This window comes from Rattus rattus, chromosome 3 (assembly GCF_011064425.1).
Source record: "Rattus rattus isolate New Zealand chromosome 3, Rrattus_CSIRO_v1, whole genome shotgun sequence".
NCBI lineage: Eukaryota > Metazoa > Chordata > Mammalia > Rodentia > Muridae > Rattus > Rattus rattus.
The window spans coordinates 71,164,570-71,236,658 of record NC_046156.1 but is presented as its reverse complement, the minus strand read 5'-3'; the positions used below and the strand labels follow the sequence as shown (position 1 = coordinate 71,236,658).

The 72,089-nt window shown below is 41.5% G+C and overlaps 1 protein-coding gene and 1 pseudogene across 1 annotated transcript; both read left to right on the top strand.

Annotated features, from left to right (window-relative positions):
* The first annotated feature begins 1,065 nt into the window (after nucleotides 1-1,065).
* On the top strand, nucleotides 1,066-3,022 carry LOC116895445 (annotated as a pseudogene).
* A 32,341-nt stretch (nucleotides 3,023-35,363) lies between these two features.
* On the top strand, nucleotides 35,364-65,910 carry Map9 (microtubule associated protein 9). Its single transcript, XM_032898192.1, has 14 exons — nucleotides 35,364-35,677; nucleotides 35,943-36,089; nucleotides 36,829-36,913; nucleotides 39,807-40,130; nucleotides 45,862-46,085; nucleotides 48,885-48,978; nucleotides 51,768-52,012; nucleotides 53,633-53,703; nucleotides 55,622-55,790; nucleotides 56,519-56,608; nucleotides 57,819-57,980; nucleotides 58,107-58,252; nucleotides 58,445-58,577; nucleotides 64,929-65,910. The coding sequence occupies exons 2-14, from the start codon at nucleotides 36,015-36,017 to the stop codon at nucleotides 65,049-65,051; spliced, it is 1,941 nt and encodes a 646-aa protein (XP_032754083.1). The 5' UTR covers nucleotides 35,364-35,677; nucleotides 35,943-36,014; the 3' UTR covers nucleotides 65,052-65,910.
* Nucleotides 65,911-72,089: the final 6,179 nt, after the last annotated feature.

Below are 72,089 nucleotides of genomic sequence, written 5' to 3'. Positions count from 1 at the left end.
CAGCACAAAACATCCAGGAAATCTGGGATACCATGAAAAGACCCAACCTAAGAATAACAGGAAAAAATGAAGGTAAAGAATCCCAGCTCCAAGCCCCAGAAAATGATTGTTGTTGTTTTTTTTTAAATCATAGAAGAAAAGCTTTCTGAACCTAAGGAAAGAGAAGCCTATAAACATGCAAGAAGCTGATAGAACAAAAATTAGACTAGACCACAAATATTCAAAACCCAAAACCTACAGAAGAAAGAATATTAAAAGCCACAAGCGGAAAAGGCCAGTTAACATACAAAGGCTGACCTATCAGACTTATGCCCAACTTCTCAAAAGAGACTCTAAGAACTAGAAGAGTCCAGAAAAAGTATCCTGCAACTTCTAAGCCACAGCTGCCAACATAGACTACTATAACGAGCAAAACTCTCAATCACCATAGATGGAGAAAAACAATATTTCAAACAAATCCAAATTTAATCCTTTTTCTACCTACAAATCCAGTCCTACAGAAAATACTAGAAGCTAAACTCCAACCCAAGGAAAACAACTACATCCAAGAAAACACAAGAAAAAAGTAACTCTATATCAGCAAAAATAAGGGAAGCAAATACACACACACACACACACACACACACACACACACACACACACACACACACTCACTCACTCACTCACTCACTCACTAACACCACCAACATAAAAATAACAGGAATTGCTCTTGAGTCGCCCCTGCACAGCCTAGGCTTGCCATGTGAGTCAGATGTGGTCTGGGACCACCCTGCTCTGTACTACCACTTGGCTTTCTGGTCAAGACACCTGAGGAAGTGCACCATGGAGAGGAAGAAGTGGAGACCTTTGCCTTTTAGGCAGAAATTGCCTAGCTGACATCCCTCATCATCAACCCTTTCTATTCAAACAAGGAGATTTTCCTCTTGGGAATTGATCTCTAATGCTTCTGATGCCCTGGACAAAATTCAGTATGAGAGCCTGACGGACCCTTCCAAGTTGGAAAGTCAGAAAGAGCTAAAGATTGACATCATCCCCAACCCTCAGGAGCACATGCTGACTTTGGTAGACACAGGCATTGGCATGGCCAAGGCTGATCTCAGAAATAACTTGGGAACCATTGCTATGTCTGGTACAAAGGCATTCATGGAGGTTCTCCAGGCTGGTGCAGACATCTCCATGATTGGGCAGTTTGGTGTCAACTTCTACTCTGCCTACCTGGTGGCAGAGAAAGTGGTTGTGATCACAAAGCACAACGATGACAAGCAGTATGCCTGGGAGTCTTCTGCTGGTGGATCCTTCACCGTTCGTGCAGACCATGGTGAGCTCATTGGCTGGGGTACCAAAGTGATCCTTCATCTCAAAGAAGACCAGACAAAGTACTTAGAGGAGAGGAGGGTCAAGGAAGTGATGAAGAAACACTTGCAGTTCATAGTCTACCTCATCACCTTCTACCTGGAGAAGGAATGAGAGAAGGAGAACAGTGATGATGAGGCAAAGGAAGAGAAAGGGGAGAAAGGGGAGGAAGATAAGGAGGATGAGAAGCCTAAGATTGAGAATGTGGGGTCTGACGAGGAGGATGAGAGTGTCAAAGATAAGAAAAAGAAAACAAAGATCAAGGAGAATTGCATTGACCAGGAAGAGGTGAATAAGATGAATCTTATCTGGATCAGAAATCCGGATGACATCATTCAAGAGGAATATGGTGAATTCTATAAGAGCCTCACCAATGACTGGGAAGACCATTTGACAGTCAAGCACTTCTCTGTAGAAGGGCAGTTGGAATTCAGGACATTGCTCTTCATTCCCCAGCGAGCTCCCTTTGACCTCATTGAGAACAAGAAGAAGAACAACAACATCAAATTGTATGTCCGTCGTGTGTTCATCATGGACAGCTGTGATGAGCTGATACCTGAGTACCTCAACTGCATCCGTGGTGTGGCTGATTCTGAGGACCTGCCTCTGAACATCTCCTGAGAAATGGTCCAGCAGAGGAAGATCCTGAAAGTCATCCACAAGAACATTGTGAAGAAGTGCCTTGAGTCTTCTCTGAGTTGGCTGAAGACAAAGAGAACTACAAGAAATTTTATGAGGCATTCTCCAAGAATTTAAGGCTTGGAATCCATGAGGATTCCACTAACCATCGCCGCCTCTCTGAGCTCCTTCACTACCATACCTCTCAGCCTGGAGATGAGATGACTCCCTGTCAGAGTATGTGTCTCACATGAAGGAGACACAGAAGTCCATCTACCACATCACTGGTGAGAGGAAAGAGGAAGTGGCCAACTCTGCCTTTGTGGAGTGTGTGCGGAAACGATGCTTTGAGGTGGTGAATATGACTGAGCCCATTGATGAGCACTGCGTGCAGCAGCTCAAGGAATTTGATGGGAAGAGCCTGGTCTCAGTGACGAAGGAGGGTCTGGAGCTACCAGACGATGAGGAAGAAAAGAAGAAAATGGAGGAGAGCAAGGCAAAGTTTGAGAATCTCTGTAAGCTTGTGAAGGAGATCTTGGACCAAAAGGTTGAAAAAGTGACTATCTCCAATAGGTTTGTGTCTTTACCCTGATGCATTGTGACAAGCACCTATGGCTGGAACGGCCAACATGGAACGGATCATGAAGGCTCAGGCACTGCGAGACAAGTCTATAATGGACTACATGATGGCCAAGAAACACTTAGAGATCAACCCTGACCACCCCATGGTGGAGACTCTGCTGCAGAAGGCCGAGGCAGACAGAAACGACTGTTTGAAACTGCTCTGCTCTCCTCTGGCTTCTCACTTGAGGACCCCTAAACCCACTCCAACTGCATCTACTGCATGATTAAACTAGGCCTGGGAATTGATGAAGATGAGGTTCCTGCAGAAGAGCCCAGTGCTGCTGTTCCTGAGGAGATCCCCCCACTGGAGGGTGATGAGGATGCCTCTTGAATGGAAGAAGTGGATTAAAGGCTCCTGGGAAGCCCCTGTCCTCTGTATAGTATCCCTGTGGCTCCCCCAACAGCCTTGACTGGCCCTGACCCACCTGGCTCATGTCTACAAGAATCTCTTCTATCCTGTCCTTGTACCTTAAGGCAGGAAGATTCCCTTTCACAGAATAGCAGGGTTGAGTGTTGTGTATTGTGGGGTTTTGTTTGTTTTATTTTGTTCTGAAATCAAAAGTATGCAAAATAAAGAAGATGCAGTTTTATTAAAAAAAACAGGAATTAACAATCACTACTCATTAATATCTCTCAACATCAATGGACTCAATTCCTTAATAAAAAAAAGGGGTAGCAGATTGTATGTGAAAACTGGATCCATTATTCTGCTGCATACAAGAATCCCACCTCAGCAATAAAGATAGATATTACCTAAGAGTAAAGGGATAGAAAAACGTTTTCCAAACAAATATACTCAAGAAGAAAGCTGGAGTAGCCATCCTAATATCTAAGAAAATAGACAAAATTAAACTAAGGAAACAGGAAAGGACACTTCATACTCATCAAAAGAAAAATTTACAAAGATGATATATCAATTCTGAACATCTATGGTGCAAACACAAGGGCACCTATATTTGTAAAAGAAACACTGCTAAAGATTAAATTGCACATCAAAGCCCACACATTAATATTGGGAGACTTCAACTCCTAACTCTTACCAATTGGCAGGTCATCCAGACCAAAACAAAGCAGAGGAATAATGAAACTAACAAATATTATGAATCAAAGGGACCTAACATAAAGAATATACCTTCTTCTTAGCACCTCATGGAACCTTCTTCACAAGTCAACCACAAAGCAAGCCTCAAAACATACAAGAAAATTGAAACAATGCCTTGTACCTTATTAGACTACCATGAATTAAATCTGGACTTCAACAACAACAGAAACATCAGAAAGCCTAAATATTCATGGTAGCTGAACAACTTTCTCCCCAATGATCTCTGGGTCATGGATGAAATAAAGAGTGAAATTAAAGGCTTTCTAGAACTCAACAAAAATGAAGGTACAACACACCCAAATATATGAGATGTAATGAACGCAGTGCTAAGAGAAAAGTTCATATCACTAAGTGCCTCCATAGAGAAATTAAAAAGTTCTCATATAAGCAATTTAATAGTACACTTGAAAGCTCTAGAAAAAAGAGAAGCAAACACATAGAAATAGAAGGCAGGAAATAATCAAAATCAAGGCTGAAATCAATGTATTACAAAAAATAAAACAACATAAAGAATCAATGAAACCAAGAGCTGGTTCTTTAAGAAAATCAATAAAATACACAAATCCTTAGCCAGAGTAACCAAAAGACAGAACAAGAGTATCCAAATTAACAAAATCAGAAATGAAAAGCGAGGCATAAAAACAGACATTGAAGAAATTAAAAGAATAATTAGGTCTTATTTCAAAAACATGTACTCCAGAAATTTGGAAAATCTCTACAAAATTAACAATTTTCTATAGAAATATAACATAGCAAAGACAAATCAAGGTCAGGTAAATGATTTTAAAAGCCCTATGACTCCCAAGGAAATAGAAGCAGTCATCAAAAGTCTCCAAACCTACCCTTCCCCCAAATCCCAGGGCCAAATGGCTTTAGTGCAGAATTCTACCAGACTTTCAAAGAAGAACTGATACCAATACCCCTCAAACTATTCCACAAATAGAAATAGGAGAAGCACTGTCAAACTCATGATATGAAGCCAAAGCCCTGATACCTAAAACACACAAAGACTCAACAAAAATAAAAGAGAATCTCAAAACAATTTCTCTTATGAACATTGATGCAAAAATACTCAATAAAATACTCTCAAACTGAATCTAGGAACACATCAAAAACAACATCCACCATGATCAAGTAGGTTTCATCCCAGAGATGCAGGTATGGTTTAATATATGAGAATCTATCAATGTAATTCTCCACCTAAACAAACTGAAAGAAAAATTCACATGATCATCTCATTTGACTGCTTAAAAAAAGCGTTTGACAAAACTCCAAAACCCCTTTATGTTAAAAGTATTAGAGAGATCCAAGATACAAGGCACATACTTAAATACAATCAGAGCAATAAATAGCCAGCCACTAGCCAACATCAAACTAAGCGGAAACTTAAAGAAATTCCATTAAAATCAGGGACAAGACAAGGCTGCCCACTCTTTCCCTATATATTCAATATAGTACTTGAAGTTTTACCCAGAGCAATAAGACAGCTAAAGGAAATCAGGGGAATACAAGGTAGAAAGGAAAAAGTCACAGTATCCCTATTTGCAGAAGATATGATACCATATACAAGCAACCACAAAAATTCTACCAGAGAATGAACACTGATAAATACTTTCAGTATCAGTGGCTGGATACAAAATTATCTCAAAAAAATCAGTAGACTTCCTCTGCACAAGTGATAAATGGGCTGAGAAAGAAGTTAGGGAGACAGTACCCTTCATAATAGCCACAAGCAATATAAAATACCTTACTGTAACTATAACCAAGCAAGCGAAATACCATGACAAGAACTTTAAATCTCTTAAGAAAGAAATTGAGAAAGATATCAGAGGACGGAAAGATCTACTATGTTCATGGATAGGTAGCATTAGCATAGTGAAAATGGCCATCTTACCAAAAGCAATTTACAGATTCAATACAATTCCCATCAAAATTCCAGCATAATTCTTTACAGACCTTGACAGAGCAATTCTCAACTTAATATAAAAACAAAACAAAAAGAACCCAGGACAGCCAAAGCAATCCTGAACTTCCAGAGGTATCGCCATCCCTGATTTCGAGCTGTACTACAGAGCAATAGTAATAAAAAGTGCATCGTATCGATATAGGAATAGGCAGGTTAATCAATGAAGTTGGATCAAAGGCTCTGAATACTCCCACATACTTATGGACACCTGATTTTAAACAAAGAAGGCAAAATCATACAATGGAAAAGGAATGCATCTTTAACAAGTGATGCTGGTCTAATTGGATGTCTGCATGTAGCAAAATGCAAATATACCTATATCTATCACTCTGCCCAAAACTCAAGTCCAAGTAGATCAAAGACTTCAACATAAAACCAGGTACATGAAATCTAACAGAACAGAAAGTAGAAAATAGCCTTGAACTCCTTAGTACAGGAGACGACTTCCTGAATAGACCACCAATGCCTCAGTCTCTAAGATCAACAATTGATAAATGAGACTTCATAAAACTCCAAAGTTATGTAAGGCAAAGAACACTGTCAATAGGACAAAATGGCCGCCAAACACTGGGACTGGGAAAGGATATACACCAACCCCACTGAGAGAGGGTTAATAGTCAAAATTTTAAAAGAACCTAAGAAGTTTGACACCAACAACCCAAATAACCCAATTTAAAAATGGGGTATGGGGCTAACAGAGAATTCTCAACAGGTAATCTATAACGCCCCCCCAAAATACTTAAAGCCCTTATTCATCAGGAAAATGTGGATCAAAACAACTCTGAGAGTCTTACACTTGTCAGAATGGCTAAGATCAAAAACTCAAGTGATAGCTCATGCTGGAAAGGATGTGGAGCAAGAGGAACACTACTCCATTGCTGTTGGGAATGTAAAATTGTACAAACACTTTGGAAATCAATTTGGGAGTTTCTTAGAAAACTGGGAATGGTGCTACCTCAAGTCCCACTCCTGGGCATATACCCAAAAGATGCTCCACCATCCCACAAAGACACTTACTCAACTATGTTCATAGCAGCTTTATTTGTAATAGCCCCAAACTAGAAACAACCCAGATGTCCCTCAACTGAAGAATGGAAAAGGAAAATGTGATACATATACACAATGGAATATTACTCAGTCTTGAAAAACAAAGTCATTATGAATTTTACAGACAAATGGATAGAACTTGAGATTATCATCCCAAGTGAGGTAACCCAGTTACAAAAAGATAAGCATGGTATGTACTCAGTTATAAGTGGATATTGTCCATATAATATAGGAGACCCTTGTTATATACCAAAGAAACTAAACAAGAAGGAAGGCCCAAATGAGAATGCTTGAATCCCACTCAGAAGGGGGAATAAAATAGTCCTTAGGAGACATATCGAGGGAGGTTTCTGTGTGGGAGAGGGGATGAAGAGAAAGATGGAGGAGAAATGGGGAAGTTCAGGATCAAGTATAGGGGACAGAAGAGATGTCCAAATGGCAGGGGTGGGGAGGTAGAGGGCATCTAGAGGCTGTGATAGAGACCTGGAATATGGGAGGCACCCAAGAATCAATGGGGGGTGTCCTTAGCTGAGACTCCTAGCAGTGGGGATATGAAATTTGAAGAGACCACCCACCTGTACCCAGGCGGGAACCTCAGTTGAATGATAGAGACACCGTCCCACCAACAAAAGTTTCAACCCAAATTTTATCCAGTCTACAAGAAATGCAGGAATGCGAGAATGGCTAACTGATAAATGGCCCAACTTGAGACCTATCCCATGGGTAAACATCAATCACAGACACTATAAATGATAATCTGTTATGCTTGCAGACAGGAATCTAGCATGCCTTCCCATGAGAGACTGAACTAAGTATCTGACTCAGATGGGTGCAGAGACCCACAGCCAAACAGTGATGGAGCTTGGGGATTCTTATGGAAGAGATGGGAGAAGGATTGTGGAGCCCAAAGGAGACAGGAACTCCACAAGAAGACCCACAGGGTCATCTAACCTGGAACTGGGGCTCTCAGAGATGGGTTGGACCTACCCAACTCCCCCCTAACACACACACAGATTAGCAGATTGGCAGTTTAGTCTTCATATGGGTCCTGAACAACTAGAGCAGGGGCTATCACAAAAGCTGTTGCCTATCTATGGGATATGTTCTTGTAGTGGGCTACCTTGTGTGGCCTCAGTGGAAGAGGTTACACCTAGACGTGATGTGCCAGAAAGGGAACATACCCAGGAGGGATGGGGAAATGATTGTTGGAGGGGGTGACTAGAAGGAGGGACAGTGGTGGGTTATAGAGTAAATAAATAAAAATATTTAAAAATCAAATAGTTATAGATGCCTTAGAAAGGAAACCCCCCCTTTCCTGAGAACTCCTAAGGTGGTTAGCAAGACTCTTTACCTGAGAAGCACTAGCTGGTTATAACTTGCCTCCTCAGAGACCTTAACCCCCCCCCAAGAAGTCACAAAGCCTAGAAAGGGGATAGGCCCTGGGGCCTAAGCTTCATTAGCTTAGTGATAAATTTGTGTTGGATTTGCATAAATTAGTTTATGCTAATATGAATAGCCGAGTATTTCTTGGGTCTTATATTCAGTGCAAAGGACATGCACAGTAGCTGGGAAACTGAAAGCTTAGGGAGACAGCAGCTTGGTCAAGATTGCTTTGTACATGTTATACAGAGGTTGGTTTTCAAACCTTTCTCACAATGTAGCAACTGAGGCTTACCTTAGAGGGCACTACTTCTCCTGTCACCTCACTTCCACTAACCTCGAAGTCTGTCATACTTCAAACCTTTCCTTTCAAATATACAAAAATTAACTTTGTCTGTACCAGAAAATATCATAGAAAGTATCTTTAATAAACACTTGTGCACATATGTCTCTCTGCAAACTCATTTACATTTAATATTCTTGTGACCTTAGAAATATTCAAGAACTGTCAGTAATTAATAATAATAGTAATGATAATAATAATAATAATAATAATAATAAGAAGAAGAAGAAGAAGAAGAAGAAGAAGAAGAAGAAGAAGAAGTAGAAGAAGAAGTAGAAGAAGAAGTTAGGAGGGAAGTTGTTTCATCTGGTAAGAGTTGGAGGGAGGTAGTGGGTAATAAGAGTAAAAGATATTGTGTAAATGTATGAAATTTTCTAAAACCTCTTTTAAAATAAGTTTCAAACAAAATTATGTTATCACAATGTCTATATAATGGCAGCCCAGCAATGCCTCATGGGTTTGTATGTCTGGAGTGTAGTGAAGGTATCAGAGTTCTCCAGGTCATCTGCTGTTAGCATAGCACAGGCTCTGCTCTAGACCCAGGATCCTCAGTGGGCTCATGATGTCCTCACAGCAAATAATCCTACATTTAATGACTTTTCTGGGTCATGCAAACCTCTAAACTAGTATTTCAGAGGACAAAGTCTACCATCCTCTGAGAAAATGTCAAGATTCCATGCCTCTTCCTGCCTCTCCAGAGCTCTGGCAAAAAAAAAAAGTCTAAGCTGGCAATTCTGTTGAATCAGGAATCTTACGTTCTCAATCCTAAATGTGATCTCCCAAACCTAAGAGTATGTGCTCTTTCTATTCATACATGGCAGGGAAAAACAGAAGACAAAAACGATGTTCAAAGGGCAAGCTCTGTTTTTCTTTAGAGACCTTTCCCCTAGAAATGGTTCATTAGACAAAGAGAAGAAAAAAAAAAAAAAAACCTAGGCACTAAAACGACTGACTGTTCCTCGCGCTCGCGCGCGGCAGCGTTGCGTTATACTGCCCCCTTGAGGTTATCTGCTGTTATTGCACAAGTTCGCGCTTGAAATAAAAACGTTCTGTGTGCTCAAAATCACCACTTGACCAAGGAAACTTGTTTTCTCGAGTATTACTGTTGTTGTCGTTGTCGTCATCGTTGTTGTTGTTGCTTTGTTTTGTTTTGTTTTGTTTTGTTTTTGTTTTGGAGTGGTAGGATAACTTACGGGAATTCCTGAAGCTTGTTGAGACATTGAGAGACCTCTTTCTGTTAAAATTCAGACTGCATTTAAATTTTGAATGACAGAATATGCACACAGTAAGTATTGCTTAAACTTGAGTACATAGGTTTCTGGCGTACCCTGTCTCCATATTAATGTTGGAGATATACTGGAAGAAGTGAAAAAAGAAGGGAGATGGAGCATGGAGAGGAAAACAAAGGCAGAGATGGTAAAAGAGAGAGAACTTCTAGTATACACATCCAGTCTGAAATGTAAGGCCCTATCATGAGTTTATTTATACCAGGCACATACTAGACCACAGCCGTCCAGTCCCACAGCAAGCTACCCAGCCTACTCGCCCAGCATCTCTGTCCCAGTTCAGCACCTCCTTGCTGCTCTGCTCTTGAGGGGCACGTGATCCAGGAAAGAGTACTGTGAGACCTCATTGTGGGAAAGGTGAGATTGGGCCTGCAGGGTTGAGCCAAGAGAAGATTCCAGAACGAAAATGACTAAACCTGAATATAATTATTAACACCGTGTAAACTATAAACACTATGTTCACACTTTCTTCATATGGGCTTCAGGTCTAATACATTTCTTTGCATGAAGGTATTTAACATACATGTATACATACATACATGCATACATACATACATACATACATACATACATACATACATACAAACAGGAAAAGAAATTCTAGATATTTGTGGAGTCCCTAGGGCGTTTCCACACATCTCTACATTTTTCATGTCTAACTGCAATGAAACTTTTATTGGATCTTTATATTAAGACATTCAAAATCCTTTCTTCTATATTTTTGAAGTTATTATTGTCACCTGCTCTGGAGGAACAGACTAGAAATGCTTGATACTGTTTATCTATCACATCTCTTCCCGTCCCTGTCCTGTTCTGAAGGCTTCACTATCTGATTTATTTACTAAATACTTTAGTCCAATCAGAAAACAGTTAAACCTTAAACTGGAGGCATTTGCTTGTAACAATGTTCAATCTACACATACCTGTAGATAGATCCTGTTTCTACCACCAATCTTCTTACTCAGCTACATTCTCATAGGCAAATTGCAGAGAGCGGGAAGGGAGGGGGAGAGAATGCTATCTAGAATATATTCATATATTTACCAGCAAGCTGAGGCAGATCTTACTTTAGACTTTTCTAAGGTGATTTTATGAAATTTATGAAAACTTTCATAAATTTTATGAAATCTCTTAGAATTTTTCTCTACGCAAAGGAAGCAAATACCTCTTCTTAAAAATAATGATGCTTTATGAGCCCATCAGTGCCTTATTCATAACATCTAGAAAACACATTGATTCTTCACTCCAAACGTAGCCCAGTATTTAGCTCATCTGAGTTGGAGAAGTTTAACACCAAGATTTGTGAAAACAGAGTCCTGCCTAAACCATAAATGGTGAACTAAGCATATTCCCTCCATCTGCATCCTCCTTCCCACTAAGGACAAGAGGAGGAGATGAACACCGGGGCAGCCTGCACTTCCTGTTCTCAGTCAAGCCTTCAACGAGATGCCTGAGACAAAAGTGAGAAGATCAACAGCCCAGAGTGTTTGCATTGTCCACTAACTTCTCCTTATATGCTGAGGAGTATTTCTCCCCACAGTTGATTTTTTGTTGTCATTTTTATTATCATTTTTTCTTGGCTTTTAAGTTGTTTTGAGACAGGGTTTCTCTATGTAGTCCTGACTGTCCTGGAGCTCACTAAGCAAACCTTGAACTCAGAGAGGTCCCTGAGTGTTGTCGTAAATAAATAAAATAAAGTAAAAGTAAAAATGTATAAACGAAAACCGGGGGTGGAATGTTTTCCCTCAGGGTGTTTTTCCCTGCTAGGGTTCCACACCTCGCTTCCCCAGATATCTTCTGGATATCTTGGCAGAAACACAACCCAGCCACACACTTTCTTATACTGAGACTCTTACACAAAAGAGCATACAACTGGTGGTTTTACCCTGCTAGGGTTCCACACCTCAGTGCCCCAGATATCTGCTGGATATCTTGGCATAAACTCAGCCCAGCCACACTTACTTAAATTGAGACTCTTTCTTAAAAAAAAACACACTCATTTAGCATTAAAGCAATCCAGCGTCTAGATTTGGCAGATCCACATTACACTGTCCTAATCCCAGTTCCCAAATTACTCATCCCTGCACCTTTTATTTACCAAGTCTCCAGCTTCTTCTCCCCTGGTACCTCTAACTCCTCTCAGTTCCCCATCCAATTTAAGTAAGTGTGGCTGGGCTGAGTTTATGCCAAGATATCCAGCAGATATCTGGGGCACTGAGGTGTGGAACCCTAGCAGGGTAAAAACACCAGTTGTATGCTCTTTTGTGTAAGAGTCTCAGTATAAGAAAGTGTGTGGCTGGGTTGTGTTTCTGCCAAGATATCCAGAAGATATCTGGGGAAGCGAGGTGTGGAACCCTAGCAGGGAAAAACACCCTGAGGGAAAACATTCCACCCCCGGTTTTCGTTTATACATTTTTACTTTTACTTTATTTTTATTTATTTACGACAACTTATGGCGCCCAACTAAACCATTAGAACTTAACTAACCTGAGATAAAAGTTTACTTCCCTCTCAACCCCAGAATAGGCAGGAGTACTAGTGGATTGGGAATTGACTGGGTCTGGAGGGTCTCTAAAGAATCGAGAGGACTGCAACGTATTCTGAAGCAGAGGAGAAAAAAGGTACAAGGGCTTCAGATCAGATACTACTTTGATGTAAGAGAGATATATAACTTTATGATACTTAAAGATGAGAAACATAATGAATATCTTTTGGGCCTTATGGAATGATATTTTGAATGGTCTGACAGTTGAGAATTTTGAGGAAAAAGACACTTTATCATTTACCAGTATTGCAATATTCATTCTTCTGATTTACTATATCTTCTCAAAAGACAGGGCCCTAAATAACAAATTTCTAGCTTTAGAACAGAAGATACAGGTAATTATGGAACAACATGAACAACAGAAAGAGAAAATTAAATCTTGGCAATATAGCCTAGAAGGAACACTAGAATTGAAGACACAGAAAATTATAGATCAGAATAAGAGACAGAAAGATGAAAATGAAAGTGATAGACAGGAACTAGAAAGGATGTTAGAACAGAACATACAACAGCACACAGCCCTAAATAGCAAATTTCTAGCCTTAGAACAGAAGATACAGGTAATTATGGAACAACATGAACAACAGAAAGAGAAAATTAAATCTTGGCAATGTAGCCTAGAAGGAACACTAGAATTGAAGACACAGAAAATTATAGATCAGAATAAGAGACAGAAAGATGAAAATGAGTGTGTTTTTTTTTTAAGAAAGAGTCTCAATTTAAGTAAGTGTGGCTGGGCTGAGTTTATGCCAAGATATCCAGCAGATATCTGGGGCACTGAGGTGTGGAACCCTAGCAGGGTAAAAACACCAGTTGTATGCTCTTTTGTGTAAGAGTCTCAGTATAAGAAAGTGTGTGGCTGGGTTGTGTTTCTGCCAAGATATCCAGAAGATATCTGGGGAAGCGAGGTGTGGAACCCTAGCAGGGAAAAACACCCTGAGGGAAAACATTCCACCCCCGGTTTTCGTTTATACATTTTTACTTTTACTTTATTTTTATTTATTTACGACAACACCTGAGTTCTACTCCCCAAAGTCTAGGATCAAAGGAATGCATCACAACACCTGAATGACTTTAAAATTTTTAATTGAAACTCTTTTTTATTCTGTATTCTGATCAAGATTTACCTCCCCCTCATCACTCCTGCCAGATCCTCGCTCCTCCCCAACCACACAACTCTGTAAGTGAAAAAAAATCAGCAACAACAAAATACAAGACACAACCAACCCACACACATACACCACACACACACACACACACACACACACACACACAAGCAAAATACCAATAAAATAAAACAAAACAAAAAACACAAAAAAGTCCAAACAAAGCAAAATGAAGCAAAAAGTCTACAAAGATATCATTGAGTTTGCTATTTGTTGGCCAACTGCTCCTGGGTTTAGGGCCTACCCAGAGGTGTAGCTTTTACGCCCAAGAAGGTTCTGTTGGAGGAAATAAACGTTTCCTTTGGCAGTAATATCAACTGCAAATGCTTTCTTTGTTAAGGGTGAGGCCTGTGTCTACTTTCCCTCCAAGCATCAGAACCCCATCTGGCTTAAAGTTTGCACTGATAATATTTTAACTTCAGGACTCCTGATTTTATGTTTCAGGCTACCCAAACTTATATGAACTACACAAGTAAGCTTGAGTGGGGAAGGTGACTTTACAACTTGTTTCAAATTGCAATATTACTAAGATGTGAAGTTAGGGCTTGACTTGCTCAGCAATACTGACGTAAGCCAAACCAGTTGGGTTGAATGGCATCCTTCATGACAGATGATGTTTTCCTTCTGAAGGATTACCTCCCACTTCCCTTGCAGATGCAGAGGTCATCATACTCCTACAAGGCACAATCCATCTTCTTCTGCAGCTATCAGCTTCACCTGGAGGGACTCGGCCATCTGTACAGATGAGTGACAAAGATGGCCATAGTTAGCCTAAGGTCAAACCGAGTGCTCTCTCTCTCTCTCTCTCTCTCTCTCTCTCTCTCTCTCTCTCTCTCTCTCTCTCTCTCTCTCTCTCATATTCTCTTGCTCTTGTTCTCTCTCTCATTCTCTCGCTCTTGTTCTCTTGTTCTCATTCTCTCTCTATCTCTCTTTTCTCTCTCTCATTCTCTCTTTTCTCTCTATCTCTTTTCTCTCTCTCTCTCTCTCTCTCTCTCTCTCTCTCTCTCTCTCCTCTCCCCAGCTGGTCTCTGTTCTTTTTTGTTTTATATTATAACAATAAAACTTGGCCGTCACACTGGGACAGACAGACAGACAGACAGACAGACACACACACACACACACACACACACACACACATATATATATATATATATATATATATATATATATAATCAAAAAAACAAGAAAGGGGTGTGACATGACAATCTTGATAGCATTGTGTTTATTTAAAATCATCCCTTAATACCAGAGGACTTCTTGTTTACTCATTCCTTCCAAAATTATCTGCTGTGTGTCCACAGAGCAGAAAATCTGGTAAAACATAGAAGAAAGAAATAACTCTGTTGTTACAGATTTTTGTGAAGACAGACAAAAACAAACAAAAGAGCCTCAATTATAAACTACAATGGCTAATGTAATGGGTAATTTAAATACTGCGGAGTACAGAAATAGACACGTTGACGGAGAGTCGGAGCAGAAGGGCAGCATGGGAGCATCTCAGAGCCGATCTCTTCCGCTTCTCAGGAAAGTGTGAAGCAGCCGGGTCTCTTTGCTTGTGCAATCAGGTAGGTAGTACAGCCTTTGTAACCCAGATAAATCCCTAGACATTGTCTTACAAACACCATGGCAGAAGCTCATAGCAGAGCGCATGGCCAGGAGGGGAAAATCAGGAAAAAAAAAAGGGGTCCGGGAGTCCAGTTTCCTTCGAGAACATGTTCTCAGTGACCCAAGCACTCTTGACTAGCCCCATGTTTCCTGATAGTACCAGGATGGTGACCAAGTCACTAAAATATGCATCCTTGTGGGACATTTAAGATCCGAAGTATAGCATATACCCAGTGAAACTGTTAGAGAAAACATCTTCCCCTTTTGCCAGGAGTATAATTGGAGATAGCTTCTTGATTAAGGACAGGAGCCTGTGCACTGCCCCGGCTCAGCACAGGAATTGATTGGACCTACTACACATAGCCATTTCAAGGTAATGCATTGAGACAGGGAGTACGGGGAGAAGCAGTACTCTCATCATGTCTGAGACATGAAGAAGGGAAGAAGAGGTTGGACACACCACCTAGTGCAGCATCTAATGACCTGACCTCCAGCACCCCCCTGTCTTAAAGGCTTCACCACCTCCCTAGGGACAAGTTGGGGACAAAGTCCTTAACTCACTGGCCTTTGGAGGTCATTTATCCAAACCACAGCAGACATAGGCTTATAAAATTTTAACATGAAATGTGATGTTTTAAAAAACATTTGCTTCCTCTATAGTTACCTATACACAGAATACAAATAAAGTCTCATGTCATGTTTACTGGGAGATAATGATACAGACATTAAACATAATAGATAGATAGATAGATAGATAGATAGATAGATAGATAGATAGATAGTGACTGGGAGTTCCTAAAAGTATATTGTGTGCATGAGTGTGTGTGAAGTATATTGTGTGCATGAGTGTGTGTGTATGTGTGTGTGTGTGTGTGTGTGAGAGAGAGAGAGAGACAGAGACAGAGAGAGAGAGAGAGAGAGAGAGAGAGAGAGAGAGAGAGAGAGGTTTTGAATGGCCTTATGAGTCTAAACATAAAACTTATTCCTCATTCTAAAACCTTGTTATGAAACAGATTATTTTTTGATATAGTCTCATTATCCAAGTGCTCATGTAATCAAGGAGCTATTACAAATATTATCTAACACAATAAGATGCTCTTCATAAGACCCTGATTACTTAATCTCTTCAAGAATATCAAGTAAATATTCAGAATTTGAGAAATAAAGATAAGTAGAAATGCAATTCTTTTGAAAAACGTGTCTCAAATTTAAGGAGATTCTCACAAACTAATGATTTCTTACACTTATTCCTTGGCTTTTCTGTGAATTTTTCTTAAACCTGGGAAACTTCTGAGTAGAGGAACTGTTGTCACTAAAATAGGTAGACAAAAATTGTTTTCTATGACCTTTGTGTGATGAAGTCTGGGAATGTTTCTCCATAGAGCGAGATAGAAACCTGACTCCTTTATCTTCCTATAGTAATCTAGATAGGGTGACATCAAACTATAACTTATTTTTCTTCAAATATTTAATGATCTTATATTTATAATTAATGCATAATTATTGTGTGTTTTTCTGGAAAAAAATAAAACAAAAGCGCTGGGACCATTTCAAGCTTCTCCTTTTGAGTCCTATGAACAGATGCATTTTATCAATGGAACATGAACTCCGATTGTTGCATAACACAACTAAGACACAGTAGAAGTTTGCCAAGCACATCTCTCCTGGATGGACAAAAGGTTGTCACTTGGCAATCTCTGAAAGATGTTGGACTACAAGGTAGATATATTTCCGCTTACTGGATCACAGAGTCAATTCTCTCCCAAGCTCAGCCACACAGACACCATTACCATTGCACAATTTCTACCAAATGGTTTCTCTCAGACTTAGGCTTATTCGGAAATTTTTTCTCCTATTCAATCTTTCCATAAAGAAGATTTCTATTATCTAAAAATGTTCTCATATAAAGCCAAGAAATATGAGATATAGTAGAATTTGATTTGCATAAAATAAAATATTTGTAATGAAGAAAAACTACAATTTTCCCTGGAAGCCAAATAGACTAGATTACTAATCAGAACTACATTCTCTTATTTTGCCTTTCCGCTATATCTTTGCACTTACAAAGATAAATTGCCAACTTCATCAGATCTTCTCACTGAGTTTCTGAATGAGATAAGTAGGTTTGATCTCCATCCCTGCATAGAATCAGCCTAGACCGGAGAGGAGAGTGTGCTTAAGGAAGGATGCCAAAGTCGATAGAGGTGTTACAAATCTGAGTACAACCACCACATTCTAGCTCATACTTCAGCTCTAGGAGAAAATTAAACAAAGTGACAAATCCATTTGCATATGTTAAAATCCCTTTCGCATATCTTCTGCGGTATAGAGGATGCCCATCTGTCTTCTCTTCCGTCTTCCCTGACTCAGAGCTGATTAGGGTGCAGACCGTATTCTAGGCACTGTGGTCAATTAGAAGCACAGAGGACCTCTATATTTGAGTGGGAAAAGAGGGGTGACTAATAAAACTCTATCAAATAAACAAGGCAATGTGTAAGACATGGAAATTTAGTGGGGAAATGCACGACACCGTAAGAAAAAGAGTCATACGTGTCCCCTAGGGATCTGAAATTGGCAAACAGAGTGGAATCTGCTGGGACAGAAATGGTGACCAAAGACACGGAAGAAGTGAGGAATAAGCCAAGTGCAAAGAGCTGACGGGACTGAGGTGATTGGTCTCCATCGGTATCCACTAGGCCAGCATGGTGATTGATTGGTCTCCATCGGGATCCACTAAGCCAGCATGGTGAGAGCTAGGGCTTCTACAAGGATCTAGTGATGGGATAATGACATAGACCACATGGAGGAAGTGAAAAGCATGGGACTCAACAGCCACCATCAATCAGTCACCATTAAGACCGGAAAATGAAAGTCAGGTTCCGGCTTCCATTTAATGAATGGAAGGAGGCCAGGAGCAGTGCTGAGCTCCGTTCTGGGTAACATAACAGCCAGCCCACAGGACACGGACAGCAGCTCACAGGCCCGCAGTAATGAGTTATCCAGTCTCCTCTCCAGTACTCTGCTAGCGGATGGAATGAGTGAACAGGAAAGAAACAGAAGTGTAATGTAGCCAGATTTCTCAGTTGCATTCTACGAGTTCTCAGCCAATCCTAAAGTGAGTTATTAAAAATCTATACACTAAGGAGAGTTTGTGGGAAAACATGTGGCTCAAAGACACAAAATGGACTGGAGCCCACCCCGACCCCTGGGGAAGTGAACTTCAAAATAGAAAATTCCTCGGAAAAACAAAGCTGCCAAGGAAAATTCTTATTTGTAACATTGGAGAAGGGGCCATGTTTAGGGTTTGTAATGGGCCATCAGCATTGTTGAAAGAATGCACCGGTCCACAGCGACATGAAAGCCTGTTCTCATGACACACTGCGATTTGTTCACAGTGGAGAAAGCAGGCCCAGGGTCCTCAGGTCACAAACCACCTGAATGCATCATTATAACAGGAGGTAAATAGCCAGAGTTACTATTAAGCAAAAATGAATAATTTTCTTGAAAAAAGAAAGAGGACTGCCTACAAAACATTATGAAGGGCTTCTCAAGAACCTTACTACTGTTCAAATAAACTGCCAAATACTAACAGACCTTTTAAATTAACAGGCGCTTAGTACCTATGCTGAATATAAGGAAAGAATCCATATTAAGGAAACAGGTATTTCTACAGTTACTCTTCAAGCAAGAAGCTTTGGAATAGATGAAAAGTCCTTAGGATGCTAAATCCTTAGACACTCTACTGGGCCTATATGTGCTTTTATTTATTTTTTTAAGATGAAATCTTCCAAGTTAGGCAAGTTTTCTGGGTAGCATAGCTAGGACGCATCTAAAAATATACATGCCATTTTTCATTCTTTAAAGGAAGCCAGAAAGATCAATGAAAGAAAACTTAAGTTGAATGTGTGATTTGTCAAATGTGAGAATGCAAATTGGACATATTGAAATGACTTTCAGTATAATAAGCTAATTTATGTGTCTCTTAGGAAGAGATTCAGACAGATTGGAGATGGTGGAGAAAGAAGCAAGTTAAAAAGCTGTGAAGTCAAAACTAGTGTTTTAAAAGAAATTGTTCTTTCTCCCAAATATTTTTAGAAGAATATTATCAATAGATTTTAAAAGCCTTTAGTGAACAATATTAATAATCCGTGCATCACAATGAAGGGCTTGACTATGCAATGTACAGAATAAATGCAGTAATTAATGAGGTACTATTTTTCAAGAATTTTGCACTCTCTGAATTCTTGGCATTTTTTTTCTATTGGCACAAAATAAATAATGTTTTTTTCTTTCAATATTTACAATGGGGATAGTTTGCTCAAGGGATTTGTTACCTTGCACAAATTTTAACTTTACATAAAAACTTTCAGCTATGAAAGAATATGAGCACAAAAATATTTATATCTGTAAGCTGTTAAAATTCTGATATTACAAGTCGTAGTAGAAATATCCTAAATGTGATTGGAGTCTTCACTGGTTGGTTAGGCCATTTTTATATCTACTATATTGACTTAAACTAAGTTTCAATATTATGTTGAAAATTCTACTACAAACCCCATATTCTCAATCTCCTTGGTCACAAGGAAGTCTTAAGACCTCACTTAAGAGTAAGCAATCTGAACACTGATGAGGCAATCTTTAAATTCAATGTCTAAATTTTCTCAAAAGTAACATGCAACCGATTAGACCAGTCTGACCATCAGTATCTTTATAAAAGTAAGAAGGCAAGCCTTGGGGATTCTGGTAATTAATAGCAAGGGTGGGAGCTCAACTGTCATTGTACCTGAATCTTAGTAGGTAATAGCTTATGAAGGTAAATAAGCAACCTCAGGTTAAATGAGTGACCTCTGGTTCATTACTTCCAAAGCAGATTCTGAGATAGCTTCGTGAGTAAGACGTTTATTAAAGAATTACTCTAGGATATGGCTCAGTGGAGAACGTTCTTGGTCCATAAGCATGAGAACCTGAGTTCAAATCCCCAGAAATAAGGTAAAACAACCAATATATAATGCCAAATGAGCTGATATCCTTGTAGTTAAAACAAATCAAGTGGCCGAACCCAGGATCAAGAAACAAGGGAATGGAGCCTGTCTTTTAACAAAGAAGAATAGGCTGACGCAAAGGCATAGACACAGAAAGACATTTAAATTAGGGCTATCACATAACTGAATGGATAATCCGACAGAATTGGACATTCTGCCTCCCATTTTTTAATGTTCTACATTGTATCTATCCTGTGGGTTAGAAAACACAAGAGCAACACCTAGACATTCTGATCAAAGCTAAGAGAAGACGATTTTTGAAAAGCAACAGGGCAAGACTCTGTAGCAGTTCCTCAACCTCAGGTTCTTGCTGAGGCCATTTTATCTTTAACTAGAATTTAATCTCCTTGATGGGAAGCCCCATAACAAAAATCCTTACTTTGCTATGAACAGGGTTCTGAGTTTGAAAAGAGCAGTTTCTAAAGTGAAGAAGAAGACTGGAGCTTCCAGGTTCCAGATTCATCTACCAGTCAAATTATTCTCAGCACTACAAAGAGTCATTTGTTTATTTGTCTCTATTCTGTCACATTCCCTTCATTATAAGAGTTTAACCAGGATGAGGATAAGAGAGGAAAGAGAACGACATGGAAGGGAAAGGTAGAGAGAAGAAATTCTTGCAAAGAAAGAAGAAAGGGCATAGACATTCTTCTCCCTGTACTCATAATTTCAGATTCTAGGAGAACATTCTTGCTACCTACATATGAAATAGGTAGACAACAGGGCCAAAGCCATCTATGAGGAGCAAGAACAGGCTTGCTAATTCACATTCCACTGGAGAGCCTATTTTAACCACTACTCTGTGCATAGGTATTTCCTATCTGAAATCTACTCTAGGCCACTTGCATTGTACAATCCTATTCAGGAAATGGGCTGAGAGCTGGTGTTTGTGTTAACTGCTCAGATTCTACCTCACACCTACCGCATCAGTATATGCCTTTAACCTGCAACACCGCCCCCCCCCCCCGCCACGTATCATTTACAAATGCACAGACAGTTGAGATTCCTTGGCCTCCACTGCAAGGATTTGCATTTGAATATCTGTTTCCAGATAACGAATACCTTTAGAGAGATTACTATCTTCTTAAAATTTAATCTCTGTTTCAACTTCCTGCCTATTATATCTCAGTAAGTCCATGCCCCTTTGCATAAAGCCTGTGGTCTATAAAGAGGCCACACAGTGCCCTTAAGATCCTCAACAATGAACTCCAGCAAACATGTCTGGCTTCCCTGTAAAAAAAAAAAAAAATAGCTAATCCTTTTTAAGAAAGCATCCCTGGTATGCTACTGGCTAAGTCTGGAAGAAGCCAAGTGGTTAAATTTTGTGGACAAAACAGTATTCTAGTATTAGCAAATAAAATAATGTATGCAATGCTAGGGTCAAGTAAATCCTGAAACCAATTCAGAGGTACACAGGTAAATGCTTCAGATTTCCATGGCACCCACTCCAATGGCTGTTCATGCCATCAACCTCAGCAATGACTTCATTGGAAATTTCTTATAAACTGACTATTAAGGAAAATAAGAAAAGGGAGAGAGAAACAGGGCAACATGGAACCACCAGGTAGTTCATCTACTTTTTCACTGCTGGCTGATAACAGAGGGATATGGCTCTGCCTACCCTGACTCAACAGCTATTGTTTTGTCCAATGGTCCATAAAAAGAAAATGATGTAATAATTGGTGATGAGGAGAAATTTGAATGGATAATTTGGAATAGACATAAACGTTGGACATAGGAGCTATAAATGAATGAATGCTTCATTTAAGTTCTAGAAGAATTGAGAATGATCTGGTGGGTAAGATCTCCTGGTGGTTTGCGAAGGGTAGAAAGTTTTTCTTCAGATACCTCTTTGCTTTCTCAAGGGGCTCCTACCTAATTGGTCATGGCATTTTCTAGAATATCATATGAAAAGAGGAACAACCAGTCACCTTTATACTGTGTCTGATATTTGATGTTGGCCACCTTTGACAATGTTGACTTTTATGATCCTACTGTGTGCATACTTTTTATGTATGCAAGTTTCTGTTTCTGGTCAATATCACTACATAATAAGTTTGCTGAACACCATTTTCACCAACATAGTATTTCTCACACTACTGTATTTAATTGAACAATTACTTTCATAAATCACTAGGTTGACAACATGAGATCCACTGATCACATCTGTGCTCCCTTGCCCAGAAGCAACTACCTGAGTATTCTGGTTGAATGACTAAAGTCTCTTCCTGTGCTCATGAAGGATGATGAGCAGCTCCCTCCCGAGATGCAGAGCACACACTCAACAGTACCAATAGTGTGCTTGGTTTTCCAGAAGGATGTCAGTGCCACAAAGAATCAAAAGAGAGACGACTTCTTTTGCTGTTATTCTTAATGAATTACTTAATATGTGTGTTTCTTGGCCCTGAAATGTTAGATTCCCCTTCTGTGAAGGTCCTGTTTGTTGAGGGTTAATACTTTTACATGCAGACAGAATAAGGCTTGCATTAAGGTAGAAGTTGAGACACCTCTTCTTGTCACTGGGCAAGCACTGAAGCAATTGATTACAATTTCACGACAATAGTGAGTTAGTTGTATCCACTGACTCTTGTGCAGTATTCACCAGAGAAGATGAGTGAATCTAAGACGGCTTAGAGATGGGTTTAAGCCAACAGAAAGTCTTTATTAGCTGGTTTGGAACTACAGTGGACAGCGCTGAGCCTTTCTCAGGGTGAGCATGTAAGCACAAAAATCATGTCTTGGGTTAACATCCTTCAGTTAGCAAGAACAGTTAGCCAGAAGTAGAACTTCATAAGTTAAAAAGAAGGGTTAGTACATTTTTGAGACTTTCTCAGAACTCTATGGATTTTGATATATTAAGCCTTTGGTTTGGGTTTAAGCAGGTGGTGTTGTCTGTGTGCTAAGTGTTACAACCTCAATGCTACTTCATTCATGGAGGAAATTGTGTTAGGAACCTACTAAGTCTGGGACCTGTTACACATGGAGAGTCAGGGAGTTTCTATCTGGAACATGGGGCATGTGTAAAGTTGATTCAGGGGAAATGTAGTATCCCCTTTGGGTATTTAGTCTTATTAATAAGAGAACTTAAGAATGAAGTCAAACAGAAACTCAAGGACAATTTTATTCAAATTTCAAAGAAAACCATCCCCGGGGCAGGCAGGCTGAAACGTCAGCAACTGCCCAGAGACAGACAATGCAGAAAAGAAGGGGAAAAGCCATGCCATTTAAGTAGACATGGAGGTCAGACACATGGTAGGCAAGCAGCTATGTGACAGTGTAGGAAGCTTTAGAGGAAGAGGAAGGATATCCAAGATGTTGGGGAAACCCAATATGTTAAGATGAAGCTACTTTTCGGCATAACTCAAAAACGGACAAACTGATATAATTGCATTGCTCTGGGATATAAGTTGTTGCACTGGGAACAGGGATTCCGGAAAGGAAGCTACAGTATCTCATTGAAAGAAAAATTATTCCACCTAACTCTTTAGTATGGCCTAAGGTAAACCTGCCTTCCTAAGGGTGCTCTCTTGGCCAGTTGATTGAACCAGCCCATCTTTAGATGACCACTTCTCAAAAAGCATCTCAATGAGATCTTAAATGTAATAAAATAGTGCTTTAGAAAGGAACTTCAGGAAGGGTAGAATACTTAATTGCTAATTAGAGTTGTGTTGATTTCTATTTAGGCTTCTGGAAATGTGCATGTCTTGTGCATTTATTGTTCTCTATACACTGCCGTACACTTCTATTACAATAAAAGATTATTGACTCTGTGTTTTAAACAAACCAACCAACCTAGGGCTGAAGAGATGTCTTAGTGGTTAGAGCTCGTACTACTCTTGCCTAGCCCGCAAGTTATGCTCCCAGCACCCATAATCAGTGACTCCCAACTACCTTTAACTTCAGTTCTGAAAGACTCACCACCTTCTGACCTCTGCAAACATTTGCAGCATAAAGTTATTGTGCACTACAAGAAGATTATCCTTGTAGTATTCAAATGCTGATTTCTCTACCCCAAACCTGGCTGCGATTCTTATTTTGAGACTCTGTTTCAATGTTGTGTAAACACTGCTTCTCAATTATTCCTTGATTGGTCAATAAAGAGGCCGATCAGCCAATGACTGAGCAGAGGAGAGAATTGGGCTGACTTCCTCCTACCCTCAGGGAGGGCAGACTTCCTCCTACCCTCAGGGAGGGCAGGGAGGAAGTGGGGATTAGCCTTGGGGAGAGAGTCTAGGAGATACCATGAGAAAACACCTAGAGCAGAGAGAGCCAGACAGTACTAAGTAAGAGTATCACCAGGATGTTGACTAGGAGGAAGTCAGATTAGCTTAGAGAATTCAAATAAAGTAATACTGCTCAGTTGTTGTGCTCTTAAAGCTTTTTAAATAAATATTATACTCCAATCTCAATTATTTGGGATATAGCTGGGTTAAGAAAAAACTCTGCAACTCATTTATAGAAATGACACTAACAATGCACACACGTGTGCCCCACCCCATACATTCACACACAGATACATAAACAAATCTTTAAGGAATAAACACCTCATCTCATAAGTAATGTAATTGTGTTTGATTATAACTGAAGCTGAAAGGCAGGAGAATCAAATCTAAATGCGCCCCTGCTGCTGCTGCCTCCTTGAAAAGCAAGAAGATAGAAGTCTAGAAGTAGGTTCTGTTTTTTAAAGTTAACACGCTACATCAGAAGAACTGTTAAGATTGCCTGGTAATAGCATTGCCCAAAGAAAAGACATGACTGGCAGTAAATTAAAATATATTAATTTGTTTTGAGTAATGACTTTACAACAATACTTAACATAATGTGTTAAATTGGAAGATGATAGCAAAAAAAAATTAGTATATTTATAGATCCTAAGAAATTGTCTGTACATGGAAAGATTTGAAGTAGATGTCCCAAATCAAATTAAAACACAAGCCCTTACACTTAATCCAAAGAATCTGTTGAGTCATATGATCATTCAACAATCTATAAATTCACAACTCAAATAGGAGCAATACCTATCAGACAGAAAAAGCAATGTTAGTTTGAGCTCAGCTGTGTTGAGGCAGAGTCTAGAATTCACAGAGGCTATTCTGTGTACAGGTTAGACTGTCTCTGCTATACTGACCACCTTTAGAAACCACTCTGGGGAGACAAAAGCAACTTAATTTTCCACAAAAAGCATAACCACAATGCTATCATATTTTAAGATCACATGAAATAGCAGTAAGGAAACATAATAAACTGGGGTGAGTGTGCTATGTCCTTTCTAAATGGGTTTTGCTAAGCAAGAGGAGGCTTAGGCTTATTTCCCGGGAGTGTAGAAGAGAGGTAGGATCTGTATACAGAAGATGGAGAAATATTTTAGGTAAGTGTGGAGAATAAAATTGTGTTGTGCTGCCCAGCAGTAAGGGTCTTGCCCTGTGTGGTGGGAGCATGTCATGTTGTCCAATGTACTCAATCATGCAGGTTCTGAGAGAATTCCTGTATCAAATCACGTTACAGCCATGGTATGTTAATCTCACTTCACAGTGAAAGTGTATTAAGTGTAGTTCTTTCAGCTTGCTAATATAGCTGTACAATGGTTTGGATGCTCTCGATTTTGCCCACATATAGTTTAAAACACACCAACCATAAACCTCCAGACTGATGCTGGAAATTGGTTATATACGATCATTAACTTCTTACTTAGCTGCAGGTAAAATAGTGACATTTCACTTTTTAAAACTGAGCCCCAACTCCCCACAGACTTAGATGTTGAAATCAGGCCCTGTAAAATTGGTTTGAATTATATACGCGATTTCAAACATGGACATTTTAGGTTCAACTCTCAGAAATCCAAGATGCATTATTTCAAGATACAAAACAAAACAAAAATTCACAATAGTCATAAGATATAAAAAAATTTTCTTTAGTTTGTGAAGGGTGACTGTAAAACCTAAAGAAAATTACAAAGCAGCCTGTAAGATACCCGCCCCCTAACGAAATTCCCCTGCCGTCGAATTCCATCAGTTAAGCCTCAGCCATCCCCATTGTGGTTTTATGACTTAGTTACACCCTGTTCTTAGAACCCCAGGACTAACAGGAGGTAGACTCATGGCGGACCGGACCCCCAGAGGCTTTCCACTGCCCAGAGAGGTCACCAGAAAATGAAGTCAAGGGGCGGAAGAGCCCAACCAATCCTCATATGCCTCCATGTCACCCTCGCTATTCCTGTGACTCTTGCGTTTTTTGTGCTTAAAAGTAGCGTGAATCTATAGGGCGGGGTTCTTCTCCTTCAGTTCCCATCTGAAGGCTGAGGAAACCCGGCATGCTGGAAATCGAAATTAATAAACCTCTTGCTGATTGCATCGGATCTGGTTTCGGTGGTCTTTGGGGACGAGCGGATCTTTGGTGGTGGTCCTTCGGGTCTAACATGACTGAAAATTAACATTTGGAAACTGTTCTTGACCAATAGAATATGCTGACATTTAAAGAAAAAATTCGTGATAGAGGAAGGCAGGCACTACATGATACAGCGGAGTGGAAAGTCTGCGCACAGTTTTACAGAAACATTCTTTTCATTCTGTCTTCAACAGAAAACCTTAGCTGGCTATGAATTGCTTACATGCCACACAATGAAAAGTGTGGCTGAAATCTGGAAGAAATCCAAAGATTAAAAGCATCACCTTAAAATATTTACTGAAGGGCCAGAAGAGTTCATTCTGGGGCTAAGTAGCTCACATCATAGAAAACTTTTATCAAAGTTTACTCTGGGCTGGCTATGCAGTTCATGTGTATAAAATATCTAAAACTGAATGCGTGATTAGGCAGCTAATGTCTTTGAAGTTGAGTAAACTGTTTTGTGGCTCCTTAGCATTCATCATGGCTTGTTCTAAACATGAAGTACTTTGTGTTATTTTTAGTTCCCATGACCTAGTACATTTCTTCAGCAGAAGGATATTAAATGATTCCTGTGAGTAATATTACAGCAAAAAGTAAGATCAAAATACTTTTCTTTTACTTACAGACAGGACTTTTCCAGTCACATTTGAACGGTTTTTCTTCCCTTCATCTTTTAATGTTTAATGTCAGAAACTGAAGGAAACAGTATTGCATATAAGTTTTTATTTGACATCTAGCTTTGTAATTTGTGGATATCTGTGAGATTATTTCTGGAGGAGAAAATAAGCTGAGTTGCATAAAAGTAAAAAGAAATGTTAGGAAAGAAATTGTATCTTCTAGGAAACAATAAGGGTGCCTAACTGATAAATTTAGGTAAACACTGTTCTCACGTTATTCACAAACAGTGTATGAGATTACAAATACTTGGAAAGCATTTGTGGCAGTAAGTCTAATGACAGCTGATGGTATATATATTTTGACCCACTGATTCTGTGTATAGGATTTTATTCTAAATTCATAACTAAGCACTTTATGTTTATTTAGGAATTCTCTGGAAAGCTCAAGAGTATCCAAAGGACAGTCAATAATGGACTAGAGATGCATGTAATTGTATATCAACTGAAAGAGGCACAAGTCAATGCTTAATTAGCATGTGTGGTGGTTTGAATGTACATGGCCCAGGGAGTGGCACTATTAGAAGGTGTGGCCTTGTTGGAGTGAGTGTGCCCTTGTCAGAGGAAGTGTGTCACTGTGGGCATGAGCTTCAAGACCGTTATCCTAGCTGCCTGGAAGTCAATCTTCTCCTGTTTGGCTTCCAAACAAGATGTTGAACTCTGAGTTCTTCCTGTGCCATGCCTGCCTGGATGATGACATGTTCCTACCTATTAAAGAATAATGGACTGAATCCCTGAACCTGTAAGCCAGCCCCAATTAAATGTTGTCATTTATAAGAGTTGCCTTGGTCATGGTGTCTTTTCACAGCAGTAAAACCCTAACTAAGACAACATGCAAGGATATTTGAATGACCTGACCAGGCTGTCTTAGGTAAATATTTTATGTCTTGAAATCTTGTGGAAAATAATTATAACTATTGTCTTAGTTAAGGTTTCATTGCTGTGAAGATATACTATGACCAAGGCAACTCATATAAAAGGAAATATAGAACTGGGACTGGCTTACAGTTCCAGGGGTTTAGTCTATTACTGGCAGGGTAAAAGTCATAGTGGCTTGCTGGCAGACATGGCAATGTCCCAGAAGACATGGTGCTAGAGAAGAAACCAAGAGATCTACATATTGATCCACAGGCATCAGAAAAAAAATTGTGTGCCACACTGGGCATAAATTGAGGCTAGGGAACCTCAAAGTTTGCCCCTGCAGTGTCATGCTTCCTCCAACAAGGCCACGCCTACTCCCAACTAGGCTATCACTGCTAATAGTGCTGTAACTTCCTATGGCCAAGCATTCATACACACGAGTCTATGGGAGCTGTACCTATTCAAATCACCACAACTATCAATAATGATTATAGTTTTGTTTGGGGTAGTAGAGAGTTGACTTGGATCAGTTGTTGATGTAAGACCTTTAAAAAGAGTTTTGCATTTTTTCTTGTAACATGAAGTAATATTCATTTAACTTTATGATATAAAGACAAATCTGACCATGTAACAAGCATCATGAAATTATATCAAATATATAGAGTTTTAGTATTTGCATTTTTAAATGTTTAAATCATTTTAAGACCCAGTACTCATAATTAGTTCTATCTGCATAGATGCAAATCCTTTGCTGCCATCTTCTGGAACTTAGTAACTTGAACATGTCAACAAGTTTCCTTCCCCTTCTAGAGAAAGCTTCCCAGAGGAGACAAGGAAGAGATGATTGCATTCTCAAATTACAGCAAAGCTAAATGGAAAGTGGCTTCTGTGAATTTACTAATTGAGAGTTACTTTGTTCCAAGAGCCTACCTTTGGCCTATGGACACTCCTTGAACATCCTGGAAATACTGAGTGCCGTTTTGCTATTTTCTTGGGCTTTCTTTAAAACTGAGTTTTATCTATTTCCATAAAACTTATACACACTTTAAAATGTAGAACATTTTTTAAAAAAAGAATAAATAGATCCAAATTTGTAGTCATGGCTTTCTGTCTTACAACCAAATCTGACTTAAAGAGAAAGTGGACAGAGCAAAAGGGCACTAAGCAATTGGAGAGAGGTGCGCGCGCACACACACACACACACACACACACACACACACACACATACATATGCTCTGTGTGCTAGGAGATCAGCACAAAGGAAAAACCACTGGGTCAGCATCTTACCCAACAATAGTCCAGGTTTGCAAAAATGAGAATTTATTAAAAGTGAAGATTCTATAAAATGTTGCCTGGAGGATTCCAGGGACAAAGTGTTTCCTTGAACCTACCTGTGCCACTAGGTTCTGTACTACTTCCTTTTTCCCCTTCATCCTTAACTTCAGGAACAAATTCAGACATCTCTGTCCCTCCCTCCTCCCCCTCCCACACTTGCCTACAGTAAGCTTCACTTTCTTCCTTATCAAGTTAAGTGCTGGTGAATATCTGATTCTTGAGTGGAAGTGTGTAGGGAATGTATTGATTTGTAGCATCATGGTACTTGCCACCTTAAAATCCTTCCACCATAGCTGATTTAAAGCTGTCACCTTGATGTCATTGAGAGCCAAGTTAGAACTAGATGTGTATAATAGACTCCCTTGGGCAGGCACAACTCCACCACACCTCCCTCTGAAGTGAGCATTGACCACCTTGACATGATGCAGCCCTGTGACCTCCCAATATATTTACTTTCTCTTCAGCTGGCCAATGGACAGTATTGGCCACTCACTCATGGGAAACCCACTGTCCTCTTCCAGTTCTTTCTCTTCCTGTAGCAGATACTTGTCATGCTGTGCCACATGCCACCTGCCTTCTTGTTTCCCAGAGGGGTTCCATTTCTTGCCCTATCCTATGTTCCCTGCCCTTATTAACTTGGGCTCACACCCCTCCTCACATAGGCTGTAGTCATCTGGCTCAGCCAGGCTGGACACAACAAACTGCTGCTCCTCTTTGGCCTAGCACACATACCTTTAGCTGAATTTCAGTGAAACCACTTAGACTCTTTAACCCTTTCTCATTCCAGTCCCACCATCCGATACATTCACATCACATTTGCCCTGAGCTGAAGCCGTAGCTTCCTGGGTGATATTACTCTTCTGACTCCTTTCCTGGCTCCTTTCCTGTACTCCAGCTAGTCTCTTCTCTGATTGTTAAAATTAACTTTATTTAGTATGACACAGCCATAACTGCTTCCATTCATAGAGACTAAAATTCTGAGTGCATGGTTCATAACTACTCTTGCTTTCCCACTTTGTGTAACACACTCCAACAGAAACTAGACCTATTAATATAACGATAACTTATCTTCTATTTAGTTTTTCATTACAAACACAGACTCTTGATTTAAAAATTATGTATATAAAAGCAACTTTAGCATGAGTGGCATAATTTTTTTCCAGTAGCTTTTTTTTTAATTCACTTTATATCCTAGTCACAGCCCTTACAAATACTCTCCCCCATTATCCCTTCACTATCTCCTTAGACAACGGGAAGCGCCCCTTGTATACCACTTCACCCTGAGACATCTAGTCCCAGCAGGACTAGGCACATCCTCTCCCACTGAGGCTCAACCAGACAATCCAGGTAGAGAAAGGAGAATTCAATGGCATTTAACAGGGTCAGATACAGCCCCTGCTTGAAGTGTTAGGAAACCCACACGAAGACCAAGCTACTCATTTGCTACAAGTTTTTAAGGGTCCTAGGTCAAGCCTCTGCATGCTCTTTGGTTGGTGGTTCAGTCTTTGTGATGCCCCATGAGCCCAGGGTAGTTGACTCCGTAGTTCTTCTTGTGGTGCCCTTGTCCCCTACAGTTCACTCAATCCTATCCTCACTCTTCCACATGACTCCCTGATGTTTGGCTGTGGGTCTCTGCATCTGTTTCCATCCAATGCTGGAGGAAGCCTCTCAGGAGACAGCTATGCTAGGCTTCTGCCTGCAGGTGCATCAAAGTATCATTAATAGAGTCAGGGGCTGGCTCTCTCACATGCGATGGGTCTCAAGTTGGGGAAGTCATTGGTTGGCTGTTCCCTTAGTCTCTGCTCCAACTTTATCCCTGTGTATCTTGTAGGCAGGACAAATTTTAGGTCAAAGGTTTTGTGGGTGGGTTGATGTTTCCCTCTCTCCACTCCAAGTGCTGCCTGGCTACAGGAGGTGGCCATTTCAGTCTCTTTGTCCCCTGCTGGTAGGAATCTCAGCTTGGGTCAAACCCATAGACTTCTTGTGCTCCCATAGCATGTTAAAATAGTTATTCACAAACAATGCATATTTACCCCCTCAGTTCAGAAAATGAGAAGCAATGTAACTTCACTCTAGATTGATACATTGCCTCATAGATGATGGGGAAAGGCTACAGACTTATGAGAAAATTACAACTCATGAGACTCCCCCGCCCCAATATTATACAAGTAGCAAACAATTGCTGGGAGAGAAGAAACCATTTGATGTAGCTATTTCCAAGTTCTGTAGGGAACTGTAGGGATGCAGCTTTGGTATGCCACTGGTCATGCCAGAGTGGACTTGTTAGTGGTGGATTTGCTGATGTCATACATGCTTCTGTAAATAATTTTAATAAACTCTCATCGGTTCAACAAGCTAGATATGGCATGAGTAATGTCACTGGTCTGTTACTGGTTTCATCTGAAATGGGTAGATGGGGCTGCAAGTCTGGAGCATATCAAGAAGAATCCATAAAAGTTGATTGAATCACCTAGCTATGGTCCTGCATCTCTCCAACCTCTGTTTTCACTGTGACCATTTGGTACCTTGCACTTCTCCTGGGAAGAGTCCTGTGGTTATGACGGTTCCTCCAAAATCATAGAGTTATTCCCTTCATTCTGTAATGATCAATCTAATTAAAAACAAATAAGGCAATATATTTCATAGGTGCCAGGGATTAGGCTATGGACCTTCCCTGGTGGCAGGGCTATCCACTTACTGTTAGTTAAGAGCATCAGTTCTACATTAGCCTAACTGTATCCAATTTTTTTCTAGTCATTAATCATTGAAATAAATATAATAGGAAAACTAAGTTTTCTAGACCTTTATTTTCTCACCTATAAAATGTGACTGTACAAAAGTAGATATTTCTCAAGGCTAGATAATAATTAAAATAAATAAATTACTAAAGCAGAATTAATTATACTGGGCCCCGTACAATTAGCAAGTGTTCTGGTATCCAATCAGATCACATTTCTAACTAGAACAGCATCTGTAGTGACAGCTGACTTAGGACATTAACCTAATGACAAAGACAGTTTACTCACAATGATGAGTTCTGTTTAAAAATAAAGAATCATGTTTCTTTATATATCTTGCTGTATGATAATTCTGTTATCTCTATGTAACATGCAAACGTACATAGTTATATTTATCAACTTGCTTTTCTTAAAGCACAGGGATTCTCTATAATAAAAAAAGGGACTAGTTTGGTAACAGCAGAACATTGCGATCAGAACAAACATTATACTAAATTATGGACATATGAAAGGACATTGAGAAAAAAAAGACCAAAATGGGGTATTATGAAACAGGAATCTTCTATCTCTGATTAATAAAAAGTGTGATGTCATTTCCAGTCTGAATAGATAGGTGCTGGCCAGATGTCCTGCAGAAGTACTTCTTGTATGAGGTGGCATCTGAAGCAGAGGGTTATGGCAGTCTTTAGTGGTACCAGTCAACCATGCAGAAGCCTTCTTTTGCAATATCAAAGCATTATTTGCTTTTAAGTTTAAGGTTGACCAAAGTGACTCCATTTTGATTCTGTTAATGTTGACATTTCTTTCAAAAGAGTGGTGCTAAGTTTCTCCCACAAACATGAAAAAGTACACTTAAATCACCACAGATCATTACAGCAGGGCAGCTTTCCTCAAGACTCTGATGTCCCTTTGTGAGTTCCTCCCTGGTCACAGTGCATTCACCCAACAACTCTGCAACTGTCATTGTACTGTTATCTGAACTCAGCCTTCATCCCTCAAGAGCTATGGGACTCATATCTTACAGCACACCATCCAGTGCCCATAGAGAGCATTTTAGTTTTCATCCCATGATAATTGTGAGCACAGACCCTTGTTCCTTTTAGATTTTTATCTGATCTCTAACCTGTACCACAAGCCACAGAACTACAAATAGCTTCCTGCTATGTGAGGATAAAAAAGGTCACATCTCAGTTTCTTTGTGAAATGAAAATGGGTCTTCTTTTACCTTACATCCTGCCCAAACACATGCGTGCATGCACATGTGTGCTTGCACACACACACACACACACACACACACACACACACACACACACACACACACACACACACACATGCCCAAGAGGCAATAAAAGCTGAGTAAACGCCCACAGTGGATTATCTTGAGCACTAGCTAAAGGCAGCTACTGTGCTTAGCCACTCAAAACCATGGTTAGGGGTCCATCTACTAGACTTCTGGTCCACCCTTCTCTCCTATACTTCTTACTCAGACACGCATCTGTAACAACTGAAATGCTGCCAGGAAGAACTTTCTTTAGAGCCTCTCAGTTTGTGCTTGTGGAGAATAATCATCCGAACTCATTCCCATGGTGTGCAGCCATGCCCTATTGGAAGCTGGGAACTCAGTGTTCTCCATCATTGATGTTGTTGTAAGTTTATTTCCATAAGTCATGCCTAAATTAAACTTATATCAGTCAAGTGGATAACAAATGAATACAGCCCTTACACATTATCCAAAAATTGGTTCTTCCCATTTGGGTACCTGCTGTTGGTACAGGGGCTTTAACAGAATTGTGAATGTTAATAAAATGTAGGACAGAAAATTTAACAGTAACTGGTAAAAATGGGAAGTCTTTTCCTTATGCATATATTCACTTAGAGATAGTTAAAACAATATAGTTAAGCAAAACAAATTTACCACACAAGAACAAGTTGAAAAGCGTAAACTGAGCTTTTAAAAGGAGTTACTGCAGATATTACTTAGAAACCCTTTTCTCACTAAACTTCATATTTATTTTTCTGTATTTAAAATTTCTACGTGTTTATTTATTAGATCAAGTTGTCAGGGTTTTTTTTTTAAAAAAAGAAATATTGTGGAGGTATGGAAACGAACAGGTTTAGTTATAGTGAATGAATTGATTTTGACATACTTTTTTCAAGTTAAAAATAGTTAAAATCTGTGTAACTTTAAAAGTTTAAGTGTTTTGTGAATTAATATTAATGTTAATTAAACAACAATATTGATTCTTTCAGCAGTGCTTCTCGCCTGTTTTTTTTTTATTTTGCTGACTGATTTTTTAACCAGTTTATCAGCTAAATATAGAAAGGGGAAACTTTCCATCAAAGATACGAAACAGGCTCTGGGCTGAGTGCATATGGATATTTTAGCACATACATCCCTCCGCAGAGCATACCTGCCCCGCCCCGGGGAACTGCATCAGTTGCAAGAAACGCTCATGTGTAATATTAACTGAATGCAATTCTAAATATGTCCCAATATTTCGCTACATATTACATTCAATATCCACCGCAATCCTTTAAGGAGGAAGTCCTATAATTATTAGCTTCTTATCAAAGCATAGAGACCTTAATTTGCATGTGCCAAGAATCAAACATGCAGTTTGACTCCGATGATTGCAAACGTCAGTACTACGTCATTCTGTCGGGTCTGCTGACACTGCACCGATTCACAGATTCCACGTCCTAACTAACAAAAGGAAATTTTGCATCGTGGCCACGCAATACCTGCCTATATGGAAGGATCTTAACTGAGCAGGAGCAATCAATGCAGGAGCTTTGTGGCGTGATGGCAGAGGGCCGGTCCTGTTTCCTAGACAACAGCCATTGCAAATAAGCTGATAGGGCACCGCGCTCCCAACACCTACACCGGTGATGTCACTTCCTTGGTCTGTGCGGTTGTCCCAGCGACGCAGGCGGAAAGGCGGTGTTGGGTACCCAAGAGACCAGTCGGTTGGAAGTCACTTCCTCCCGGGGACGCTGTTGCCTGGCAACCGCCTTCCGCCTCCATCTTTTGCCCCGCCTCCAGCTTATTCCGATACCTGGTTTCCCAGACCGTGAGGCCCGGGCCGGGGGCGACACCTGTGCTAGAGCATAGCCGCTGGGTTCTCAGGTGATCACAGGGGCCGGGGTGCACAGGGAGCGGGGTGGATGCAGGAGGCGCGGGCTGTGGTACGTGGAGGAGTCCGGGGACCGCGCTGGGTGTGCGCGGGCCTGGCGCGTGCTGGGCCGGGAGCCGCGCGGAGCCGGGGACGCGGACGCCACCTGGCCAGCCCGGGGCGCTCTGGGCGGTGGCCGGCGATCCATATGGGCCTCGGACGTCGCGCGCTAGAAACAGAGACTCTAGTGCAGCCTGATGTGATGCAACTTAGTGCGGAGATGTTGTTGTGTGTGGAAGAGCCAACAAATGGCTTGGGAAAATGTCGCTGCTGCTGACTGTGGCTAAGCATTGTTTTGAATACTGTTATATGCTAGCTATTTCCGGAGCTGGGAACCTTGACATTCCTCTTGGTTGCATCTTGAAATAAGTCATTGTGGCATCCGCAATGCTATATGTTTTTTAAAATGGAAAGGTGAAATCGTTTGGCAAAGTTTTGGTGATTATGTATTTCATTCATCCTTAAAATAGTTGTTGAACAGTAACTTCCTTATGCATTTTCTTTTCGTGAAAACAGATTGGTGTGAGAATTTTATGTTCTTAACAAAAACCACTGTTACATTTTTAGGTGAACATATTGGGCAGTGTTTAAAGCGATTTCTCTTTATTTGGCCTGGGGTTGGGGGAGCACTAATGCCAGGAATAGAGTACCCCAGTCATGCATAAAGGTCTAATTCTTTTAAATATTTATGTGTAAATTTCAGCCACCATCCTAGATTGAATGAATTGTTTCAATTATTTATTAACTGTTGTATAAAAGAGAGAAAGGATACACTATGTCGGATGAAATCTTCAGCACAACTTTGGCATATACCAAGAGTCCAAAAGCTACCAAGAGAACTTCTTTTCAGGTAAAACATGGCAAAGCATTTGGTTTTGTTTATGCCTCTATTCAGCACTTGCTGGTTCTCACAGGATCTGGCATGAAGCAGGAGGACTTCTTGTTTCTCTTAGTGTGTTGTAGGTCATCTGTCAACTTTGGGCTCTAGTATTAAAACTCTGTGAGACCCTGTCTCCAATATTCGCTTTTAAGTTGAAAGCCACAGAACGACTTCAGAGCTTGTCTTTCTCTAGATTTCGGTTTTCTATCGTAAGCATCACAAGGACTTATTGTGCCAACCTTGCACCCAGGTTTTGCTCGTGTTTGCCATATCGATTATGCCCATCTTTGCAATATACGTAAAAGACCAGTTCGAGGCCGAGGGTGTGCCCAGTGGTAGGCTATGTGCCTGACATGCTTGTCAAACCCAAGCACTTACCTCCCTCAAACTGTACACTCTAACAGTGTCAGTTATAATAAATCCAATCTCAATCGATGCCCCTAGCATTCATTAGCATTTAGAGCGGATTGTAACCTGCGGTTAATTTATCTAATACTAGTAGTCACTTCCTGTTTAGGAATCCCAGAGGAGATGGCTCAATTTTGCACTAAGTCTGATGGGTACATTGTACAGCATAGGCTTAGAGTAAAGTTAGGTGATTGAAACTTAAGTGTGAATGCGGAATAATCGAGTAATATTTGTTTAAAGGTCTCTTCTAAGTGTGAGACTCTGCTTGAATGGGAATTGACATTACTGATCTCATTTACAGGATGAGCTGATCAGAGCAATTACAGCCCGGTCGGCCAGGCAGAGAAGTTCCGAATACTCGGATGACTTCGACAGTGACGAGATTGGTATGTAAGAGGATAGACAAATGAGCCATTTCTCTGTGTTTTGCTTCCTTAGTCACATTTCACCTACCCCTAGCCTCTTATGATATATCACTGCCTATGAATTCCCTAGTTTCAGAATTCTATGTGTCCAATGAGTAATTTTCAAAACGCTTATGAATTACCTCTGCTTATTTATGAATGTGAATTGAAAAGTATGACTAGGTCTACAGTAAAATGCTACTCTAGGACTAAGCTAATCCTGGAGTTCACAGCATTGGTGCTTATGTATTGCGTTTGTAATACAGACCAGATTAGGGGCAGTGATAATGGCTATGGTAACTAATTTTCTCTGCTGGTATAAAACATTGTGAGCAAAAGTTACTTACAGATAAAGAGTTCATTTCAGTTGACAGTTCAAAGTGATGTGAGTCCACCACGGAGGTGGACATGGCAGAAATTGGATGGCTTGGTGGCAGGAGCAGGAAGCTAAGATTCCTGCAACACACACAGCAGAAAGAGACCTGGAATTGAATCAAGGCTGTGAAGACTCAAAACCCGCCACCAGAGACATACTTCATTCACAAGCCAGTACCTCCTCACCAAACAGTGCCATCAACTGGGGACTAGGTAGTCAAGTTCCTGAGCCTATGGGAAACAGTGTCACCCAGATGACCATACTCCACCTTCTGTAACCCATAGACTTATGGCCAATGCAAAATGCATTGAGTCCAACTTTAAAATTCCCCGTAGTCTTTATCATTTTCTGCACTGTTTAAAATTCTTCTGAAGTCTCTCCTGAGACTCAGGACAATGGACTAATTATAACCTCCTGAAAAACCAAAATGCAAAGTACATACTTCTAACATATGATGGGATAGGATATTTGTACATACATATATACATACATACATATATACATACATACATACATACCTTACCATTCCAAAAAGGAAGAATGGGGACATAGTAAGGAAATACTGGACCAAAGCAAGACTGAAACATAGCAGGGCAAACTCAGGTCCCAAGGCTCCATGTCTAGTGTCTGGGACTGTGGTTGGCTCTTCTCCCATGTGTAACACTCTTTGGCAGAGATCTTGTGATTCTGCGTCTCTAGCATCTTGAGATCCCTACCATAACCCAAACTTCACTTTCAGAGTGTCACATAATGGCCTTTTGCCCTCTCAGGGCTGACATGCATAGGCTGCCTTGCCCTGACTTGCCCCACTCCATTTTTCTTGTAAACCTACATAAGCAAAACCAGTAATAACCATGCCACAGATTCAATAGGATGCTGTCTTCACGTTTTCTCTACCAACGAAATGATCCATTACTTTTTAATTAGTGTCTTATTTGATTTCTATGGCTGTGAGAAAACACTAACTACTACCAGCTTGGGGAGGTGGGGTGTATGTGGCTTACATTTTCCCATAACAATCCATCACTGAGGTATGTCAGGGCAGGAACTCAGTTCGGAACCTGGAGATAGGAACTGAAGCAGACAGCGTGAAGGAACACTGCTAAGTATCTTACTCCTTTTTAGCTTGTTCACCTTGCTTTCTTGTACTGCCAGGACTGCCGCCCAGGGATAACACCACTCCCATTGGGCTGGACCCTCCCACGTCAGTCACTAGTCAAGAAAAGGCCTTAGAGATTTGCCCACAGGACTGTCTGTTGGAGGCGGTCCTTCACGGTGTTTTCCTCTTCACACACACTCTAGTCTCTGTCAAGGTAACGAAAACAAAGCAGCACATTAATCCTCAGGCAAGGACGTATGATAAGGGCCAGATTTTTCACCAAGATATCATGGGAATGGCCTCTATCCTAGTCGCTGTTAAGGTCCTTGCTTCCTGTGGAAACTTCTTGACCTGGACCTCTACAGTTCTGATTACTCTCAGAACTTCTGTCAGTGTTTGGAAAGGTCTCCTCACAGGACTTAACTCTGTTCTAATCCAAAGTTCCAAGGTATTCCACATGCCTCCAAAGGACAGTGTGATCCGGTTTCCAACAGCAACAGCCCACTCTCTGGTACCAACTTCTGCATTAGTTACTTTTCTGTTGCTGTGATAAGACACCATGGCCAAAATGGCCTAAAGAAGAAAGTTTATTTGAGCTTATGGTTAGAGAGAGATGCCCATCCAGCATGGTGGGACAACACAGAGGAAAGTTGCAGGCATGGGTGACGGGAGCTGGAAGCTGAAAGGTAGCATCAACAGCAGACAAGAAGCAGAGAACAAACTGGAAATGGGCCAAGGCTATACACTTCCAAAGCCTGTCCTTTTTGATGCATTTCCTCCACAAGACACTGGAGTATCTCCCCACCAAACAGTTCCACCAACTGGGGACCAAGTGTTAAAGTAATTGAGCCTTTGGGGACCATTTTCACTCAGACCACCAAGGTGGGTCATTTGGAAAGACAAATCCTTCACAGCAATACTTTAACTTGGTTTCTTTTATATGAGCAAAACATTTTACTTTAGGGTTCAGGTATAATCATATAGAATTCTGAACTTGAAATTGTATTATTTTGTAATATTTACTGGATCAGTGTTCTCTGTAAAAGCATTCGGAATAGCCATTAAATCATGTCTGTCTTGCTAAGTTGGTGTTCTTTATTAGATGGTGCTATATTGAACAACCTTTAATGCGTATTCCCTGCCCCAACAAACACAGTGCTGTAGGCACTTGATAAGTATTTTGAATAAGTTAATGAAACTCAGAATTTATTTGATAATTGCCAAGAAGGCCTACCTAGATTAGTTGCTTTGAAGAGTTACAAAATAAATATGGACTTACTTGGGGTTATTGATTTATTTCTAACCATTTCTGTTTAGGAAGGTACTCTTGCTTTTCAAAGAGATAGAATATAAATTTTAAAATACACTGTTGAAAACACCTTTTCTTGTTCCTATTTCAGTTTCTTTAGGTGAATTTTCAGATACCTCAACAGATGAAAGTCTCATTAGAAAAAAGATGAATGATTTTCACATGTCTGATGATGAGGAAAAGAATTCTCCAAGACTGTCTTTTTTGAAAACCAAGAAAGTAAATAGTGAAATATCCAAAGATGATCTGGACTCCGTCATTCTAGACAGTGAAGGCACATCACCAGATGCTCAAGAAGATATGACTGGAAATTCCACCCCCAAATCTCAAAATGATGATCAAGACGTTGGCAGAGAGGTCATTACAATGAAGCCTACACCCAGGATGCTCCCTGGCAAAAGAAGTACATCTTCAGGTAACTTGGGAAATGACCATCATTATGTTTCCAGAATATTCGTTTCGGGATAGCCTGTCACAAAATGCCTTTTTATGGTGGCTAATATATTTAACTTTCCAGTTTCCCGCCCATAACTTAGTAACCATAGCTACGAAGGCCCATTGTATATTCACTCTGGAATCTGCTGGGGCCCGAGAGAAAGTCCAGGCATCTGTGGTCACCCACAGCTGTGGCGCCCACATACCTGGCTCATCAGCTTCTATTCTATTGTGGGACTGCAGCTGCAGTGAAGCTAATTTAATCCCCACGCGCTCCCAAGAGTAAAACAGTCATCTGTAAAAGGCTGAGGGTGTAGTGAGGCGGTATATTGGTGGCTGGCATGCACAAGGCCATGGGTTCAAGGTCAGGACCGTGAAGCACACAAGCATTTCCATACTGACATTTTGCTTTTGTTGTTTAATGACGCTTCTTGGCTCTCCCTTAAAAAAAAACCAGAATCTTCCTTTGGTTTATTGCATTGCATAAGCTGCCAGCCAAAATCCAGCTTCCTGAAGGTGGCTTCCTAGTGTGACTGAGAAGGTACTGGAGACTCTCCACTAGTCTGCTGGACTCTAGCCCTTCAGAAAGTAGGGTGGAGGGAGGACAGCCAAGAAGCAGTGCCCTAGGAGCCCTTGGGAGAGGCAGCGCAACTCGGCGAGGGTCCAGTGTCTCCCGGTCATCTTTCCTTCTGTTTTATAAAGGAAAAACTAGCAGATGTTCAGATGCATAAAATCCCCACCGCCACCCCTTCCTGTCATGCTCTCAGGTGTGCTGCTGTCAGATGCCTCATTCTTTTTATTTCTCTCTCTCTCTTCTTTTTAAATTGGGTATTTCTTATTTACATTTCAAATGTTAGTCCCTTTCCGGGTTTCCTGTCTATAAGCCCCAAACTCCTACCCCTCCCCTTCTATAAGGGTGTTCCCCTCCCCATCCACCCCCTTATCCCCCCACCCCGACCGACAATCCCCTATACTAGGGGTCCAACCTTGGCAGGACCAAGGGCTTCTCCTTCCATTGGTGCCCAGCAAGGCCATCCTTTGCTACATTGGCAGTTGGAGCCATGGGTCAGTCCCCGTAAGAACAACAAAGCCAACCAACCAGAGCTTCCACATGGCTCATTCTTACCATGGTAGATGGTACCAGTAACATCAGGTAGAACTTCATTTCAGACGTATGTTAAGGGACGGCCCTTCCCTCCCTGCGCATCCTGGGAACCTTACGAGGATTAAAGCAGAGCAGAGACCCCCCTAGAAAGGTGTTCAAGACATGGATACAAAAGCATTGCACATGCTAGTTATGTGTGACTCAGGCAGAATAGTTTCAGTCGCTCGAGCTTCGTGAGTGGGAGGGCAAACCTGCTTTTCTTGTCCTGCGGTACCGCTTTGGGAATCTTTTGAAGTAACCAGAAAAAGCCATCAAATGTAAGCAGATTATGCATAAGGAGGCTGGACCAACTTCTAAACTGAGCTTTTTAAGTGTGGCGGGGTAACCATAGGTAGAAAGGAACATAGTTGAACTTCGTTATTAAGGGTATATGAGGGCTGGGGATATTGTACTGTGATCAAGTGCTTGCCCATCTTATGTAACAGGTCCTAAATTTGATCCCCAGAACTGACCAGAGAAATAAGTTAAAAAGGAAGACAGAGAAGAAATGTGAATATAGCAGCAAAATTTACTCTGCGTGTGTATAATTATTAGTTTACTGTAGGTGTTAGGCAATACTCTACTTTTAAAGCTATGCTAGAGCCTGGTGTGTTAGTGCAGACTTGAGCTCCTAGCACTCCAGATCATGAGGCAGGAGAATTGCTGTGAATTTGAGGCTAGTCTTCGCTATATAGATGTGGACTAAAAGACAAGAACTTGACTAAAAGTACTGGAAAAAGTGGGACGGGTAGCAGCAGTAAAGGGGATTAAAATAAGTAAGTCAATACTTCACTCTAACCACAAGGTGGCAGCAGCATCTGTGTGCACCCATAGGTGTGGCTGAATTCAGTGTTTCCAAGCTGAAAATCACTAAGTAGAGAACCTCCTTAGGGTTGATACAACGCATTTCAAATGAAAAGAACTTACTTTTTTTCCCTGAGAACTTGAAAGCATTTCTGGAAATGGGATTGTGGCATAAAATATACTAAAGTTGTCAGATATTTTCAGTGCAAAGGATAAAAATTGAGGCTGGTGGCCCTAAAACGTGCCTGGCACAGAGAATTCCTGAGGAATCTAAATGAATGGATGAATACACGGCTGGTTCATTCATGAGTAGAGGAATGCCCTTCCTGACTTCAGCTGTACTCTCAAATTCTTAAACATCTTTCATGGAATGTTTGAAACTTGATATTTGTAATGGGGGGCATAGGTCAGTGGTAGAGCATGGCCAAGCCTGTGTGAAGCTCCTGGTTCCACCCACCCCACCAGTTCCACTGATGGCTTTCTCTGCTCCTGCTTTCCTTTGTACCGACTATGGTGAGCAGCCTGGCCTGGCGGGGCAGGTGTCGCAGGGACTGTCACTGTGGCATTATTGCAAGGGTCTCGTGGGCTGCTGCGGTTAGAGCGTCTTTGCCTTCATCTCAGGTCTTCAGTTTAGTGGAGCTTTTAGTCTTGGACATAATTCAACCTTGACCTTACTTAACTCATCAGTAAAATGGAGAGGTTAGTTTAGACACCTCTAAGTGGCTCAGTACTCAGGAGTTAAAAGTCAACAATTAAATGATTTTCTACATTTGAAGTGTTCAGAACAGTACTAGAATAAATGAAATATTATTGATATTTAGCATCTTTTTATGAGCAAGTTATCGATTTGTCTGTGTGTGTATTCAGAACTCATTGTGTTTCTCATGGTACAAACTGATGATGAGCAGGAATGGAACATTAAAGCAGCTTACCAGTTGACTTTAGAGCTTAGTAAAAAACTGTATAAAGGTTAGAGTAAGAATGGCGGAAAGTGGATGTCTGAGTTACCTAAAACGGCAAGGAAGGTTCCTGGAGGAGGGGGAAGGAGGAGGAGGAGGAGGGAGAGGAGGAGGACTACAGTGTGTTGTGTGTGGGCTGCGGTCTGTGATAAAGTAGCAGAGTGAGGAGGTGGGAAAGGTGGATCATGAGATATCTATTAACTTGCAAAAATTAGACAGATGTTGTCAAGGAGAAACTTCCCCCAAAGAGTTGCGATCGTAATTGACAAGCCAGTGAATAAAAATGGAAGAAATCATTGCCACCACTGAGAGTGCTTACCGAGCACTGAGTGTTGATCAGGCTCTGTCCTGTGGGCTTGTGGTGGCTTCTCACTCTGGCCCCACAGGCAGCTAAGGGAAAGCCTTGTGTGATTTTGCTTTCTGTTGCTGTGATAAACACCATAACCAAAAGCAACGTGGGGACTGTCTTAGTTATGGTTTCGATTGCTCAGAGAATGTACCCCAGGATCACAGGCGCTCTTATAAAAGAAAACATTTAATTGGGGCCAGCTTACACTCTCCGGAGATTTAGCCCATTATCATGACGGGAGGCATTCAGACAGGCATAGTGCTGGAAAAGGATCTGAGACCTGGGCATCTCGATCAGCAGGCAGAGGAAAGGTGGGGGACAGGGGTCACCCAGAGACACTCATTGGACTCGCTTGAGCATTTCAAACCTCAAGACTCCGTGACACATTCCCTCCAACAAGGCCACACCCCCTAGTGCCACGCCCTCAGCATTCAAAGTAGCCCAAGGAAGAAAGCATTCATTACGTTAGCGTCCATAATTAAGGACAGCCTGGACAGGAGCCTCACTTGGAACCCAGGGGCAAGAGCTGAGGCAGAGGAGTGCTGAGTACTGACTGGCTTGCTCAGCCTGCTTTCTTACACAACCCTGGGACAAGAGCGAGAGTGGCACCAAGCTCAGTGGGCTGGGTGTCTGCACATTGATCATTAATCAAAAAATGCCCACAGACTTGTCTGTAGGTCAGTTCCTCGGTTGAGATTCTGTCCTCCCAGACATGTTTAGGTGTATGTCAAGTTGACAAAACGATCCATGCAGCTCTTCCAAGGTTAGCTTATACTGGGAAGCTTATGGTGACAAGTGTCAGAGCTAAAAGAAAAGTGCAAGGCCTCCAAAGGGGTTCAGACTCAGAGAAATTGGAAGTAGAATGGTATTGGCTGGGGACTGGAGGGAGGGATCATTGGGGACTTGTATTCAACCGTATAGGGTATCTGTCTTGCAAGGCGAACATGTTCTATTCACATTATGCCACAGTCAGTGCTGTACTGAACATCAGAAAGTATTTTAAGAGACAATATAAACAAAAATAATTCCATGCTTCCTGGCACAATAATTGGAGCTGAGGCTTGAATGCCACACGTTTGTCAGAAGAGAACCCAGAAGCAGATGTTTTAGGCCTTCAGAACACTGTGGTTGTAGAGGGTCTGTGCCTGCCTGCAGAACAGCTATGGTCCGCAGAGCACAGGTTCCGAGGTGGAAGAGCAGGAAGCAGGCCGCACAGGTGGCCAGCAGCAGGACAGCGACGCCCTTCCCTGCTGTTCACATCGAAGCTTCTGCTGCTTTAGGGTTGGGTGAGGAAGAGCTCAAAGGGCTTTGCAGAGAGGAATGGCGGGGTTGATTGTCAATGTCAGGGAAGCAGTATTTAGAAACAGGTGAGAGCCAGGCGTGGGGGGACAGTAGAGTAAGAGACCAGTTTGTATTGGTGGGACCTTTGAATGTAACGAAGCTTCGCTATACAGAAGAGTGGAAGTAACCTAGGTCAGCTCGTAACTTCCGGGATGGACATTGGCCAGTGTTTATGACGAGCTAAGACACACAGTGGGGCATAGTGGTACCTTTTCGACATGGCTTTGGAATCTTCTAACAACATTCACCATGAGACATGTAGTCACACAGGAGGTTAGCTCAGTCTTAAAGTTATAGAAGAATAAATTGGATAGAACGTGAGAGACATAAATACGGTGAAATTTAGGTTAAAAATACATAAATGGAAGAATGTCCCCTTCAGTATTTGTTAGCTAAATGTATACCAAAAATAGGCTGTTTACATTTACATTTCAGAAGGAACAGAGTTCAATGCCTATAAAAGTTGTTTGGCTTTTTTTTAAGTTTCTATTGTATCTATGATGCTAGGGATTGAACTCAGTTTCCCTGGGTGCTAAGCACCTTGTGTACCACCATAACCACTGATTGCCAAGCACCTGTTGGACCACCGTAATTGCTAAAGAAGCTTTCCTGATGGAAGAGCTCTCTAAGTCAGCTCTGCCTGCATCCCTTCCTCCAGTGCGAGGCCTCCATCCCGTGAAGGACAGGATCATTCCCGTCACAGTGGTAGCAACTGGTCTTGTCCAGTTCTGTATTTAGGATCCTGTCCTTTCTTCACCTACAAAGTCTTTGGGCGGAGACCTTGCTGCTGAATGGTGTACAGGACTGGTGTTGCCTGAAGGGCCTGGCTTCAGTCAAGCTTTCCTCTGATGTGATTGCTTATGATTTTTAGAAATGTCTTTAATACTATATGAACTCATAAAATAGAAAGGGGCTTTTTATAAAACTGAATTAGACTAGTTAGCACATTCCAGGCTGGCAGCAATTCTTGGCCTTTGCTTATGAACTCTCTGGTACCCGTGCCGTGTTGGAGCTTATGGGGATGTCTCTGCTCCTGGATGCTCTGAGCACCGTGGCATCTCCTGGAGGGCAGGGTCAGTTTCATATGTTCACCCGAAAGTGTTTTCTTTTTCAGGGGAAAACAGCAGCAGTCTTGATGCAGATGGCCACTTTAAGCCTTCGCCCCGGCCAAGGAGCATGTTAAAAAAGAGCTGGCACCCTGAGGAGGGAGTCAGGTCAGGAGTTGATAAAGAATATTCCACAGCCGAAGACTCTGCCCCCACACCTTCCCTTCCAAGACAGAATGGCACAGAGCTGCAGACGGAGGAAAAAGTGTGCTCAGAAAACCTCGATCTCGAGGTTAGCATAATGTGGAATTATTGAATTGTATTTCAGTTCAGCACTGGTGTGTGTGTGTGTGTGTGTGTGTGTGTGTGTGTGTGTGTCTGTGTGTCTGTGTGTCTGTGTGTCTGTGTGTCTGTGCCTGTGTGTTGTGTTGCATTCTTTTGTAATTGGTAAAGAGATCTCACTTCTTTAGTAAACTAGATCCCATTGAGCCTAAAATTCCCTTAACTGAAAATGTAGCATGGTTTTCTATGCTACTAAAAAGCTACAGCATATCAGTTATAGTGAGATGCATCTAATTTCAAAGAAGGTCAAATATTACAATAATTTCCCTTTCTGGGTATTCATAGTTAGCCCATCTTGAATGATAATAGTTACGTGATTATGTATTCGTCTTTGCTTGTGTAACTTTGGTAAAGGACATTTTAGTTCATTTCCTTCATTCAGCTGGACCTACTCTCAGGGTACTGCTCTCTTTTCTGTGGGACCTGGTACTTTCCTAGGCTTCTATGAGGAGCTCTGATTCTAGCATCACCAGGGAGATCACCTGTCACCTCTCTGTAGTTCACTTGAAAAGCCAACTTCCAGCTCATACCTCAGAAGAGTACATTTTCCTCTGTTACCTGCGTGGGCAGATCCAGGGAGATGAGCTGCAGGCGGCCTGGCGAGGTCTCCGTCTCTTCCCACTCGTCTGTGGGTGTGGGAGGAAGTGCTCAGTGAGTAGTGCGGACAGAGCTCAGGACCCCGAGTCCATGGATTTCTACCTGCAAGTCAGACCCTAGAGTCACGTCTCCTTTAGAGCCGACAGTGATCTCTGGCCAGCTCTTAATTTGTTTTGAAAAGTGAAGAGAGGAACCGAAACAGTGATTTTATGTATTTAGTACAGTTACCTGCTCGAGTGAATATGGAATTGCTTTCCTGTAGCTGCCATAAGCCAGGACACCGACAAGAGAAGGGATTTTGTTTTTGTAGTTCTGAAATCTACCTGTCAGGCCACCCTCTCTATGGCCCTAGCCGGGGCCTCTCTTCTTGCCTCTTGTACCTTCTGGTGGGTGCCAGCATCTGTTGGCCTGGTCTAAAGAGGCATCATCGCACCACACTGCTTTCGTCACTAGGCCTTGTGCCCTGGTGTCCCTCTTCTTTCCTGAAAACAAACACTATCAGAGTTAGGCATAGGCCTTCATCCCAGCTACAATTACATTTGCAAATATGATACTTACAATGAAGGTCTCTGGGTGGACATGAGTCGGGGAAGGGGGCTTGGTTCATAGAGGTATGGAGTCCTAACTGTAAGTGGTGTCCTATATTTCCTTCCGTACCCCTAACTTTAAGGACTGTGCTGTGTGTGCTCCTTTTTGTTTTCAAGTAGCAGCATAGTGTGACAAAAGTCTAACAGGAACAGAGCCAGACTCTCCCCACGCCTCCACCCTGCCACTGTCCTTCCCTCCAGGCTTCCCTCAGCGTCGTCATCACACAGTTGGTGTCTTAGCTCGGACTTCCTGTCTGTAAGTCACGGAGTGTGTCCATGCTCTGAGGTGGTCCTGAAGCCTCATCCCTGTGTCTGATATAACCCATAATAGTGAACTATTCTCCTGCTGGACACTATTTTTAACAATTAAATGTCCCCTACTGCTTACTGTAAGTTTCCCTGGCTCTGCTCTGACTCTTTAAGGTCACTCTGGGGCTATTTCCCACGTGGCGAGCAGGGCTTCTCCTTCCTGGGTGTGGAACCTTTGTCTCCTCACTGTCCCCTGTGTGTCCTGCGGCTGTCAGGCCCCTTCATCTCTGTGTCAGATCTCACATAAAGCCTCACTTCCTCCTGCCCCAGAGAGCGTACCAGATCCTGAAGAGAAGAGAGGGAGGGACATTGGCTTCCTCTCTGCTTCCTCCTCATGCTTTTCGTCAGAGTGCGTGCCTATGTGTGAGATGGGTGTTCCTGTTACTCATACATGTTCCTGGCTTAAACCATGATTGATCAAGGGACTGTCATGTTTGTGATCTGATTTGTTGCTCTCTTGTTAAAATCGACCCGTGTGTGTGTGTGTGTACGTGTGTGTGTGTGTGTGTGTGTGTGTGTGTGTGTGTGTGTGTGTGTGTGTGTGTATGAGTGTGTATTAAGGATATTGCTATATGAGTTTTTTCCAAGATGTAATCAGGCTTGAGTGTCAGTGAGACGGGATTACCTGTTATTGTGTTTGTGTGTCTATTACCATGTTTGTGTGTTTGTATCTTTTCTCTTTATTCGCTAAAAGTCTGTTATGAAGCACACAGTTATGAAAAGTCAAATTGGAAGGTTCACCAGTGAAAAGATTTGGGACTGCAGTCTTTTTTGCAGAGACAGCAGCTGTGCCATCTACTTTGTTTGTTAGTTTTTCTTCTGTGTTTTTTACATTGCATTATTTACTACTTTTGTTTGTTGCCTCTGTGCATGCTTTGGCTTGCTTCTGGTGGACAGAGGACACGTTTGTGAAACTTAAAATCTTCCAGCCTTACATGAGTGGGAATTGAATGTAGGTGGTCAGGCTTGTGAAGCGAGCTCTCTATCTCCTGGGCCATCTTACTGGCCCCCGGTGCTTCCTTCCTAAGAGTTTGGCATTTACTGTCCAGGGCATAGGAGAGTGTCAGGTCCTCAGGAGGTTATAGATACTTGTGAGCTGCCCACATGGGTTCTAGGAGCTAAGCTGGGGTCCTGTGGAAGAGCAGGAAGCACTCTCAACCCTTAAGCCAGTTTTCTAGCACCAACAACTGTGTTAATGATTCTCTTGCCTCTGGGAGTTCTCAGTGCTAACCTTATATGGTAATACTTTTTAATAGGACTCACTCTTACAAAGTCTGACCTCATCTTCCCTCAAAGAAAGCCCTGGAGGTTGCATATCACCAGGATCTCAGGAAAAGACACCCATAAAAGGTAGTTACACCTCTTACTGTACCTTCTTTGTGAGCTCTGTATTATTTAGTGTGTGTCTGTATTTTGAACATTTATGGGAAAGGTATGTTTGCTTTTCTGTGAGTTTTAATCCTGAGTATGCAATTGACTGGGAGACTTTAGAAAACAGAAGTTAATTTCCCAGTGCCTCTGATTCCCCAGTGTATTGTAGTTCCTGTCTCAAAAGGCTCTTGTGAAAATTAAGTGTTAAAGCGCTTTTATACCTCCAGCATACTCGCAAGGACAACTGGGAGATCATTTAAGGTGAACCTGTATTGTGTGTGTATTGCTTTAACCTCAGATAACACAACATAATACCTGGACTTTTTATCCAGACATAGACACCTGGACAGAATAGCAAGCCTCTCAGGGCCTGTGAATTATCCTTAGATGGCTGTGGTTGTAAGAATTTTAAAAATTAGGAGTGCATAAGGAGCTCCGAGAACACCATCAGAGTGAATGCATATTAAGTGTGACCCATGTGTTCTTAATGCCATTTCTCTCTTTAGTGTAGCATGTGTAGCTCAGTGCAGTTGGAAGCAAGGGTTGCTCGCACAGACTGCGGTGTGTAGCCAGCATTCGTTAAGTTTCAGTCACCCTAGCGTACCTGGACATGGCTGAGAAGGGGGATCTCAGTTGAGAGGATGCTTCCATCAGAGTGGCCTGCAGGAAGCCTGTAGTTCATTTTCTTGGTTGACTAATGTTGTACGAACCACCCCGTTGTGGGTGATGTCAGCCATGGACTGGTGGTCCTGAGTTGTAGAAAAAAATAAGCCGAGCCAGCCATGGGGTGCAAGCCAGGAATAGCATTCATCCATGGGCTCTGCCCAGCCTTGAGCTTCTGCCCTGGCATCCCACAAGGGTGGACTGTGATCAAGACATGTAACCAAGTAAACCCTGTCCTTCCCAAGTTGTTTTTCCAAGTGTTTGAACACAGCAACAGAGAGGCAAACATGGATAAGTACTTACTATATAGTGTAATTTTTGTCATTTTACAGATTAAAAAAAAACTGAAGTGCAGAGATATTGACACACGTACCTAAGGTCAGTGGTGACACACAGTATGACTCTGACTCCTAAGTCCTGGTTCTTTTCACAGCTCCAAAGATTGTAACAAAGTCATGGATGCTCCTCAAATTGGAACATTACAGTTGTAATGAGGAAGCGATTTTTAAACTTAGTTAGGCCCCCCCCAACCCCACCCCCAGTAGCCACAGTGAAAGCAGCAGAATTAAGACTTTTCAGTGACTGGAAGTTAGATTTTGGAGGAAATCAAAACTGCTATCTTACAGGGACTGCTGGCTTCTTCTGTTGGATGTGTCAAAGCGTCATAGAGTCTGTATAAATAGAAGAAGTAATGTGAAAGCCAAACTTAGTCTTCTAAGTGGAAGCTTGAGCCTGTACCAGGAGGCCTGAGTATGCAATAAGCCAGGCCTTGGTGCCTTCTTCATGTGAGGTGCATCTTGAAGGGGTGAAGATGGCTGCCTCTGACTAGACCTCTGAGGCGAACTACATCAATGTGTCTTTGATAGGGTTTTATTGCATGTTAGATACACTGTGACCATGGTGACTCTTATAAAGGAAAACATTTAATGGGCCTAGCTTACAGTTTCAGGACTTTAGTCCACATCATGGTGGAGAAGCAGGGCAGTGTCCAGGCAGACATGGTGCTGGAGAAGGAGCTAAGAGTTGTACATCTTAATTCACAGGCAGCAGAAGGAGACTGTGTGCTACACATGCTTGAGTATGGGAGACCTCAATGCCCACCTCTGCAGTGACACACCCTCTAACAAGACCACACCCATCCCAACAAGGCCACACCCATCCCAACAAGACCACACCCATCCCAACAAGGCCACACCCATCCCAACAAGGCCACACCCATCCCAACAAGACCACACCTCCTAATAGTGCCACTTCCCATCTGTCAAGCATTCAAACACATGAGCCTATGGGAGTCACACCTACTCAAACCACCACACTGTGCTTCTCTCTCAGTCTGTGCAGTTCACCTGAGCTGTTCCTACCAACAACATTGTGGAACTCTTTGCCTCCTGCCTTCCCAGCATGCTCTTTTAGCTTCAAATACATGTGCTTTGTGAATGGACACTGCAGTCCCTGTTCTTGATTTGTGCATACATGTTCTCCTTTACTTAGGAGTAATTATTCCATCCAAATTATGCCTATGCTGTATTTTCTAAGTATGAGACTTGTGAAATGCTAATTGAATAAGCATTTTTGCATTCATAAATCAAGTGTGTTCAAATTTCATTGGGTAGCTGTTTTTTTATTTGTAAGAAAAGAGAGATTATAGCTAGGCATCATGGCACATGCCTACAATTCCAGGACTTGGGAGGTAGAAAAAGATGGTTCAGGAGTTCAAGGACAGCTTCAGCTATATAATTCCTCCCTCCAGAAGAAGGGGTCAACTGTTAAGAGCATTTACTATTACTGCTATTCCAGAGGATCCAAGTCATTCCCAGCACCCACGTCAGGCGTCTCACAGCTGCCTGTAACTCTAGCTGCTGGAGATTTTAACTCATATGACCTCTGAGAAGGGCATCTGCATTCATAATCACACATGTACACACACGCGCATGCGCTCGCGCGCGCACACACACACGCACACACATACGCGCGCGCACACACACACACACACACACACACACACACACACACACGTATTCACTTGTTTGAAGGAGAGTACTTGACCCTGTCATGCACTGTGTAGAATGAGAAGGATTTAGTACTGTCGCTCTGGCTCCAAACAGATCATGATGGAGAACCTACTGAAATCTGGGATTCCTTGATATCAAATGAAAATGAAGGAAGCTCCATTTTGGTGAACTGTGTTACTCCTGAACGTGAGCAGCCCAGGGAAGGTCAGGTGGCAGCTGACAAGCTTGAGGAAGAAAGAGAGAAGGGTGGGTTTACAGAGGATGACCTCACCACTGACCCACTGCTCTCCACGTCCCCGAGTGTCATAACGCCCACTGAGCCGGCAGAGCCGGCCAAGGTAAGATGGTAATGTATACCATGGCACTGCAGCGTCACGCATGAAATAGAACCATCCAGTATCTTGTTTCTAGCTTTGCACCTCTGTGTCTTTTGATAGCGCTATTGTATTTTCAAGTAGATGTTACTCAAGTCAATTGACTTTCAAGTTCAAGGAAAGTTTGCCCATGGCAGAGTGAAGCCAAGTGTTCACTGGAAACTATCAGCACAGTAATATAATTTCAAACATTGCAGAACCATATAGTATATGTGTGTGTAAGTATATAGGTTTCCTTAGGTCAGATCATACAAGATGCACCTGTCTAGAACAGCTAAGGAGTTGTTCCACTGGTGAAATTTGCACAGCACTTCAAAACATAAACACTTTTAGTGAGCAGTGTGAAGGACCCTGGAGCTGCACACTGAGTTCCAGGCCGGGCCAGTGTTTCTCGGTGTCTGTCCCTTTCACAGTGGACATCATGGACACAGGACAGGAACATTGTCATGATGTTCGGAATAGATTTATGCTTTGTAGAATACCTGTGGTCCTCTCGGATAGGGTATGTCGGACGACTATGCCTTTACCCTTTACAGTGCAGCTAGTCCTTATCTCCTCTGAACTCAGTCTTCAGACCTGTTACAGCATCAGGTCGCTAATGTCCATGCCTGGCCATTAGGAGTGCTAAGAACTGGCTTATATTGCACAGAGTACCCTGGTGCCTTACGTAATACAAACACAGTGCAAACTCCAAAGTCTGATCCGTGTCAGGGAAGCTAATGCAGCCACAGTGCAGAAGCACCTGTGCACCAAGGCCACTGGGCTCCGGCTACGCTCACATTGGCACCCTCAACTGTCCTGCTAGACCACCCCACCTGTGTACCATAGAGAGCTGTATGTCACAAGCAAGAGTCTGTTGTGAAATATAGACAGGAGCTTAGAACAGGACATGCCTGAGTTAAAATACACAGTTTACACACCACAGCAATTCTTACGAGGCCACGCTTGGGTTTATTCTTCTGTTTTGCTGAGTGATCCTTCCCACCTTGAACCCAGCAGTCCTCCTGGTACAGTTTGTTTGCTGGTTCTGGGCATGAGAATGACATCCACGCATGCTCCTTGGTGTCATCTGATGAACTCACAAGCCCTCCTTTGAATGCATGCTCTTCTCCTGCGTCTCCCTAAGCGTCAGCTCCCTGTTTCTGTGGGCATTGCTAACTGCAGTAGTCACCCACCCATGCTTTCTTTCTTCTCTGCAGACCTTCCCATTGTCCTCCATTTACCCCTCAGCCCTGCCCAGGGCAGCTTCACCTGAGAAGCCCCTCACCCCCATCCAGTCACTGTCCCCGGTGCTGCCTGTGTCATGAGCCACTTGACTTAGGGGTCGCCTAAGACCATTTGCACATTAGATATTTACATTACAATTTACAACAGTAGCAAAATTATAGTTTTGAAGTAGCAATGAAAATAATTGTATGGCTGGGGGTCACAGCAGCCTGAGGAAACGTGTTAAAGGGTCGCAGCAGGAGGAAGGTTGAGAACCGCTGTTCTAGGTGCAGCTCCTTTCTGTGGCTGCTTTTCTCAGTTTTGCTTCCCAGCCTGACATCCGCATGGTGAGTAATCTGTTTTCTGTTTTCCATCCAGAAAACAAATGAAGTCAAAACCACAAAGAATAAAAAGACAACGAATAACAGAGTGTCCAGTGCCTCTGGCAGGTAAGAGTCTGTATGAGTTCTGATTCTAGCAATGCTCACCTTAATCTAGATCTAGGTAACAAATTCCACTTGTCACGGATTTTTCTAGTCATTTCTATTGTAAGCGGGGATGGACATTTCATGATGAAACTCTGTCAGTTTAACTCTTTCATAGAAAAATTATCATTTTAGGCGATCTTTGTGGTTTTCCCTCTCCGGATGTGTTTTTATTTTTTTTTTTCCTCATCTCACTGCACAGCTCCGGGCTGAAGCCCGCGTTTTGATGAGCAGGATGTATAAAAGGCCATAAGCTGAAGATCAACACTTTTTTTCCTTTTAAGTATTTTGTCAAACATGGAGGAAAATGGACAGTTTTCACAGGCTAAGTGGGTTTATTAAAATTATAAGAATTTAAGGTTAAGCATGCTGGCACATAATCCAGCACTCCCTAGACTGAAGCAGGAGGATGGTTGTGAGTTCAGGGCAGATGAGGAATATGCAGATGAGCGACTAGCACCACCGTGTAGTAAGCCTCATTCACCAAGAGAGAAGGTAGATTAGAGTTTCCAAAAAATATCCGAAATACAGGGTCTTATGCTTCTAAATTTATAGTTAGGCATATCAAGCAACAGAATAATACAATAACATTCAAAGAGTGATTAAAACCTACTTGGTTGATGTTTTTCATGTAATTTGAGATGTTTCTTTTTCTTTTGTTTTTTTTTTTTATTATTTTATGTATTTACATTTCAAATGTTACCCCCTTCTCCTCGGTTTCACCTCTGCAAACCTCCTATCCCAACCTCCTCCCCACCCTGCTTCTATGAGGGTGCTCCCCCCGACCCATCCACTCACGTCTCACTGCCCTAGCATTCCCCTATGCTGGGGCATCAAGCCTTCCCTGAACCAAGGACCTCTCCTTCCATTGATGCCAGACAATGCCATCCTCTGCTACATATTCGGCTGAAGCCATGGTTTGCTCCATGTGTATTCTTTGGTTGGTGCTGTAGACCCTGGGAGCTCTGGGGTATCTGGTTGGTTGATAGTGTTGTTTTTCTTGTGGGGTTGCAAACCCCTTCAGCTCCTTCAGTCCTTCCTCTAGCTTCTCCAGTGGGGTCCCTGTGCTCAGTCAAATGTTTGGCTTCAAGCATCCGCATCTGTATTGGTAAGGCTCTAGGAGAGCCTCTCAGGAGACAGCTATATCAGGCTCCTGTCAGTAAGCACTCCTTGGCATCCGCAATTATGACTGGGTTTGGTGGCTACAGATGGGATGGATCCCCGGGTGGGGCAAACTCTGGATGGCTTTTCCTCCAATCTCTGCTCTACTCTTCGTACCTATATTTCCTTTAGATAGGAGCAATTCTGGGTTAAAATTTTTGACCCCATAAGTATCTAAGAAGAGAACTATAGTTCAAAGTTATAAAGTTTAAATTATGTTGAGAAGAACTAAGCAAGCATGACTTCTTTGGAGTGGATTATTTTCAAAGCAATTATATAATTCATTACATCAAGTCATAATTTTGTTTCATTTTGTTTTGTTTGAGACTGGGTCCCACACTTAGCCCAGGGTAGCCCGGAGCCCACTGTGTACATCAGGCTGACCTTGAATTCATGGTAATCCTGTCTCAGCCACTTGAGTGTGACTCGTAGGTGTGAGGTGCTACACCTGGCTTCAGAATTAGTTTTAATAACCACCAGTGCAGTTCTTTTTCCTGTTCTGTTGATAATAGAGCAGTAAAAATTTGATTAACAGCTATACAAATCAGCTGATTTTTGCCAGTACATATTAAAAAATTTTAAAAAGTAGCAGAAGATAATGTAAATTATTTGATTATTGCAAATCTTTTTAAAAATTCTTTTATTGGTTATTTTGTTTATTTGCATTTCAAATGTTATCCCCCTTCTGACACGTGTTCTTGGTGTGTTTGGAACTTCCCAGGCTGATGACCTCTGAGTTTTTAAAGAGATCAGGTCCCACCAAAAGAAGTCCATCTGCAGCTACCTCCTCTCACTATTTAGGGAGTTTGAAAGTCTTGGACCAGAAGCCACCACGGAAGCAGAGCCTAGAGCCCGACAAGGCTGATCACATAAGGGCAGCGGTTTATCAGGTAAAAGGGCAAGTATTTCCTAAACAAGAACCCATTGTTTCCACAGCGCCTGCACATCAAATGATGAGGTGGCCGTCCGCAGTCATGACTGGACACTGTCACTGCGAGAGAGGTGGTTTTTTCCCTATGTGTGAGAAATCTCAAGGGTTTTTCTCAATTATTTGCTGCCATATTTTGTTTAAGATATAAAAATAGTGTTTTTTAAGGAAAGAGAAGATAATGTTGTAATTCATAGAAATATAGCTAAAGCCAGTCCATTGTAAAAGCTGCATGCATTTTATTCTGTTCTGAAGAAAGTTTATGTTGATTGTGAAGAACAATTTTTTTTTAAGTTTTTCTTTCCTGAGACTTAGTTAGACGTCCACAGACTCAGGTTTTCCTAATTTTTTCACAATTTCAAGAGAAATCCTTTTTGTTTGTTACACAGAATATAACCTATTATAGAAAATTTACACTTAACTTTCAGTGTAAAATATCGATACATTTAACCATTATAGAAAATCATTTAAGTCTTGCAGTACAAGACAGATGATATGCATGATTTTCTTAAGCAGCAATACTCATCTTCATGTTTGACAATATTGGAAATAGGATACTACTTTAGATAAAACATCAATTTCATGGTTTCTTTTTAAACTTTCAACAAATATTTTAGATGAGGATAAAAATTCTATGTCATTTGGACACCTTATAGCATCATATAACCTTTTTTTTCTTTAATTTCACAGGAGTGGTTAGAAAAGAAAAATGTGTATTTACATGAAATGCACAGAATAAAAAGAATTGAAAGCGAAAACTTAAGGATTCAAAATGAACAGGTATCACCAGAGACAGAACCATAAACGGTAGACTTTTACACGGTAAAGTGTCTCTAGATATTTAATGGTTGTGAATGAACTATTTTTAAGTGGTAAAATGTACATATTGAAGAACTGATTTCTGACTTCATCTTTTCAGTTTGGGTTCAATTTCACTTTTACATAAAAACACATGTATTGTAATTATAGGCTAGAAACAGCAGTATTAGTATTTGTGTGATCAATGGATTTGTCATAGAAATTGACTTTGATTAGAATTTAACCAGGAACGTAGTTGCTATACACTTTTCCTGTTCTGTTTTCCAACCCCTGCTATGGCCCCTGACCCACATCCTCCCTCATACCCAAGACTTTTCCAGCCCTCCCTGTGATTTCTCTCTGTTCCTCTCACCCAGCTGAGAGCCCATGGACCATCCTCTCTTCCCACTTCATTGTGTTGATCCTCACTAAAGTAGGTGGACAGGGACGCGTTCCTGAAATGAGCAGCACTAAGCCAGGCAATTCTTGGTACAGCATCCTCCAGGGGCCGCCTCTGAGCGCCTTTGTGCTATTAGCTCTGCTGTGTGTGCCCTTGGGTTCTTCTGCTTCTGAATCATATCACTTCTATGATGCGATCTAGGTCTTCTATGGTTGAACAGTATTTGAGACCCAGTATTGGCCTTAATGAGGTTAGAGAGTAAAATTCATTACGTTTGTAACATAGCAAGCTGCAGTACAGCCCCTACACATTTTACAGTGTGATTCCCTTACTTAACATTTGGTATATGTTCATATTATAGGGAAATTATGCCTCAATATCAAAACAGGAATCAAAACACGCATCTGCATCCAGTGTGCCTTGGGCAACTTACCTTATAGTCTTTTAACGTTCATGATATTGTCTTACTAAATATTTTATAGGACCAGTTAGCCTGCTGTAGTTTATTTTGAAAACATTTATTTAGCATCCTACCAAGGTCAATAGATGCTTCTTTGTCATGAATATTAAATAGGTCAACATGATAAATGCATTGGCATTGTACAAAGCAGGGAGTGATGAAGATGGCCTTGTCCAGGCCATTCTGAATAAGTTAACTGCCTTGTAGCTTCCTTGTATTATAACTGTGAGGACATTAATGACAAATACGTACGTGTGTATTTATGTCTAATGTGTAGGCTTACACTCCTTGCAGACACATCATTGTATGCTTTTGTTTTTTAATCAAAACAGAAGAAAGCTGCTAAGAGAGAGGAAGCACTAGCTTCATTTGAGGCCTGGAAGGCTATGAAGGAAAAGGAAGCAAAGAAAATAGCTGCAAAGAAGAGGCTGGAGGAGAAGAACAAGAAGAAGACAGAGGAGGAAAATGCTGTGAGGAAAGGCGAGGCCCTGCAAGTGAGTGTCCCAGGCGACTCTGCTCTCAGTGCCCTTCAGTGCCGGGCTTGACGGCAGGATCGCTTGTACTTAGGCTGATCTCAGAAAAGCCATGGCAAGTAAGAGAGTCACTCTGAACTTTTTTAGGCATTTGAGAAATGGAAAGAGAAAAAGCTAGAATACCTCAAAGAGAAGACGAGGAGGGAGAAAGAATATGAAAGAGCGAAGAAACAGAAGGAGGATGAAGCGGTCGCTGAGAAGAAGAAAGACAGTGTGACTGCCTTTGAGAGATGGTAATCCCCACCATGCGCATGCGCATGCGCACTTCGGGAGTTTCACGTTAATGCTTGAGGCTTTCCTAGGGATTAATTACAGTTTACAGGTCTCCTCGTGCCTCTCAACCTCATTGCTTTCAAAACTACAGGAGGGCATCACAGGTGTATACTTTCCTTTAACCTCCCAGAGTTTCATGTTCTCTTGCACAGGAGCGAGAAAAAGGAAGCTCTCCTCAAGCAAAAGGAAAAGGAGAAAATAAATGAGAGAAGAAAGGAAGAGCTGAAGAGAGCGGAGAAGAAAGACAAAGACAAGCAAGCCATCAGTGAATATGAAAAGTGGCTGGTACGTGTTCCGTGCAGGTGAACTTGACCCTTTAACTGACTTCTTATCCCTTTCTGCTTCTCATTCCCAGTCTTCCTCCTCCTGGAGTGCACCTCGTTGAGCTCAGCCCTTCCTCCTCCGTAGACCAGATTCCCCGTGGCCTCATTTCTCTCCTTGCTTCTGAGCTCGCACCAGCTGTGATGCTCTAGGCCTGCATCCCTGCCTCAGGCCCTTCTCATCATGCCCACTCTTACTTCTGTGCTCCTTGCCTCTGACATCACAGGAAGCAGACAAGTGCACGGCGGGCACAGAGCCTTGTAGGTGCAGTCAGCCATTGCGCACAATAGCACTGAAGTTGATGGTGAGGACCTGTTCTGTTTCTTAGACTCTCGATGATGCTGAGGATCTACAGAAAGGGGTTCTATGCAGGTGTTGTTTAATGAAAGGGGTCAGCAGTGAGGTTGGAAGGTACAATATCCAGAGCTGCTCTACGGGTCTGAGTGATAAATATTTGGCTTTAATTTACATATTTTAACAAGTGACTATGGTTACTTTCAAGGAAAAAAACAGTTTTCTGTACTTTAAAACAAATATTAATCTTCTTAATTTTAAATAAATAATACCCATCAGTATTATACTTTGTGCAAGTAGATGGCATTGTTATGACTAGGTCACATATAAACTTTCTCCCCAATCCATCTAGCAGGGTTTTGGTTTTTTTGTTTTTCTTTTTTTTCTTTTGTTTGTATCTGACTTAACTGAATTCATCTCCTTTTGCTGTCTAAAAATCTCAGATTAGGGTTTGGTTTTGTTTCGACCTGACCTGCATATCTCAGACTGAACTTGAGCATGTTTTCATTTATAAGTACATATTAGGAATGTATATTCTGTAAATTGTCACATCATAGACACATACATTTTTCTATTGGATTACCTCTTCTGATTCTAGAAGCTTCTGTAGTAGGCAAATTTACTTACAATTTCTGATAGACGATGCAGCTTTTCCACCCACTCTACTCTTGTTTTGTCAACTTTGCTTATTAGTTCTAGTTTTATTTTGGCTTTTTCAGTCTTTTTTTTTTTTTTTTTTGACCTCTGATTCTCAAACCTAGGTCTAAAGACCTTCCCATAGTTTGAAGCTACCTTGTTTCTTTCATTCTTTTATGCTTCTGATATATCTTTCCATGTGCCCTGCCTGCCCTCAAGTTATTTTCATGCATGACAAGAGATTTGATTCCAACTTAATTTTCCCAGAATGTGTGTTTTTACAAACAAATCAACGCATCTTCTCCTGGTGGTGCAAGAGCTCATCTCTGATCTATCCCTCCTGCCTTGGGGCTCTGTTTCCTGACCTTGTGCTCCACTGGTTGGTCTCATTATATATGTAACTTTTCTAGTCCTATCAGTTCTGCTGGGCTTCATGTATCATGTATCTAGGTAATACAGTCCCCATCATAGTTCTTTCACAGCATTTCCCTAGGATTCTCAGTTTTTCATGCACATTTTAGAATTAGCACCCCCTACAGCTCTCTACAGGTAGAAATGACCTTAAGCTAGTGATAGAAAGGTGTCCCTTCTCTCCAAGTCAGCAATCTTGACTGAAAAGTAAACATCGTTTGCCAGTTTGTGTGGACTCTTGGACTGCCTCATGGCGGTTCCATGCAGAGAAACAACAGAATTTGATGGTCAGAATTAGCTTATAGTAGGGCCCTATCTTTAAAAATTAAAAAAAAAAAAAATAGAATGAAAAGAATGAATGAAGTGGTTGGTGTTTTGTGATCTTTTAAGTTAAATTCTTACATAGTGCTTGATTCACTTTTTTTTAAATGTTAGACTTCTTCCCATATCAAACAATCTGAGTTACTGCTGATATGACATAGGTAGTTACATTTCAGAGTTTAAATTTTCCATTTTATTTCCGTAGTTCCTTGAAACTGGAGTAGCATTCCCACTCCTAGCACACTGGAGTTTTGAACCACTGCTAGATTGCAGTGTGTTGACACATTCCAGTCTCATCAGTACCCGGGAGACAAAACATCCTCAAAGCCTTGAGTTACTGGCATGTTGGACCATGCAATAAAACTTCACCCAGGAATGTGCCCCAAAATGTGAACACACAGTACACTACTGACCCGCTCTCCTGATCACCCATTTTGTTTTAAACTTTCTGCTGGCAGAAGAAACTATGGTGAAGGGAAGGAAGGAGCCCAGACTCCGACAACTGATAGAGAAATTCTCCAAATTCTTTTACCTATTCTCACATTGTTGACTCCTGTTACCTGATAGTGAGGGTAAGAATTACCTACTTCTACTCCTGGATTTTCAGCATCCTACTTGTAAGGTCAAACTTGTTTCAGGTTTTCTCTTGGAAGATAGGTTGGAGAAAAAGAAGTGTAGCTAAATCAAGTGAACTAACGCCAGCTTTTTCTTTAAGGTTCTGAATGATTCCTCTTTGTTTCTGTAGGAGTATGAAGTATGCAGACATCCTCAGGAGCAAGGCTATGCATGTTAAGATCTCGCCTCACTTTTTTTGACTTACAAATATTGTCTTCAAATGTAGCTCTTACATTGCCACATTGTTCTCATGATACGTCTCAATTTTCATAAGTACTGATGAAAGACACAGACAGCCAACATCACTAGTGTCTTCCTCAGGCCGCCAGCCTGCAGAGACAGTTGTCTAAGGGCCTCATGGGAACCACGGCTTTTCTGAGTCACAGGAGAAAGCCGGAAGAGAAGAACTTCCAGATGTTTGGTCTTAGCAGAGAATCAGAAACAGAGATGGACAAGCAGGTGCTATTCAAACATGAAGTAAAATGTATCTAGATGGATGTGTAGATTTTGTATTAACGCCTAGATAGCCTTTTTTCAATAGAAGCATAAATGACAAGGGTCTCAAATTCACCTGCTGTACTAATGTAGAAACATGAGAAATAGCGCTTCGGTGATAAAAGGAAATGCCACTGCTAAAAGTACCTTCTAGACTCTTGTAATTGCTTTCTCTGCGTCTGCTAACCTAGTCCTAGACCTGGAAGCTTCTAGCCTCTGCGCTGTCTTACCTAGGTCTAGATGTTTTCAGCCTCTGAGACTTCCTGCTGAATAAGCTCACCCTCTCTAGTTCTTTCTGAGCTCTGCCTGGCTGTTAACTCAGCTGTTCTGGCTCCAACGCCTCTCCAAGCTGACTGATGGTATTTGCCTTCTCTCAGTTCTCCTGAACTGCTCTGCTTGGCCTCAAGCACTGGCAGTCTGTTCTAATCTTCTGGCTCCTTCTCATTCTCTGACTCACTCTGTCTTTACCTGTGTCTAACTTGTTCTCTCTCTCTGCAACCTGTCTCTGTACAACTGTCTCAGTAAAACTGCCTCCTCTCCTCTCTCCTCTCTGCACTGCTCTCTTGAAGTAGCCTCTCTTTTCCTCTCCTCGTGAGAGTTTGGCATATCCTATTCTGTCACATCTTTCTCTGGTTCATTAATTTACCTAACATGCAGTTAAACATCAGTCTCAAACAGGGTGCTTTCTTCTTCAAACTAACCTTACCTTCATTATTTTGGATTAAAGGTGTGTACTAAGGGCACATCTGCATTCCAGCCAGAGGGACTCAAGGTGTGTGCTAAGGGTTGAGGCACACCACAACTAGAAAATAACACAGTGTCAGGTTTCACAGTGTGATCAAATATCCTACAACAGCCACTGATCCTCTTTTCAACCAATAAAGTAGAACTATGCTAAGTCTCCCCTCAGTGAAGCTACATTCTTTCCGTCTCTCTGAGTTATCTGCCTCGTGTGTCCTGGGACTTAATCAGAAATAAAAATGAAACAAGGAAGTCTCTAACACAGCATCTCCTGCTGGCTCTGATTCTTCTTACTCTGCTTGTCTTTGCTTTTCTAACGTGCTGTAAAGCTGGTGGACACTTCTGGAATTCCTCACACTCTGCCCAGCCCCCTCCTCCCTTCGATTGTCCCTGTCATTAGCATAACCAAAACCAAAACCAAAACCAAAGTAGAAAAGTTCTTGGATCTGTAACACTTGGTTCACTATACATGTGTGAGGTAGCCTGCTCACATAAACACACACACACACACACACACACACACACACACACACACACAGCGCTCCTCCCTCTGTGTCCTCCAATACTCTCCTAACTGGCATATGTCCCTAGCTGCAGTCCTTCACCACCTGAATTCTGGATAGTACCATGGTTTACTGTTACTTGTGTCCCTTTATTCTCATCTGGCATGACTCTCCTGTCCCCCTAGCCTTGGTCGCAGTGGCTTCCCTTTGTTTCCTCGGCATCACCAACTTTTCCCCAGGTTTTTTCTGAGCTATGACCCTTGACATCTCTCTGTTTGAAACCTCTTCTCCCGGTGAGTCCCCACACCGTTGTCTCCATCCACCCTGGGTCAGCTCAGACAGATGCTCCTCTAATCCACTTTTCTGTGAAAATACATTGCTCCTCTATCCTTTGTCTCATAGAAATTCACACAGTTTTGGATTTTATGTTACCAATTTACTTGTTTCTCATCTGTTCACTTTGAATGTTTTCTGAGTGACAGAAAGTATATGTATCTGTGTGTTTGCCCTGCTAAGCACTCTGAGTTTGACCCCGAGTAGAAGGTGACTGCTTGACATTTGAACAGAAGGAACAAAAATCCAGGTGTCACGGTGCCAGAAGAACTAAAGCTCCACAGGGAGCTCGGAGCCTGTTCCGTGTGAGGACGTAATGTGTGAGGACGTAATGCGTGAGGACGTAATGTGTGAGGACGTAATGCGTGAGGACGTAATGTGTGAGGACGTAATGTGGAGGAGCAGCACACGTTAGTGATGGCAGGAGACTTGCTAGTGGCCAATGCCTTTGATATTTAGACTTCAGAGCTTTGCTTCACAGCAGGAAAAAGATGTTGAAAGGATTAGTGCAGTAAATAGAAAATCCCAAGCAACTGCCAAAACCAAAATAAAGCGAAACTCAGTGTCTATCCAATCTCGCGGGTCTGACATGCTTTATAAACCGTTAATTGCTCAGATCAAGGAATAAAGCCATGTTATCAAATTGGAAAGCATCAAGGTATCATAATCTAGGAGTCAGTGTGGATGCTGGCGGGCAGGTCAGGGCCCACAGCTACTTAGGAGAATAAAAGGTTGATCAGTGAAACTGAACATAGGTAAACATCGGGAAGGTTGGGGGAGGAAGATGTGAGGTGGGGGCTGAGAGAGCTGACGCAGAGCCTGAGAGCTGGTCTTGCTCGGGGGCCACTCACTTTTTCTTAATGTATTTCATAACTTTCTGAGGCTGACTTCTTTATTAATACATTCTGTCAAAACCTAACAATCCACATAACATGAACAAAACACACGAGGACAATATTTTTGTCATTAGAAAATATCCAACTACTAAACATTAAAAGCACTGCTACCTCTGCAGTTAGATAAATCAAACAGTTGAACAAAAGAATCACAGCAAGGACAACAGATTGTTTTACCTTGTGCTCAACTTCAGTGGCACACCTGAGCCTGGATCATAGGCTTCTGATGTCCTGCGTTGCCATGGCACAGACACGGCGCTGGCAGGTCCCCTTCGGAAGTGTGTTACCCAAAGGTCACCACCAGCTTTTCATAATCACGATGGCTGTTATTAAACTGCACACTCACTCCCAGGTTTTCTGTTTTGGTTTCTGAAGCACAGTCTTGCTGTGTAGACAGAGTTGGCCTCCAACTTACGATGCTCGACTCTCAGCCTCCCAAGAGCTGGGATTGTTTATATATCCCCATGCTGAGAATTTTACCTCTTGTCACTACCCTCCTTCTTTCTTCTCCTATCCTCCTCTGTTTCCTATGACCACCACCACCACCACCACTGTCATCATCATCATCATCTTCTACTTGAGACAAGGCTGTCTGGAACTCACTTTATAGCCCAAGCTAGCCTCAAATTCATAGCAGTACTGCCTGAGGCTGAATATTAGGTTTATAGGTAAGCTTCCATGACTAGTTGAACATAATTTTTATTGTACCATCAACATTTTAAAAAGTAGGGTGAAGCTAGGCAGGGTGGTTCATTCCTTTAATCCCAGCAGTTGGGAAACAGAAGGCTGGAGGGTTAGAAGTTCAAGGTCCTCCTTGCCTATGTAGTGATTTTGATTCTAGGCCATGCTTTATGAGACTCTCTCGTAAAAAACAAACGAAATGAACATTAATACAGATTAATAAGTCTGTACATATTCATATAAATCAGCAGCATTCCCTGGCGACTTCTACTTTAATTGTACATAGAGATCTTATAATGAGTTATTTTCTTCCAACAATCCAATTTAATAAGTTCACATAGTATAAATAACCATAGAGTTTTCTGTTTTGTGTTTTTTTTTTCCTTTAGGAAAAGAAAGAAAGGCAAGAAAGAATTGACCGCAAACAGAAGAAGCGCCACTCTTTCCTTGAAAGTGAGACACACCCTCCATGGAGCCCTCCATCCAGAACTGCGCCCTCAAAAGTATTTTGATGTTTCTGGTTCTTGATATTTTTTTTTTTCAGTTCACCAACTTTACCCATGGATTTCAAACCAGTCATCTCATTATTTGTGGCTAGAAGAATCTGTTTCATTTCCCTGCAGGAGCTTCTGTGGAGCATGAAAGAGATACTTTGCAGTTTAATCAGTGGGAACATTTTCTGGTGTCCTCATCAGGTTGCTGGGACAATCCAGATGCGTGAAGTTTTATCATGTCTTGACCGTACCTGGAGTGGGGTGATGCATGGTCACTGTCACTGAGTTCTGAGTCTTCTTAAATCATGTTTGATCCTACTAATGAAAGAATGACAGCTAGACAGATAGCACAGTCATAGAGATGATTCAGTCTGTGGAACCCTGTGTTTCCACAGTACAGTTTGGGCATTGAGGGTCCCTGGAGAGTATGGCTGTGTTACCTCTTCTAACTCCAGTGCCTCAGCTCAGATAAGTATCTGCTGTACAAGTTAAAGACTCAGTCAGTTGAGGCCACAGAACTGGTCAGACACTTGATTTAAGAACTTTGCCTTACGGTCTAATCTTGGTGCGTGTTGCCTACATGAGGCTTACCTGACAATCACAGCCGCTTCTAGAATGGGCTTACTTCTGGAATGTTCTTTCTAAGGCCCATCTCAATCTCTTTATTGTTTGATTGACACCAAAAAGCATCAGTGTGATGGTAGTGGTTTCTTATAGAGTAGTTGTGAAAATTTCAGGGTGACTATCAACGTTTTTCTACACTAAAGTTATAAAGGTAATGAAGGTAATTCCCAGGATTTCCCCATTTTCTTAACTAATTAAGAGTGGTTCAACTTGCATTTTGAAGCAGTTGAATAAGAAAGTAAATTTGTAAAAATGTTCAAGATCGTTTATTTATTATTTATTTATTTATTTATTTGACCTCTGCTTCTCCCTGAATCAACTGATCCTATACTTGACTGGCCATCTCTTAAAACAGATTAATTGTTGGAATGCTGCTGTAGGCAATGATGCAATGCAGAGACAATCAATGGAAAACATACTCGCTACTGTTCTCTTAGCTCTGACGTCATCTCTGCTGGATCTTTCTAGATGTGATTCATCAACTTTATTGCAACTATTCAGGGTAGATAGTGTTAGCTTTATTGTGCAGTGCAAAGACTGAGACTGAGAAATCCAACTACCTTGCCATACAGCTAACATGTGCATGGTGGGGGACCAGAACTTAACATCTCCCTTGAAACCCATGTAATTTGAGAGACTGTGACTCTGACTTCTTTGTTCATCAGCCTTGCAAATTCCTGTCACTCCCAAGGGTATAAAGTCAGGCAGTGTTGGTGAGGCATGCCTTTCTCCTAGCATTCCCTTACATCTATGAAAGGAAATGAGGATTCATGGGATTTAAAACATTCATCTACCATCTGATAAGTGTCAACAAAGCCAGCAGCTTGTGTAGGACCCATTGAGCAGTATTGAACCTTGGGTTATGCAGAAAGCAAGACGTCAGGAGCTGCTTGGCAGCCTCATGGAAACAGATGGAATCACATACAAGACATCGGCAGATGAGCATCCTGTCAGAAATGGTCACTGAAAGATTCTCAGAGTGCTCTCTGTCTGGGATTCAGGACTCAAATTTGTGTGGTTTCCTAAAATTGCAGACAATCGAGCCTCCCAGACTAGAGTGATATGGGCCTCGTGTGTTGAATTGGGAGTGATTAATAAAAAGGGTTGCACAGTAAGGATCTCAAAGGAAGAGCAGACAAAGGTGTAGCTGCTCCTAGTGATCAGACACCCGAGGTGTGCTTGTTGTGATTCCACACCAGGCGTGTACTTCCGCACCCGGACCACTCTCTACAGTGTTGTGTTAGCTCCTCAATCATGTCGAATGGCTGATTTAAGTTAACTAAAGTATTTGGGACATAAGGACTCCGTAAATATTCATCGTTATCCTTTACTTACTGTATCTCCCCACGGTGGGCATGAGATCGGTGTGGGATGAGCAGCGCAGCAGTCATTTGGCGTACATTTTTACCACACAAAAGAACTCCATCTTCCGGTCCATCTTTGATGTGCCAGTCACAGGCAAGCACTGCCTGGGACAGAACCCTCTGAGAAGACATCTGAATACTGGTTTCTTGAAATTGCTTCTGAAGAGAATGAAGTGACAAATGCAGATGGGCCCAGTGGCCCCAAATGTCATTTCCTCAAATGTGATTAGCATGGGTATATTTATAGGGCGAGTACTAGTTTTTCCCCCTACTTAACCCCTGTTCACCTTGTGTGAGATTTATCTAGTTAGACAAGACTACCCTTTCTACTGCAGTAAAAATAACGCAGATCTTGTACAGTGGGTGAACATCCAGTTCTGTAATGTGGCAGTCTGAATTACAGGGGGCAGAAACAGGCCTGGTCAGGTCATCCTAACATGTTTGCCTATTTAAGGACTAAGACTTTTGCTGCATTTCCTTAAAATGTACCAAGTATCAACGTAGATAAATTTACAATAATAAAACACAAAACTCTGATATGAAAGTTAGTTCCACAGTAACAGCAAAAAGACACCACACACATCCCAAGGAATAAAACGGTACGTTGGAGGAGTTACAGCTTCCTCAAGGAACTCCACTAGGAATTGGTAGGGGTAACAGTATTGCGGTGGCCTGTGTGTCACACTGGAAGGTGCTGGTTCACTAGTTGTAGATTGTACAGATCGCTGTTGTTTTCACTTAGGGTTTTTCTGACAACGCACTACCTTGTAGGAGCTCGAGAGCCACGGTTGGATGCTCCTTGGAGTGATGTAGCTTACTCAATCTGGACTAGACTCTTTCTGTGTTGAAGTATCTGATGCCCAACACTTTTGCATTTGCCAAGCTCAAATTCCTAGTGTTATCATTCCGGCTGACAGCAGGCCCTTTGCCCATCTTCCCACAGTCGTGGTCCCCTAAAATGCTCCCCCCAACTTCCTTTAACTGTGGTTATTGCTCCTGTGGCTCATTGTTGCTGTCTCCCATTTCCCTTCTCCCCAGCCTTCCAGGAGAAACAGCTGTTTGGTTTCTCGCACTGCTGTGAGAAAACAGTGGCACCACTTAAATCCTAAATTGGGCCTAAAACACAACAGACAGGAGCTTTCACAGAACAGGGGAAGTGCGTGCTAGTCAAAATTATTCTCAAAAATAAGGTGGTACAGGAACCAGAATTGCCTAATTTAGCTAGACTCTTGGTTCAATTGTACTGTACTAAAAGGCATTTAAAAATCTTTATGTGTCCATTCTACACAAAGCAAATGTGTTATTGATTTTCCTCATTCCTAGTTACACTGACTCTTGCTAGAATAGTGAAGTGCTCTGTGAGTGTGGAACTGGAGGCTTTTCCCAGCCCTTTTACTTAAATATGTCATGTGATACTGCTCTTTTGGAATGCTGTGCTACACGTAGTGGTAATTGTATAGGGTTAATCCAGAGGATTTGAATTCTTGGTGCTGAATTTAGGGTGTCTTTGGGATTACTGGGGAGATACATTTAATGCCTGCCCCTTAGTGATACATTTTTGTTTCATAATTTATTCAAGTTAGCCATTTGCAGTTTAGTTTATTGAGTGTTATAATTTATTAGTTGTACACCAGGTGTTAGTCAATGGGATGTGTGTTTATTTCTGAGCTAAAGATAAAATATGTCATGCTGATATATCTTTCATTGAAAAGGAATGGTGGACAGGAAGTGATTTTCAACTTAAGGTTTGGATATGAAGCTGATTTTACTGTACGGATTGCACATGTGACATAATTGCTAATAGTAATATTACTTAGTGATTGGAAAATGCAGGTGAGTAAGGTCAACATGTTTCCGTCTCTCCGGGTTAACTGCTGCGATGCGGTATTTCCACTCACCTGTCTGTTTTCTAGGGAGTTCTCTAGTGATGCGGGCGTAAGGGGATGAAGGAAGGAGCTCCTCTTCTACTCCTATAGTTCTCTGTCTCTCGCCTCTCCCTCTGTCTTCTGTGTGATCTACATGTATATACATAGATGTGTTTATAATGTGTATCTGATCATGGAAATAAATTGAGATCAAGCCACAATTTGGTAACTGAAAGTTTTGTTAATTTATCCAAGACATATTTCCACACTAACATACCTTTAATCATTTTTATGCTGTACCTGCAACTTAATTCTGATTAATTCGTTTTTTTTTAAAGTGTCATAAGCATGTAGCCCATATCTGTGTAGTAAATCTTCATAATAATGGTGAACCTCTCGGAGTTGATATAATTAAGTGAAAAGTGACAAAACCTAAGGTAAGTATTAGGATGTCAGAAGCCCCCTTAGTTATGGACTAGAGATCTCATACGGAGGGCCTCCCTGCTGGCTTCAGTCCTTCTGTGAAGCCGAAAGTCATCACAGGTCATTTGGACCATTAAAGTAAAATCATCAGTTCTGCTAATGTAAAGACTTGGGCTTCTGCTTACACTGTCAACTCTCCCGGTATATTATGTCACCGAGCTTCTTCCTCTTCACTATCAAGTCAGACATGTTACATCTTCAATACGTGTGTGTGTGTGTGTGTGTGTGTGTGTGTGTGTGTGTGTGTGTGTGTGTGAGAGAGAGAGAGAGAGAGAGAGAGAGAGAGAGAGAGAGAGAGAAGAATGCAACCCAGGGCCTCTTCAAGCTTGGCAACTGTTCTACGGCTGAGCCACATTTTCAGTCCTCCATTTGTGTCACTTGTAAGCCATCTCTGCGTGTCCACTTCCACCACTAGTTTTCTGACAGTGCAATTTCATTTTAGTTTTGGCTGTCTTTGTAACCAATCATGCAATATGACTAATGTATAGATAGCTGCACTCATAGAGACCGTGGGCCTGAAGAGGCAGACAGGTACAGGGAGGATGGATGGGAAGGGAATTAGCAACAGCCAACAGTAACCAGGGTAAAACTTATATTTTGAAATATCACTAGTCATATCTACTAAACTAAGCAACTCTCAGCCCTGACTGTGGAAGGCCCACATGAAACAGATAGAGGCTTCCAGGTTTCATTCCCCCACCTCCAGAAATTCTCAGCTGATGTGCCAAAGGTGCACACGAGAGCCAGAGCTCTCTCATAGACACATTCTGTGAGCTGTGTCTGCCAAGGCAGCCAGGGAAACATGGCCAGAGTCTCTATAGAGTCGGTCACTTCTAGCCCTGAACTGCCTCATATGAGCTGGGAGAGTGTCATCTGGGGACTTGGACAGCTGATATGTCACTCTGTACCCACAAATTGATACAAAGTGAGGAATAATCAACAGTAGGTGCTGTGCCTGAGACTTAAGAGTCATCTGGGACATTGACTGCATATGTCAGCTGCAGTGGATGTCAGTTTTGCCTGTGTGAACTATAAGGGAGCTAAATTCTAAAGGAAGAATTAGAGCTGTATGTTGTTCATTGGCCAGTTAGTTGTCACCTGAGACTGGTGGGGTCTCCCAGCTGGCTCAGCTCCCTGCCTTCAGGCATATACTGAAGCTGAGTGCTTTGCGAGATGTACCTCAGCGGCTGGAAGACTGAAGGGCTCCTCAAAGGCGTGAGCCTGCAAATACAGCTGATAATTTGGCAAACTTTGACAAAATACTCAATATGATTTAAAGTCCATTTACTTTCTCAGAAGAAATTTTAACATTTACAATAAAAGAAAAGGTTGCTTGTTTTTTTTTTCTTTCTGTAATTCCAACACTAATGATTTGATGATGCAAACTATGTTTTCAAAACCTTCCTGGAATTACATCTAAATAAAATACTAATGTTCAGCAAAGGAGACAGTCACCAGAGGGAAGATCTCACCTACACAATGCCAGGAAATATTCAAACTATTCATCAGGTTGCTCATCAGAGGACTCAGACATAAGTGGGCTCTTTTATTTCAGTAGATGACTGGCACTATGATGTTTTGTGCCTTCGAGATGCTAGAGGAGAGGATTCTGAATGTTTTATCATAAGGGAATGATGCTCTTGAGGAAATATGTGTTATTACCCTGATGGAAGTGGATAGTGTATATCCACTATAGTGAATGATAGCTTACTGGTGTATATTGTTTCTATGTTCTTACAAGTTTATATTAAAAATATCTTAGCATGGGAAATGCATAAGACTGAGATGGGTATAGTTAAAAGTACTATCCTAAAATGGTGAAAAAATAAGATTTTAAGTAAACTTTCTTCTATAATTCTATTACTTCTTGTATTCCATATTCATGTTTCCCATCAAAGACAGAAAGTGAACTGCATGATATTAAAATACTTTTATCATTTATTCAGACACAAGCTGTCTTTTCTACAGGGGTAAATAATTAGGAGGTATTATAATATTAAATATGTTGGTCAGAATTCTATGCAGACACCTCAGAAAATCAAATCAGATAGAAAAATACTAAATCTAAACCACTTTGGATTTTTAGCTTTTGTTGGAGTTCAATATTTGATTTAGCCCATAATAATAAAATTTTTACCTTTATGCAAGGAAAATTCAATTCTGCTAATCAAACTTGCTACAGGAACCTTTACATACAGGGACACACCAACAGTAACAATGATTTCCTGGTGTCATGCCACAAATGTCTAATGCCACGACTTTACCTTTTCCCTCCAAGATCAGAGAGCTCATGTCTCAGAAGTTCACAAGCAGAGCCACACAGCTCTTTCTGGGCAAAGATTTATCCAGCTGTATTTATTATATCATGCTAATTAGAGATTTAGATGGCAAAGCAACAAGATATTTTCTTTGTTAAATGAAACAAGTCAAAATACTGAATTTTCTTATGTAGTGAAGGAAGACCGTTTAACTTTAAAAAAAAAATCACAGTGGGAAAACTGGCATTGCCATACTATGTAGGAATGACTGTGGGCCATTCATGATTCTGTGTCCTATAGCTATCTAGGCTGTGCCACTGGCACTGAGAAAAATGGATGGATGAAGCCAAGTTCATGTCCTTATGTAGCATGTACTCCAGGAGCTAAGCAGGGCACTGAATAGGTAAGCATGGATACATGAAACACATGTGCCTGTGGTTATAAGTCCAATCTGCAGACTGG

Excerpts from the sequence above, each read along its gene's own strand:
- Map9 (XM_032898192.1), top strand. The coding sequence starts at position 36,015 with ATGTCGGATGAAATCTTCAGCACAACTTTGGCATATACCAAGAGTCCA. Across the intron at positions 36,914-39,806 it reads CTTCGACAGTGACGAGATTG|TTTCTTTAGGTGAATTTTCA; the intron begins GTATGTAAGAGG and ends TTCCTATTTCAG. Across the intron at positions 57,981-58,106 it reads GGAAAGGCGAGGCCCTGCAA|GCATTTGAGAAATGGAAAGA; the intron begins GTGAGTGTCCCA and ends GAACTTTTTTAG.